At 47.0% G+C, this 62,156-nt stretch overlaps 1 protein-coding gene across 3 annotated transcripts; it reads right to left on the bottom strand.

Moving 5' to 3' along the window:
• Positions 1–9,016: 9,016 nt before the first annotated feature.
• Positions 9,017–51,117, bottom strand: TUFT1 (tuftelin 1). 3 transcript variants are annotated; one of them, XM_033135864.1, is made up of 12 exons: positions 50,926–51,117; positions 25,296–25,370; positions 23,205–23,309; positions 21,235–21,321; positions 19,231–19,302; positions 17,568–17,684; positions 15,940–16,068; positions 14,703–14,797; positions 13,920–14,025; positions 12,338–12,421; positions 10,832–10,935; positions 9,017–9,464 (listed from the first exon to the last, which is right to left on the bottom strand). In XM_033135864.1, exons 1-12 carry the CDS (start codon positions 51,040–51,042, stop codon positions 9,401–9,403), a joined length of 1,155 nt encoding a protein of 384 aa, XP_032991755.1. In that variant the 5' UTR covers positions 51,043–51,117; the 3' UTR covers positions 9,017–9,400. The 3 variants fall into 3 exon arrangements, with proteins under 3 accessions (XP_032991755.1, XP_032991756.1, XP_032991757.1); XM_033135865.1 differs by having other exon boundaries at positions 10,844–10,935; XM_033135866.1 differs by lacking the exon at positions 50,926–51,117 and adding an exon at positions 41,410–41,514.
• Between the last annotated feature and the right edge of the window lie 11,039 nt (positions 51,118–62,156).

Here is a 62,156-nt window from a genome sequence, read left to right as displayed (position 1 = left end):
CTTCAGGGTTTCCTAAACTCGGGTCTCCAGCTGTTTCTAGGACTACAGTTCCCATCAACCCTGACCACTGGTCCTGCCAGCTAGGGATGGTGGGAGTTGTAGTCCAAAAACAGATGGAGGCCCGAACTTGGGAAACTCTGGTCTAGTCAGTATACAGTAGTAGCCTGTGTGGTTCCCTCGGCCGAGCCAAGGGAAAAGGCGGGGATCATGGGAGATGTAGTCCCAGGAAGGAAGGCTGGATGTATGGTAGCGGCGCCTTTTCCAGGGGTTGATGGACTACGACTCCCAACATGCTCATCGGCCCAGCTGATCATTGCTCAACAGGCCGGCTGCTGGGGGAAGATGGGAGATGCAGTCCAGCAGCCTCTGAAAAGCCCACCCACCCACCTCGTTCCTCTCTGGGACTCTAGAAGCTGCCCAAGGTGGCCAACAGATAGATATACCAGCTAAAGAATAGATTAAAATATTGTTTTTAAAAAAAGTTTATCTCCCGTTCCGCAACAGTTGGAAGCAGGCAAACCAGAGTGGCTAGGGCAACCCAGTTAGACGGACAGTGTGCAAGAGGTAAATTATTGTTGTTGTTGTTGTTGTTAATATTATTATTAATTGCACATTTCTTCTCCAAGGCGCTCAAGGTGGCATACGTTGTTCTCCCCCTCCATCATTTAATTCTCACAACAACCCTGTGTGGTAGGTTGCTCTAGACTCGAGGCAGTAATTCGCCAAAAAAAAAAAATGTTTGTCTAGACTCGAGGCAGTAATTCGCCCAAAAAAATAAATGTTTGACGTTTTACTATGCTTTTTATGTGCTGTGAGCCATCAAGAGTGGATTATATTATTATTATTATTATTATTATTATTATTATTATTATTATTATTATTAGAGTGGCAATTTGAACTGCTATACAAAAATCAGGTCCTTCTTAATTTACAATGAACTAAAATGCTTTGAGATTCCGTGCTTCACAGCACAAAGCAGTATTCAGGTGGGGATGCTCTTTAAGAAGAGAAAGACGGCCAGAACCTCCACTGACATCAGTGAGGAACTGCTGCTCTTAAGTGCATTTTAAGAACTGTAATTTTAAAACCTTTGCCTGAGCTTTCTTTTCTTTTCCTCCCTTCCCATTCCTTTTTTCCTTGTGTTTTTGTGAGTTTCTAAATTGTAAGCCTAAGGGCAGGAACTACCTCAATGCTCATTTCCGCCAGCCACTCTGAGGCTGTGTACATAAGTCCCATTTAGGTAAAGGTAAAGACAGGCATGCCTCGAGTGCTCTGGTCCATGGGGTCACGAAGAGTCGGACATGACTGAATGACTGAACAACAACAACAACAAAGGGACCCCCGACCATTAGGTCAAGTCGTGGACGACTCTGGAGTTGCGGCGCTCATCTCACTCTATAGGCCGAGGGAGCCGGCATACAGCTTCCGGGTCATGTGGCCAGCATGACTGAGCCGCTTCTGATGAACCAGAGCAGCGCACAGAAACACCGTTTACCTTCCCGCCGGAGCAGTACCTATTTATCTACTTGCACTTTTGGGCGTGCTTTTGAACTGCTAGGTTGGCAGGAGCAGGGACTGAGCAATGGGAGCTTACTCCATCACAGGGATTCGAACCACCAACCTTCTGATCAGCAAGCCCTAGGCTCTGTGGTTTAACCCACAGCGCCACCTGTGTCTCTAACTCCCATTTAAGGTAAAGGCAAAGGGACCCCTGACCAGTAGGTCCAGTTGCGGATGACTCTGGGGTTCTGGCGCTCAACTCACTTTACTGGCCGAGGGAGCCGGCGTACAGCTTCCGGGTCATGCGGCTAGCATGACTAAGCCGCTTCTGGCGAAACAGAGCAGCGCACGGAAAAAACGTTTACCTTCCCGCTGAAGCGGTACCTGTTTACCACATGAAATGCACTCGCAAGATTAGCCACAATTCTATGAAATCCTGCATTTTCCCCACAAAAACAGCTTCGAACCAAACGGGGGGAAAGAACAGCCTAGCTGTATAGTTAAAGCTATTGTTTTCCCAGTAGTAATGTATGGAAGTGGGAGCTGGACCATAAAGAAGGCTGATCGCCGAAGGATTGATGCTTTTGAATTATGATGCTGGAGGAGACTCTTGAGAGTCCCATGGACTGCAAGAAGATCAAACTTATCCATCCTTAAAGAAATCAGCCCCGAGTGCTCACTAGAAGGACAGATCCTGAAGTTGAGGCTCCAGTACTTTGGCCACCTCATGAGAAGAGAAGACTCCCTGGAAAAGACCCTAATGTTGGGAAAGATGGAGGGCACAAGGAGAAGGGGACGACAGAGGACGAGATGGTTGGACAGTGTTCTCGAAGCGACTAGCCTGAGTTTGGCCAAACTGCGGGAGGCAGTGGAGGATAGGCGTGCCTGGCGTGCTCTGGTCCATGAGGTCACGAAGAGTGGGACACGACTGAACAACAACAAAGCTGTGTTTTAAGCTGGTGAGGTATACACAGACTTTGAGCCTTTTTTGGCTAAAGGATGGGATATGAAAGCCGTAAAGAAATTCTAATAATTCCATTAAAAAGGTGGAGAGACTTGCAACATTGGAAGCAACAGTCATTACCATCTAAAGAGTGGCATAGTGCCTTCCTACCCACAAGAGCATTAAGTCCATCTTCTCTAAAATCATTCTATGTGCATCCTTCCTCCGGCGCTGGGGCTACCAACCCTCATAGGATTTGCAATTTTGGGCAAGTCACATCCAAAATGAGGGAGGAGGGGGAAATGCAATTCCCTCTCCATGTGCTAACATTAGGTACTGCATGTTAATTGATGATCTCAATTATTAATAACTCATTAATTAGAGCTACGGAGTCCTAAATCCTCGTCGCGGAGCTTCGTGGGAACTACAGTCCAGGGCAGCAGTAAGTCTGCGCTATGTTCTAAAACGGTCCCCTGGGCGTCGCCATGCCAAGACTGCGCAAGCGCCTTTGCTGCAATGCCTCATGGGAGTTGGAGTGCAGGGATAGAGGCAGGCAGACTAGGACACGCCCCTTTGGAGCGGCGGCAGCTCCGAGGAAAAAAACGTTAGCCGACGGAGAGTTACGTTCTCCGTTCCTCGCGCGGCGTCAGGGGAGGCGTGCCCCGCCTCTTTCGCGCAAGGGCTTTCGGGGGCTGTAGTTCCGCTGAGTGGGGAGTGGGTAACAGGTTGCTATGGGCAACCACAGCGCTGGTGCCTGGCTTGGTTATTTCCCCTTCAAATTCCCCAGCATGCAACGTTTCCTAAACCCACCCCTGAAAATAAAATTAAAATAAAACCGAGTTTCGCTGACAACATTCGCTATTATGATAGCCATGTTATTTAGAGTCATAGAATCAATCATATAAGTTGGAAGGGGGTACCCCAGGGGTCATCTAGTCCAACCCCCTACAAGGCGGGAATCCCAACTAGATCATACATGGCAGGTGGCCACCCAATTTGTTGTTCTGATGTTTACAAATCAACCTTTCCATATTCAATGCTACTTTCCTGCTCACGTAACGGACTGTGCACACACAGAAATATAAAACTGTACCCTGCTTTTCTGTTTTATAAACAATTTTGGGCATTACGGCTGTTATTTTGCATTGGTCATACGCAGAGCAGACCCATTGAAATTTGTGGGCCACCATAAATTCTAAACAGTCACCACCACGCCAAAGAATTGCGGGAGTTATAGTTTGTTAAGGGTGCTGAGAGTTCTTAGGAGCTACAGTTCCCAGAGTTCCATCTGTACCTGTCTGCATTTTCCTCGGAGACTCGGGGAAGCCTATTCCAAAAGGCGAGAGGCACCCTTCTCCTCCCCGAGGCACCCGCCAACCAGAGGAGGAGAAGTGGGCGATATTAATTAACAGCTTGCGCATTTGATTGTCAACACATATGGGCTAATGGGAAGCAAATTGAGTCAATGTTTGCAAATGCTCACAGCTGCGTCGGCTTAAGGGGAAACAGAGCAGGGTTGTGCTGTGTTGTTGTTTTGCATTCAACCCAACCTCTGTAAAAGCAAATGTTTGCCTGGAAGGCCCGCCTGCAAGAGTTGCGCACCTGGGCAGGTAAAAGAGTTTGCATTTTTCGCATGCAGGGAGGGACACACATCGCTGGGTGCAGCTAGCTGGACGTCGCTCCACCACACAGGAGAGGGAGCCTTGCGGGATCAAATGAACAGCCTTCATTTGGTCCCATCTTTGCTGAATTGGAACACGGCGGGGATTTGTTTCCAGGTATTCCTGCCTCAGATTCCCAACACAAGCCTTCACAAAGCAGGTTTCCCTCCGGTTTCAGTGCTACGGGGTGCACTAAAGAAACAGAATTGAAAACCTGGGGTGGTTTCTGCATGTGATGGGGATGTTTTTGGCTGCTGGCGTTTCCCCTTCCCCGTGACCATGGGTGCAATCTCAGAGTGGACTGTGGGTTTCGGGTTTTTTGCACCAAACACAGGCTAACCCATCAGCTCTGCTGAGAGATCAGTTCCCTCAGGCCTCCTCACCCATAGCTGTCACCCGGCGGCAGCCATTCCCTCCGACTGCCTCAGTGGGAGAGATGGGAGGCAGAAAACTCGCTCTGTCAACTCTGCCAAAACACCAGCTCTAGCAGGTGCCTCCTACCCCCACACTGTGCCAGTATTTGGTAATTTTACCATAAAAAAGGCTGATTAAGAATTGGGACCCAAGTTTGATTTCCCCACCCCTCCTCCCTCCCTGTGCCTCTTTCCTTGTGTGTCATGGTTAATAATAATAATAATAATAATAATAATAATAATAATAATAATAATAATAATAATAATAATAATATATTTATATCCCACCCATCTGGCTGGGTTTCCCCAGCCACTCTGGGCAGCTTCCAACAGATCACTAAAATGCAATAATCTATTAAACATTTACAGGTAGGTAGCCGTGTTGGTCTGCCATAGTCAAAACAAAATAAAAAATTAAAAAATCCTTCCAGTAGCACATTAGAGACCAACTAAGTTTGTTCTTGGTATGAGCTTTCGTGTGCATTCAGTGTATCTGAAGAAGTGTGCATGCACACAAAAGCTCATACCAAGAACAAACTTAGTTGGTCTCTAAGGTGCTACTGGAAGGAATTGTTTTATTTTTTATTTTGTTTTATCTGGACATGTTTGCCAAGGTTGAAGGAGTGTAACCCCCGTCTACCCCTCCCCTTTGGTGACATATCAGTGATGTAAAGATGATGTATCCATGATGCTGTGCGAACTGTATTCTGGGATGTGGGGGGGAGTTTTAAAAGTCAATGTCACTCCCATGCTCGGGGTTCTTTCGCTGCTGTTGAACCTGTTGCGCAACAATGAAGGATCTAAGTCTACTGACTGGTTTTGCTCCAAATTGCTTGGCTGAAATTTCCTTTTTACTGACCTCATGGACCCGCGGGGGATTGGTACCCCGACGAGCTGGGCTGTTGAATAGTCTCTCAACCCAGAATTTTCCTTAACAAGAGTAAAACAAAAACAAAAAACTTAATGTATTCCTTTGCTGCTTGTTCGGAATGTTTTATTTACTTGGGGGAATGCAATTCCACCCCACCTGAAAAACCCTAGGACACCAATCCATAGCTCAGTTGGTAGAGCATCAAACTTTTAGTCTTAGGGTTGTGGGTTTGAGTCCCACTTAGGACAAAAAGATTCCTGCATTGCAGGGGGTTGGACTGGATGACCCTCGTGGTCCCCACAATTTTATTATTCTATCCTAACATCTGTTTTGTTGATTGATGGTCCCAAATTGAAACAAGTCCTCTTACAGAAGGAAACTTGTTCAGGTTCAGCTTTCGCATGCTGTGCAAGTAAGTTCCTTGTATTTATATCCTACCTTTCCCCGCCCCCTCCTTTTTAACCTCACAACTACCCTGCGAGGTAGGTGAGGCTAGGAGACAGCGACTGGCCCAAAGTCACCCAGCGGGCTTCCTGGTGATTTGAACCCTGGTCTCCCGCACCCGACTCATGCAGCATGAGAGCACCTTTCTGTGGCCAGCCCACTCCTCACGGTCTCCCTCATCGCTGCCTCTTAATCGGCTTGGCCTCCTGGCTTGCTTGAAGGCCAATGGTTCGATCTCCAGGCAGGGCTGGGAATGTCCTCACTCAGGTCAGACAGCTCGGCTGGTCAGTATAAGGCAGTGGCGGAGAACCTATGGCACATGTGCCAGAGGGGGCACTCATGAGAGCCCTCTCTGTGGGCATGCATGCCGTCGCCCCAGCAGTTTGTAGGGGCAGCACTGAGTAGAGCCACGCATGTGCGAGTGGCCGGTTTCCTGCCCGTGGGCTGCAGCAGAAACGTGACTGTTCCACTCCGCTGTCTTAAAGCACCAGTAAGCCGGGTGGCGTTTTGCTCCCTCCCTCCCGCACGAGGGGCTCGAGAAGTGGGCCAGCCATTGAATCGTAGGATTGTGGGGAGTCGGAAGGGAACCCGAGGGTCCTCCAAGTCCTGCGATGCAGGGACCTCAACGACAGCATCCGGGGCAGACGGCCATTCAGCTTCTGCCCTGGAATCTCCCAAAGAAGAGTTTCTTGAAGGGAAATTGTCAAAACGGCCATGTTGTCTGGGAGTCATTCCCTTTCTCATGATTTCCCAAACAAGGAACTTTTAGCTTTCAGTAAAAAGATGTTTGCATCATTGAAAGCTCTGTTGTTGTGTTTTTCTTTTAAGGCAAAAGATGTTAATGCATGACTTGTTTTTTTTTTCTAAACTAAAACCTCAGTATTCAGGTTGAATTGCTGTGTTGGCACTTTGAGATAAATAAGTGGGTTTTGGGTTGCAGTTTGGGCACTCGGTCTCTAAAATGTTCTCCACCACTGGTATAAGGCACCTCCCTGGGTTTCCAAGGCTTGCCCTTCAACACAGAGACATGTACAGGTGAAACTTGAAAAATTAGAATTATCGTGGAAAAGTCCATTTATGTAAGCAATTGTTTTCATTAGCTACTGGAGTTTAATATATGACATAGACTCATGACATGCAAAGTGAGATATGTCAAGCCTTTGTTTGTTGTAATTGTGATGATTATGGCGCACAGCTGATGAAAACCCCAAAGTTGAAATTGTTAATTTGGGGTTCTCATCAGCTGTACGCCATAATCATCACAATTATAACAAATAAAGGCTTGACATATCTCGCTTTGCATGTCATGAGTCTATCTCATATATTAGTTTCACCTTTTAAGTTGAATTACTGAAAGAAACGAACCTTTCCATGATATTCTAATTTTTCGAGTTTCACCTGTATAGGTTTTGCTGACAGGTTGTGTTCATCCTTATCTATGTGGAAGCGACCGCCTGCAGGGACGAAGACAAAAGGGGACCCACAGCATAAATGCAGACCCCTCCAAGCCTCTATGTGGCCCCCGGCACCCTTTGCAGGCCACACACCCTCACCTCCCGTGCTTTGCATGCCCCTTGAGTGTTTCTGCATGGCTGAAATGCATCCTTGAACTCTGAGGATGCTTCTTGCTTACCTGGCTGGCAGACAAAGAGAGGGCTGTGTGTTTAGAAACTAGCCTTCTGTAGAAAAAGGTAAAATTTGCATGTGTTGATCCACTCACTTTTGCCTACCCCGGTAAGTGGACCTCAAGGGGTTGCCCAGAAGGGAATGCGGCCCTCAGGAAGGACTCCGCCTTCCCCAACCTGTTGTTTTTCTGGAGAACAGTCATCGTCCATGCTTGGGGTTGAAGGAAGAAGAAGAAGAAGAGTTTGGATTTGATATCCCGCTTTATCACTACCCGAAGGAGTCTCAAAGTGGCTCACATCCTCCTTTCCCTTCCTGCCCCACAACAAACACTCTGTGAGGTGAGTGGGGCTGAGAGACTTCAGAGAAGTGTGACTAGCCCAAGGTCACCCAGCAGCTGCATGTGGAGGAGCGGAGACGCGAACCCGGTTCACCAGATTATGAGACTACCGCTCTTAACCACTACACCACACTGGAAGTTGTAGCTGAGCCAGGCAGGGCTGAGAGCAGGCGTGGGGGACCTTTGGCCCATCAGATGTCACTGAACTACAACTCCCACCAGCCCCACAAGCATGGGCGATAAGCCAGGGATGATGGGTGTCATACCATCTGGGCAGTCAAAAATTTCTGGCAGGCAGGCAGGCAGACCCCAGCTTTTCCAAAATGAATCCAGATGCAGTAGCCTTTGTTCTGACCCAGCCAAAAGGTGACTCCTAACGTTCTCAAAAGCAGGTGTGTGCACACCAAGGAGCTCTCCTCAAGGGATGGGGGTCAAGCCCCTTTGAGCTGCAAAGTTTAACAACCGAAAGTAGGCTGCAAATATCTTTTTTTAGAACTAGACTCAAAGCAAACCCCCCCTTGCTTCAATGCATGGGTAGGCAAACTAAAGCCCGGGGGCCGGATCCGGCCCAATCCCCTTCTAAATCCGGCCCACGGACGGCCCAGGAATCAGTGTGTTTTTACATGAATAGAATGTGCCCTTTTATTTAAAATGCATCTCTGGGTTATTTGTGGGGCATAGGAATTCGTTCATCCCTCCACCCCCCAAAAAACATAGTCCGGCCCCCCACAAGGTCTGAGGGGCAGTGGACCGGCCCCCTGCTGGAAAAGTCTGCTGACCCCTGCTTAATGCATACGCAACACCTCTTCTTCTTTTTTAAACACTCAACTCAGTATTTATTTCTACATTCACACAATGCTAGATTACATTATACAAGTCGGTCCTCTACATTCGGCCACGGTGCGGCGCGGCCAACCGGCAGGGTTAAATGCAGACGTGGGGTAATCTCTGTTCTCTAGGGGGCTAGGCTGAGTTTGACGGGAGAAGTTCACTCTCTGCCTGAGAGATGGGTGGCCAGTCACCAAGACATATTCTTTCGGAGGCGGGAAGAAGCAACAAACCAGGACGCATCTTTCCTCCTCAACTTTGTCAAACACAATGTGCCTTTAAACTGTTATTAATAATCTGAAAATAACCCTTGATGGGTGTACTGGCTTGAACGGGGATAAAAACTGAACTTCCTAGCACTGGACGGAGCTAATAGCCATATATATACATGACATATATATATATAATTACTAAAAAGGCACTGTCTCTCCAAAAAGGGGCCAGCCTTACAGATCCAATTGCAAGGAATGCAAAGGTTCCTTCTTGCGGCTTTTGGGTGGGGCAAAAGCGTCCTCTTGACTTTCAAACGTCCTCGCGTCCCGTCCCGATCAAACCCTTTTCAGAAAATCCTTCTTCTTTTCCTTTTTTGCAGGCAGCTTCAAGCAGGCCGTGCTGCTGGGCGGATGGAGCTACCCAGATAGTCGCGCCGGACGCTACAAGGGAGTTGGTTGCCTCTGGGGAGCGAGCAGCAAGGGCGAAGCAGCTGGCGATGGACTAAGGGCCCGGCGAGTTTGCAGAGGATTCCTTTTTCGGGGAGCGGAGGAGAGGAGTTTGAGTTCATGTTTCCAGCACTCGGATGAGAGGCAAAGGTTTGGGGCCCAGAGACTTGGTGAGCCGTTTGCTGCAGGGGAGAGAGCGAAGACAGAGGGGAGGGAGAGATATATTAGAGAATAAGCCTGCATATAGGGGACACGGGTGGCGCTGTGGTCTAAACCACAGTGCCTAGGGCTTGCCGATCAGAAGGTCGGCGGTTTGAATCCCCGCGACAGGGTGAGCTCCCGTTGCTCGGTCCCTGCTCCTGCCAACCTAGCAGTTCGAAAGCACATCAAAGTGCAAGTAGATAAATAGGTACCACTCTGGCGGGAAGGTAAACGGCGTTTCTGTGCACTGCTCTGGTTCGCCAGAAGTGGGTTAGTCATGCTGGCCACATGACCCAGAAGCTGTCTGCGGACAAACACTAAAGCGAGATGAGCACCGCAACCGCAGAGTCGTCCGGGACTGGACCTTTACCTTTAAGCCTACAGGGGTCCCTTTACCTTTAAGCCTACATTAGGAAACGTGGAAGTAAAGGATGGCCTCTCACCCGCATGGGCCTACTTGGGGGTTGTTGCCTGCGTACCTTCACTTGGGGAATGTCAAGATCCCAGTCCCCATGGTTCCGAATCAAGGGTTCAAAGAGGAAAACAGGAAGCTGCCGCACCAATCTAGCTCACCATCGTCAACACCGACTGGCAGCGCCTCCCAAGGGTTTCAGGCAAGAGTCTGTTCCCCGACCCTCACTGGAGATGCCAGGGACATTCTGCTTGCCCACCCAGTGAGCCATGCCCCTCCCAAGGTGTGGTTCCTGGCCTGTTCTGCAGTGAGTGGGGTGGGTAGGACTCGTCCCTTTTTGCAGTGAAATGAATGGGCCAATGAGCACTTCCTAGGTATTTCCGCCTATTGCTTGGAAGGCGTGTTAAGCTATTCGCATTTTAGGAACGTGGAAGTCGCTCTGGAGAGGGGGAAGAGAGGTGGGGTGCAGAGAGTGTAGGGGGCGAGGGGCGAGACTCCATCAGGCAAGGCCTCTTTCCACCTGCCTTGCCCCACCCTCCAGTCTCTGCTTCTCATTTTGTATTGCATTATGTTGTGCACTGTGGGCTTGCTGTTGTTTTATTGATTGAAGTTGGGAAATTACTTACTGTAACTGTTAAGAGTGGATTTCTGTCCAATCGTGAAATGCTGATATTTAACATTATTCTATATCATTTTAACGAGTGTTGAATATTATTTTATTTGCATATTGCATACTGTATTATGCATATTGTGTTATTTATATGATGTTAGCCACTCTGAGCCCGGCCGGACAGCGGGATACAAATAAAATTATTATTTCTTCTTCTTCCTCCTCCTCCTCCTCCTCCTCCACCACCACCACCCCAGGCCGGCTGCCACTGCCCCTAAAGGGCAGGTGGCAACCCCTCCACCCTGCCCCCTCTCCCAGCCGCTCACCTGCTGACGTACTCGGATTTGGAGCGGGGCCTTGCATTGTGGACCCCGGAGCTCTGGGCCTGCTTTTCAATGAGGTGCTCCATGCGGTCGTGCATCTCGAGGTTCTGAAGGGAGAAAACACGAGGGTGAACTGAGAAAGAAGCGACGGAGTCCGCTTGGTTACTCATGAGCAACAACTGAGAACCTAACAGGAAGCAAAGCCAGGACTTCCGAGAAAAAACAACGCATTCGGCAGAAACTGGCAAAATTTGCATTAAATTTCTCTTTGGTTGCGCTGTTTCCTCTGCTTTGATGCTCATTTTGGCAGGGGGGGGAGGGGAGGGACAGCTGCAAGTCAAATTCGTGCCTATGTGTCCTATCAACACACCCAGAGTCAGGTTGCAAGAGCCTGCTCTGGATCGGGCCGGCATTCCCGCAGCGCCACAAACGCCCCACCAGGGGGCAGCCGAGGCAAGGGCCGTTCTGGGGGAAGGAATGCGCTTGGTCTGCTTTCGCCACCCAGATTGCGAACCTGCAAAATCGAAATGCAACCCCCACCCCACCCCACCATCGGATAACGCATTTTCTCCAGATTTCACAATGGGAAAGCACATGCAAAAATAGGGTTTTTTTTAAAGGCTGCGTACGCCACGCCTTTGTTTTTACAGGCGAATGCACTGAGAAGCATTAGCCGTGCATTTTACGTTTTTAAAAGAGCATCTCGTATGTAAGAAGCACATCCAAAATGTGGGCTTCAGGGGTGGTGCCCTACCAAGTCCTACTCGGCGTAGACCTCCGCCGAAATGAACGGAGCTAAGCTAGGCATGTTGATTTCAGCGAGTCTGAGCAGGAAAAACGTTGGATAAAATCATAATAATCTGGAGCCATACACACAATCTGGAGTGTTTGCCTCCAACACTCACTTGCCATTCTTTCATAGCACTTTTTACATGTGATGATCTAAATACTATTATGCATATAGTGCATTAACTGAATTACCCCATGAAAAATTATATGTACATTATCCTATTAATAAGACCTAATACATATATGTTTAAATATGCATAAATATATTTACCCCATGAATATCCTTGTATATACTAGTATCTATAAATTTTACATAATACATAACTGCTTTCTGTACATTATATTATATACCATACGACTATTATTTAGGCATTATATCCTATTTATTTGAATTAAGAACGTTTTCTATATATCGTGCATTACTGTACAAGCTCGTGGATATGCACTAATCACTACCCTCCATAATCTTACATTCAGACATTACCTGAAGTATTTCTCTTCAACACGGAAGTGTATTTTATACCCGGTTATTTATTGATCTGGGGACAGACTGCACTGGACTGGCTCTAAAAGGGGGGGGGCTGTTGACCATATGGATTTGCAGCCAATGTTAGCCCCGCTCAATGCCTAGAAATGCAACTCATGAGAAAACCTCAGCCCTTTCATGGCAACATCTTGCAGGCAATGGGATTACGAACTTTAATGAAAATGGCTGCCTACCTCAGCCTCCAGGTAGGCCACCCGTTCTTTGAGCTCTTGGATTATTGTGTCTTTGGACTGAATCACAGTCTTGGAGTTTTGAAGCTGTGGAGAAGGAGGATTGTTAGAAGCCCTGGAGTCTCCAGAAAAGGAGAAGCTAGCTGCAAAATGGCCCAGGTAAATTGCACCAGGGGTTGAAAACTAGCACCCCCCACCCCCAGAGAAAGTGGGTTCTGTAATCTTGGGGGAGGTGGGAGACAGACAGAGAGATCAACTCCCATGATGTGGGGCCACAGCTGTCAAAGCAGGGGTGAGGAATTTGCAGAAAGATGTTGCTGCGTTTCAACTTCCAGCAGCCCACAGCGTCAAGGGTCAGGAATGCAGTTGCAATCCACTACCGCCTACGACACAGGAATGTCTGAACTCTCTCTCTCTCTGTAGTTAAGGCATGCTGCCTGGTTAATCGGGCTCCTAGAGCAGCTTATAAATCATTTTAAAAAACCAGCAGCCCCTCCCCATCGGCTTACAATCTAAAAAGTCGCAACACACAAGGAAAACCGATTGGGAGGGAAGAGGAAAACAAGGAAACTCGACTTCAATCCCGCAAGTTGCAAAGTTGTTCTAACGACCAGCTGGGAGGCTCCAAACGCTGCTGGTCTCTCAGCTGCGTTGAGTTTGTTTAGAAAGGTTTTTCTAAAACAATTTAAGTTTGAATCCCTAATCCTCTGGAGATTTGCGGAACTTTCTGAGAGATAGAGAAAGACAATCTTCGCTGCACTAGCCCCAGACACCACCACGAAAAGCGCTTAGTTACAGGAGTCCTTTTGAGGTGTGAGTCACTCAAAAGCTGGGAGGTCAGTTTTAAATCAAACAGAAGCCAAATTAATTGCTACAGGACTTAAGACTTAACTCTTTCCCAAGTCAGGGAGATACACACATGGCTGGTTTTAAAGGCGGAGAGACTCTCTCTCCTTTATTTTTTAATCTTACCATCTGGTTTCTGTTATGTTTGGCTGCTAGCTCACTTTCACCGTCTAGACTTACAAATGTACGAAGACAAGCCTATCCAGACATGCAGAGCACTGACGTGTGTTTTAATATGGCTTCTTATAGCTCTTCATTATTTTTTTTGAAGGTTTTAAACAATTGTTCGACAGGTTGTTGAAAAACTGGTAATTTCCTTGTTTCGTTTCCTCCGTAATCTGCTTTGCGGTCTGATTAGCTTTTTGACATTCAAGCGACATGTAAACTCTCCGGAGTAAAATAGATTAAGAGCAGATACGCAAAAAAATGCTTTTTTGGGGTTACTCCCAGTGGCAGCTTGGTGCCTATTGGGACTGGTGGGGAAGGCAGAGAAAGAATCCAAATGGGAGGCGGAGCCAGAGCCAACGGGAGGCGGAGCCAGAACCAACAGGGGGTGGAGCCAACTTTCTCTACTTTTGTCCTCTTCTTCCTCCTACCTGCCAAGTTCTACGAGGGGCAATGTTGAGACCAAGGGTGAGGAGGAAGCGAACAGGCAGGGCCACCCCTTGTAGGGACAAGACCCCCCCCCCAATGCTCCCTCCATCCGAGCCGCAGTGCACAGCTCATCCCCAGCACCCACCTGCTCAATCATCTGCCGGACCTTCCTCTGCTGGCTCTTGAGCATGTCGTCCAAGTGATGGATCTTCTCCCGCAAAGTGGCAACTTCCTTCTCCAGTTTGGCCGATCTGAGAGCAGGAGGACGAAGAAGAAGAAGAGGAGGAGGAGAAAGGGGCGGCAGGTTATGCAAAAGCCAGTTTTGTAAGATCCCGCTTTTTGTTCCAGCTTGAAAAGCGGCTGCACGGGCAGCTCCCCATTTACATGCTCTCAGGGAACATGCATGCATCGCTGCGAACTCAAGACGCGGCACAAAAAAGGGGCGAAAACGGCCCCGAAAGAGCACGAAAACGGCAAAAATGACTGAAAAATAGCACCTAACAATCCCAGGAGCTTCTACGCCGACCTCTGAGGCCTGTGGAGCGTTGGGAGTTTGAGCAAGCAGGTTTGAAAGGAGTGATCACAGTGGAGTTTGGTTTGTTTGTTTTTAAAGGGTTTTCCAGAAGTTTGGAGGGTGTTTTCCGGTTTTTCCAATGGTGTTCCAATATACGCAATTTCACTTAAGCGTGTTGTGCCTCGGAATGCAACCCGTGTGTAAATGGGGAGTTGCCAATTATCCCCCCACCCCACCCCACGCCCTGTTCTGTGCTATCCATCACAAAACCCTATTGGACGCAAGCCCAGCAACCCTTTTTCCCAGGGCGGCCACTCAGACACAAGTCCCCAGCCCCACAGATCCACGCCTGGGGCTCAGCTGCCGCCGTATCTCAACAGCCCCCCCCCCCCCGGTGAGCCGAGTGCCTCTCACCTTTCCTGCTCGGCAACTTTGTCCTTCTCGACGCTCCGCAGCTGCTCCAGCTCCGACTCGTCGTCTCTCATCTTCTGCAGCAGACTTTTGTGCTCCTGCAACGGGAAGAGAAGGGCAAGCAGGGTCAAGGTGGCTGCCGCGAGGCTCTCGGATCCGACAGCAGGCCTTGCGGAAAAAACGAAAAGCTACGCCTAGGGAGGGGAAGAACAGAGAACGCCCGTGGGGCTGGGCAGTATTCCTGACCCACAGTACGCACATAATTTGCTCTCGCTGGTGGCAGTGACACCTGCCAGCTTGAATGTCTTTAAAAGAGGACGGAGCAGATTCACAGAGGACGGAAAGGTGACAGGTTCTTCTTCCCATCCTGAGCAGGTGTGGCAGAGGAGCCGGTACTTACTTTAAGCCAGTGTTTCCCAGCCTTGGGTCTGCGGCTGTTTTTGGATTCCTGCTCCCATCATCCCTGACCACTGGTCTTGCTAGCTAGGGATGATGGGAGTTGTAGTCCTAAAACAGCTGGCCAAGTGGCTGGGGAAACTCAGCCAGATGGGCAGGGTACAAATAATATATTATATATAATTATTATTATTAATTATTATTATTATTATAACAGCTAGAGGCCCAAGGTCGGGAAATGCTGCTTTAAGCTGTAAACCAGCACGTTTTTGGTTGAATGGTATCATTACATCTCTCTCTCTCTCTTTTTATAAAGGCATTCTGGTCTACGGCTGCTCCTTTCCAGGGTCTAAAGCAGGCACGTCCAACAGGTAGATCATGATCTACCAGTAGATCACTGGACGTCTGTGGTAGATCACTGGTTGATCACTGGCTCCCCCAAAGAAGCTCAACAACTTTGGCACTCCTAAAAAAAAGCTCATTTTTTTGTCCTGCAATCCAAAAATGGGGTTTTCCTCCTCCCCAAAAAAGCTCAACAACTTTGACTTGAACTCCTAAAAAGGGGGGTAGATCACTGCCAGTTTTTAATTCTGTAAGTAGATCAGAGTCTCTTGGGAATTGGCCACCCCTGGTCTAAAGCATTGTTTGGTCTCTGAGAAGTTTGCTAGACTGGTTCAATGCCATCTTCTATCGGAAGGGCCACTTCAAATAAAAAACAACCAGAGAAAACAGGGTTCCGAATTAAATTAAACGAAAGATACGAGTTAGATGCACCACCAAGCCAAGCGAATTTGCGCTCTCTCTTATTTTGGCCCAGCGGTACAACGGCTTTGGCTGCGCCAACCTTCTCCATCCCTGTCAGTAGTCTCTGCAGTTCCTCCAGCTTCAAATCCTTCTCTTCCAAGTCCAGCTCCGCCCTCCTGAGCGCTGCCCCCGAATGTTCGGCTTCCCTCCGATAATGGGAAATGGACGTCTGCAAGAAGAGGGGAGAGGAGGGACGCTTTTGCATGCATGTCGACCGTTTCACACACGCACACGGCTAGGAAAATTTCACCGTTCACCCCAACAGGATGACAGCCATCAATGTGGAGGCCGTGACGAGGGACCCCTCTCCCTGGCCCACAGCTCAAGTATCTCATCAAGCCAGCGGCGCAGCCTCAGAGGGGGTGGTCCTTGGAACGCCCTCCCATCAGGGGTCAGAGAGATAAACAACTACCTGTCATTTAGAAAATACCTGAAGGCAGTCCTGTTTAGGGAAGTTTTTGATTTGTGACTTTGTATTGTATTTTGGTATTTGTTGGAGGCCGCCCAGAGTGGCTGGGGAGACCCGGTCAGGTGGGCGGGGTATAAATAATAATAAATTATTATTATTATTATTATTATTATTATTATTATTATTATTGCAACCACAGTGGAGGATGCAGAGCCCCGGGCCTCCTAGGTGTTGCTGAAGAGAGGATTTTGGGCCAGAGCAAGGATTCTCAAAGTGGACAGTACCACCCCTGGAGGAGGGGGGGGAGATTACCTAGCAGGGTTCGAGGAGAGATGGTGTGTGTCTCTGTGTGGGATGCGGGGGAAACCGTGAAGCCGCCAGCCAATGGCTCCGCACAGCTCCGTCCTCATTTCAGACACCGTGATATATCAGTACAGTCGTACCTATGAAGTTGAACGGAGTCCGTTCCGGACGGCCGTTCGACTTCCAAAACGTTTGAAAACCAAATCGCGGCTTCTGGTTGGCTGCAGGAAGCCCCGTCACGAGGTTCGGGTTCCAAAAGAACGTCCGAAAACCAGAACACTCACTTCCGGGTTTCAATCGCCCAGGAGCCAAAATGTCCCGAGTTCCAGGGTGTCTGGGGTCCAAGGCACGACTGTATATCACAATGTTTAGCTGGTGATATATCGCAATGCTGAAAACCAGGTATCGACCAGCCCTACACAGAGGTGTAAATGACTGTCACACTTTGGAAAGCTGCTATCCCCGTATTAAGTTCGTCAGTTTTGTTGAGTTACTCAAGCTAAACTGTCTGAACTGGATTTTGAATAAATGCGCAATTGATTGCGACGGCTTTGAATGCTATTGCGGGTCGCTCGAGAATTGTAGGAAATTTTGGAAGTTACAAAAAATGGTATTAACAAGGGCCGCAGGAGGAGGAGACAGGAGGAAGTCCCAATATGATGTGAGGAAGGAATATTAGTTTTAACAAGTTGGCATTTTTGTTATATTTGTTATGTTTGTTATTAATGTAGTTTTGTATTTTTGTATGTTTTTAGTAAAAAATCTCTAATAAACATTATTTTTTTAAAAAATGAATGTTATTGCGGGTCGCTCAAACCGCAATTTTGAATAATGATTTTTGTAGGGTAAGGTTGCGGGGTCCTGGGGATGAACTTATGGAACGAAGGGAGCGCTGACCCCCAAAAACGTATGGGAACCAATTGGCCTGATCCAGCAGGTTCCTCTCGTGTTCTGACCTCGTAGGCGGCTCTGTCCGACTGGTGTCGCTTCTCGGCCTCCTGCAGTTTCGTGAACAGCTTCTTGGTGGTCTCGCGCATTATCGAGATGTCCTCTCCCGGGTACGTCGGCTCATCCTGAGGGGAGGTATGGTTTTTGAGCAGAGGGGACCTTTCTTGGCCAGGGGGCCACATCCCCTTCTGGGGCAGCTTCCCGAGGGCCGCACACCAGCAGTGGGCGGGGCCAGAAGCAAAAGTGGGCGGAGCAAAGAAAGGGGTTGTTTTGTCTTTTCATTTACAGGTAGGTAGCCGTGTTGGTCTGCCATAGTCAAAACGAAATAAAATAAAAAACTCCTTCCAGTAGCACCTTAGAGACCAACTAAGTTTGTTCTTGGTATGAGCTTTCGTGTGCATGCACACTTCTTCAGATACACGGTGCTACTGGAAGGAATTTTTTATTTTATTTTGTTTTGTCTTTTCATGATAGGTTTATAGACGTACATTCAGGCTTCGTTCTCAATCCTTCATCCAAGCAAGCAAGAGACATAGGATTGAAGGACACTCTCCGGCCAGGCACAGAGGCCTGGAGGGGCACATTTAGCCCCCCCCCCCGGCCTGAGATCTCCCCACCCCTGAACTGCCAAGGAAACGATGGGACTCCCATTGTCAGGAAACCCCCCTCCCCACGGCAGGTAGCATCCTGGGATCGCTTGCAGTACAGGGAACCACTCCCTTTGTTCACCAGCTCGTCATCCCCCTCCTCAGGAGGAAGCGACCATTCCTCCAGTGGGGAGGGGGTGTTGGAGGCAGGAAGTTGGCGCAGGGGCTCTGAAGGGATAGCGGAGCCTGAACACCATGGGGGAAGCGGGGAACAGGGACAGGTTCCCGCGCCCTGAGTTCGCAGACAGGAAAGACGTGGAAGGGGGAGGCGGGGGTTCAGGATCCCGCGCCTCTTTTGCTGGACAAAGAACCGGAAGGGTTCATTCCCGGACTCTGCGGAGGGATGAGATGGACGTTTGAACTTTTGCTCCACTGTAAATATCTGCACAATACAGAACTTAGTTTTTAGAAGTTCTGCGTTCGGCTGATTTCTCATGAGCAACCACTGAACGTCCTTACATCCATCTCCCCATCTGATGCTGACATCCAGGATGGGGCAGTGGTTAGAGTGCCAGACTAGGCTTCAAATCCCCACTGGGGTGACCCTGGGCCGGCCAGCATCTCTGAGCCTAACCTACCTCACAGGGTTGTTGTGAGGTGGGGGGGGGGGATGAAGAGAAAGGGAGAGGCACATAGGCCACCTTGAGTAACATGCAAATGAGTCACAAGCAAGCTGGCTCACCTTGCCCACGGCATTTATTAACTGCATTAACATCTTTCCTCCTCCCCACCCCCCAAGAAGTTCCAAGGCAAGGTACCGGGCTTTCACTTCCTCAGCTTCTCCTTGTCGGGAGGCCCAAAAATCACCCAGCGGCAGAGTGAGGATTCCCTACCCCAGTGGCCGGAGGCTCTAACCATTGCACCACACTGCCTCCCCTCTCCCCTAACTTCAGCGAGTGAACAGGCCGGCCCTTTTGTGGCCAGCCCAGTTTCTCCCCAACCTCAGTTGTTGCAGACACAGAGGCCACCTGTGGACACCAGCCATCCCTCCCAGCGCCACGGCCACAGACGCTCGTGTACGGACCTGGCATAGTGACATGCTCCGAAATGAGGTAGTTCTGTGAGGACGGACCCCGTTTGGCTTGTCCAGCGTTTTCTGTGTTTAAAGACATACACACACACAAATAAAGTAAAATAAAATTGAAAAAGGGACCAGGCAACAACTCCTCTTTCCTGACAGACCTCCACACGGAGGTGTCTCTCACACCCTTTTAATCATCCAGATACAGAAACCATATTTATTGCCAGGCTTTTGGCAGCTGATGGGTTACGTCATTTTTAGGGCAGTTTTTAAAAGTACATTATTTATCACAATTATTTTAATGCTTTTTTGCTTTTTCTTCCAAATTGCCCTGTGACCATTTTTGGCGAAGGGCAGTATAGCAACCACTTCATTGTTTTATTAATAAACTGTTATAATAATTGACACCAGCGATGTGCAGTTAATATGCGACTGAGTAACAGTGTGTCTGCACTTGAACTATGGTTCCTGAGGTAAAGGAGCAGGATTATCCCCATTTTGGGGAGCCACCTGGAAACAAAATGGCGGACTCAACCTTTTGGAACTGCTGCGATTTGGACCCCTCTTAGCGTTTTGTAACCAAATTTGTCAAGGCGGTCCTTGGGACTGAGGAGCAGGGTTTTCTCTATGCCCAGATACTACTGGGTGCCATTTTGAACCAAGATGGCGGACTCAACATTTCAAAGCTGCGGGGTCCATGGGGGCTGCAGCTGCTGGCTTCCTGAGCGACGGCAGGCACTCCCCACCTCCGCTGGGCTCTCCACCCCAACACACAAACACACATGGCCCCCAGTCACAATCTCTCAGCTTGGCTGACCTCACAGGGTTGTTGTGAGATAAATTCTGGGATTTTTTTGGTGGGGGGGGGGAGGAAGACCTCCGTACATCGTCCTTGAATTCCTCGAAGGAAAGAGGGGATTCAAACATAACCAAACCCTTGCTCTGCTCCCCCTCTGGCTCTCTGAAAGAACCGAGCAAAAACCTCTCAGGCTAATCTGTGGCTGCGGACCCCCCAAAACTCTTGGGGAAGGCAGGGGACCTTGCCGAAGGAACCGCCAACACCTTCCGAGCGGGGAGAGGCCCCGGCTGCGCTGCGAGGTGTGGCATGCAGGCAGCTGGGCCAAGACAGGCAGACAAAACACAGAAGGCAACTCCTGACAGATCCTTTTTCCAGCTAGCAAAGCAATTAGGGCCTCGAATCCGGCAACTCTTCTAAGGCGGGCGTGAGTCAGAGAGCTTCTTGGTGCAAAAGAGGGGTGGGGGGAAGGAGAGAGAAAACACCCTTTGGTGCCAGTTAGGCGGAGCAGATTTCTATAGCCAAGCTCCAACGCAAGGCGTTCCTCTGCACAAAAGTTTTTGCGTTTTGCAACTTTGTCTTAAGGGCCTTCCTTACTTCCCGGAGTGCAGTGATACCCCGGGTTACGTAAGCGATCCGTTCCGGGTCGCGGTACGTAACGCGGGCGTGCGTATCACGAACGCACACACAAAAAACCCAAACCCCGGAAGTGCGATTTGAGCACTTCTGCGCATGCGCGAAGTGTGCAAAACGCTTCTGCGCATCCAAGGGTCACGTGCGCTCCGGAAACACTTCCGGGTTGCAGGCGTTCGCAACTGGAACGTCCGCAACACGGGGGGGGGGTACGTAACCCGCGGTTCCACTGTATTTGCAGAATGTATCACCAAGAATGTGCAAATTTTTTTTTTCTGGGATGGAATCTGTGCATTGGTGGGGAGGGGAGAAAAATATACGGGGCAGCAACAGGTTTCTACCAAACTGCTGAAGAATCAAGCCTCCCTTTCCGGCTGTAACTGAAAAGCTGCTTGCCTCTTCAGCCGCTCCAGTAAACTTCAAAAATGATTATGTTCTTTCTGCCTACACACACACACACACACACACACACACACCCTTCAGTGCCCCGTTGAGTCTGTGCCACCAGCTTCCTCCGCTTTGCAAATTTACCTCCCCGCTACTTGCCAGCACACATTATTTAAAAGGACACTAATTACCGCTTGGAGATGACAGCCGTCACTTTTCAGTTGATGGAGGCTCTTTTCATCCTGGGCCCTGTCCTCAGCTCGGGCTCTGAGGTAGACCTGAGTCACAGAGGAGAAACCACAACGCCCATGAAGGGGGAAGGAATGCTGCCCCGATAGGAAGGAGGCAATCTTGGCGCAAGATGGGACAGGCGCACGCTTGAGGAACGGCTGCAGATCAGGGCTGGGAAGAAAGCTGGAGCCCTCTAGACCAGGGGTCAGCAAACTTTTTTCAGCAGGGGGCCTGTCCACTGTCCCTCAGACCTTTGGGGGGGGGCAGACTATATTTTGGAAAGAAAATATGAACGAATTCCTATGCCCCACAAATAACCCAGAGATGCACTTTAAATAAAAGGACACATTCTACTCGTGTAAAAACACCAGGCAGGCCCCACAAATAACCCAGAGATGCATTTTAAATAAAAGGACACATTCTACTCATGTGAAAACACCAGGCAGGCCCCACAAATAACCCAGAGATGCATTTTAAATAAAAGGACACATTCTTCTCATGTGAAAACACCAGGCAGGCCCCACAAATAACCCAGAGATGCACTTTAAATAAAAGCACACATTCTGCTCATTTAAAAACACACTGATTCCCGGTCTGCGGGCCGGATTGAGAAGGCAATTGGGCCGCATCCGGCCCCCGGGCCTTAGTTTGGGGAGCTCTGCTTTAGATGCTGCTGGACTCCAAGTCCCATCAAGCATGGCCAGCCACCAGGGCTGATGGGAGCTGGAGTCCAGCAACACCAGGAAGGACGTAGCCTCCTCTGTAAGCGTCACCTACCCAGCCTTGTTGCTGAGCTGCAATCCTTCCCCTAACAGAAAAGATTCTGGTCCTCATGTTTCTAAAAAGAAGTCAGAGCCACAGCACCTGGCTCCCCCTTGCAAAGCATCCTGGGAACTGCTGGTTTGCTAAGGGTGCTGGAAACAGCAGATGCGCAAGGGGGCAAACTACAGTTCCCAGGATCCCTTGAGGGGAAGCAAAGGAAGAATGGATGCAAAAACTTTGGGAACAGGCAGAGAAACTTACCGGAAGAATAAGAAATCAAGATAACAAACTTTTTATACAAGGATGGAAATGGTTTATTGAATATTGACTGATAAATTGTAAACAGGTAAGAACATTGGCAGGATTATTGCAATATAACCTGCAGTTTTATACGAGCATATATTTAAAGTAGATGAATAAATGAGCAAACTAAGTTAATTTGGATATGCAAGAGATATTAAAAATAAATTTAAGGATCCGCAGAAAGAGGGGGAAGGAAGTCAAGTTATGAAATGTTAAAATGATTGTAAAATTATTGAAATAAACCTGAAAAGGATAAATAAAATAAAATAAAATAAAATAAAATATAAGGAGTCCTTGAGGGGAAGTCAGGTGCTTTAAATGTACGGCATGACCTTAAACAGGAACACGGGAAGCTGCCCTTCTACAGAGCCAGACCATTGGGGTCCACCTACCTCAGTGCTGCCTACACTGGCTGGCAGCGGCTTTCCGGGGTTTCAAGAAGAAGTGTCTCCCAACCCCATCTGGAGATACGAGGGTGGGGGTGGGGAATCGAACCTGGGACCCTCTGCATGCAAAGCAGGGACTCTCCCACCGTGACACACACACTCCCCCTAAAAATGAAGCAAGACTCCAGTCCTCATGGTCCCGAGCAAAAGGGCTGCTTTAAGCAGAGGCACGAGAAGTTGCCTTACACTGAAGCATCAGGGCACATAGCTCCTACACTGACCGGCAGCTTCAGGCAAGGGCGTCTCTCCCAACCCTACCTGGAGATGCTGGGTTTTTGCACCTGGGACCTGGACTACAAGACCCTCCCTGAAAAGCTGGTTCCTTCCTTCCTATTTCTCGCTTGCGAACAACACCCTGTCTGCTAAAAAAAAGCTGCCGGTCTCCACTTGGCGAAAGTAGAGAGCCGGCAGCAGCTCACCTTGATGATTTCCTCGTCGCCCTCGTTGGATTTGACGTACTCCGACGCCAACGCGTGGCTGTTTGTGGGCCGGTTGGCCACCATGGCAAAGGCCCTTCCCACCGGCTGAGGGAGACAAAATTGGGGGGGGGGGGAGAGAAAGGCACCATGTGAGCAGATTCCCTTTTCTACTTTCCCTTTGGATCTCTCCGGGGAGGCACGCCTTGAAACGGCCAAGTCAGCGGTGGGGAAAGCTCGAAGGGAGGTGGCGAGGGACCCGAGGGCCACACTCCTTCCCGGGAAGCCTCGTGGGGGCCGCACTAAAGCAGGCCGATGCAAAAGCATGAAGGGAAAGGGCTCTCAAGCCTGCAAATCAATGAAATCTATGGCGCAACCCGTCTTTAAAAAACAATTCTGGGCAGTTTCCCTTAAAATTATCTTTCAATGGCACTGGACCTTGCAAGAATAAATTCTCCACTGGTGTGCTGGAAAGGCTGTGGAGAACGAGGTTCCTATTTTCATGACTGGCAGGAGTGCGCTTTTGGGAAAAAGGTGTTTTATCTGACCTCCAAGATCGCTAAACAGACCGTTTCCCCAAATTTGGCACCTGGTTTTATTAGATCTTACTCTCAGATGCAAAGAAATAATTTCCTTCTTGCTCATACCGGCATTTGGTCTCCTTCCCTTCCCTCCCCCCCATTTTATTAATGAAAAACAAAAACATTTAAATGCCCTGATCATCCCAAGAATCCTTACAGACAGGGGTATAAGGACTGAAAATGTTTAAGGAGTCAACATGGCAGCAATGTGTAATTAAAGCTTATTATTAGGAAAATTTTATAACGCTGTAGCAACGGACAAAGTTATATTGCAACTTTAAATTTCATTTGAAGTTTATTGTCATGACTTGCTTTAATATTAATTTTAATAACAATAACAATTAATAAATAAAAAAACAACCTGCAAATCAGGCAGCTCTCCAGCCCTGCAAAAACCAGAGATTTCTATATATAGACACAAACACACCTCCCTCTCCTCATTTAGGCCATCAAGAAGCAAAGTTTAGAGTTCAAGGGCTTATTCCAGCCAAGCCAAAAGACTTGCAGGTTGGAGGGGGGGGCGCTGCATGGCTGGTGAGGGGCGTGGCCTAAGGAGAGTCCAGAGCACTGTGGCAGGGAGTCCCAAAGGACCGTATCTGGTCCCGAAGGCTGAAATTTCCTCCTTCCCGCCCCTGGTTTAAGCCCAACGTCATTTTCAGGGGGGTCACAGTGCTGAGGGAGGGGCTGACCCCACACTCCCAAATCGCTCCCCACAACGAGGATCTGGACATTTTATTTTACGCCACATTTAACAAACACGGCTTCTTCCCAAAGGAACCAGGGCAGTGCCGGATTTACGTATAAGCTAAACAAGCTATAGCTTAGGGCCCCGCTCTCTTGCCCCCGCCCCAAATATACTTCTTCTTAATTGTCTTTCACTATTAATATACCGTATTTTTTCCATGTATAACACGCCCCTGTGTATAAGACGCTCTCTATTTTGGGGAAATCAAAATTAAGAAAATGGGGGGAGATTGCCCCTGTGCATAAGACTAACCCCCATTTTTTAAACATTAAATTTTAATTAAAAAAAAAACCCTAGTCTTATACATGGGAAAAGTACAGTACTTCTTAATTGTATTTCAGTTCAACAAAATACATATTTTGTTATGGCTTTAGATACCAATTAGGCCCATCAATTACCATATAGCATATATTCAACGCCAAAAAAAAAAAACAGCGACAATTTGTTGTTGACAAAGGACAGCTGGACATAGAAAGGGCCCCGTTACCTTCAGTAGCTCAGGGCCTCATCAGACCTAAATCCGGCCCTGATCCTGGGAACTGTAGCATTTTAAGGGTGCTGAGAGTTGTGAGGAGACCGTCCCCCCATTCCTGTCACAGAGCTACAGTTCCCAAAATTCCCTAGTAAGGAAGATTCAGTCAAGCTGCTGAGAATGGCAGCTCCGTGAGGGGGGTCTCCTGACACCTCTCAGCGCCCGCAACAAACTACAGGTCCCAGGACTCTTTGGGGGCAGCCGTGACTGCTAAAATATTCACAAAAGCCACTCACCTTTTGCTTTCCTTGATCGCGCCTGTCCCCAGGAAGGTCATTCTGGAGGGTCAGCCTTAGTATTTTCACACTGTCCTGAAAAACAAGAAGGCCACGCTCAATTTGTTGGCTTAGCAACATATACCACTATTTCATTTACAAAATTGCATCCCAAAGCGATCTCTTATATAACAAGGTTGTCATTCAAGGCACCGCTGCTGATTTCGTTCGTGGATCGCTTCCCCCGAGGCAGCCCAAAGCAGTTTGCGGCAGGATCAGAACATCACCAACAGTTATACAGAACTGCATATGCAGTCTATAAAATATATATATATACACTAAAATACAAAACACAGTCTCAACGTAACGGCAGTTGCTTGAAATCAACTTGGAACCATCTAAGAGAGAAGCAAGCCGGGACGGAGGTTTCAGAAGGCTGTTGGAAGAGGAACTTGTTAAGCAGGTGCCAAAAAGACAACAGAGAAGGAGCCTGTCTGACACGTGCAGTGGGAGGGAGTTCCAAAGGGTAGGGGCCACCACACGGGAGGCCTGGTTCTGTCATGGTGTGAAGCAGATCTCCTGATCTCAAGGCTTCACGGGATGGGTTGATTTTACAGAGCGATCTGAAGCAAGGGAAATGAAGAGTTTCTCCCAATGGGGCACTATTATGAACAAATCATGCTTATTGCTTTTTTTTAATAAATGATTTTTATTATTTTATACTATACTACTACAAAAAATAAAACATACATTCACATACGTTTTCCAATTTTGGCTAACACAGCGTGACTTCCCTCAGACTTTCCACATGGCTTTCAGAATTATATCTTAATATTATACTTCTTTAATCTACCATTGCTTACATTATCATAAATCTCATGCATACTCTAACTACCATACTTACAATAATATTTCTACACATTAACTACAAAGCTTCTTGAAGTCCTGCTAGCGTATTCAACTGCAAATTGTCTTTCAAATAGTTCGCAAACTTAAGCCAGTCTTTGATGAACTTCTGGTCCCGCTGTTCCCGGATTCTTCCCGTCATTTTGTCCAGTTCTGCATATTCCATCAATTTCACTGTCCAATCTTCTTTCGTCGGTATTTCTTCTTGTTTCCACCTTTGTGCTAGCAAAATCCTAGCTGCAGTCACTGCGTATTGGAAAGTTTAATGTCAAATAATGCTTATTGCATTCGTCTGCAAATGGACACCGATAGCAAGACATTGCTTGCAGAACTGCTTTGGGTGACTAGCAATTCTTAGAGAACAGCTGCTCTGCATGCAGAAGGCCCCGTTTAAACTACCCCCGCGTTCAGAACCATGAGGACTGGAGTCTTGGCTTTGTTTTTGGAGAAGGTGGCTCAGGGGCAGAGCGGCTGTTTTGCATGCAGAAGGTCCCATCTTCCATCCTTGGCGTCTCCAGGAATGGCTGGGGAACGTCCCCCGGCCTGAAACCCTGGCAAGCAGCTGCCAGCCAGTGGAGTCAGCACTGAGCTAGAGGGACCATGGGTCTGGATCTGCAGGCGGCAGCTCCCCGTGAGCCCCCAGACCCTCCCAGGCCTCAGGCTGGCTCTGCCCAACTTCCACCCTGCAGGAATCAATGCAAGCGCCGTTTCTGCCAGAGAGACAGGCACTCATTTTTAATTCATGCGAGAGACAGTTGGCGCGGAGAATTCGTTTCCGCCTCCCCGCGCTGCATAAAGAGCTTAACACGCAGACTTTTCTTTTCTCCTTCTGCCCCTAGCCAAACTTGTTCAGCAACTTGTTCTCAGTCTTGTAAACAAGCGTGAAAATAGAGTTATTTTAGCCACACACAGAGAAACAGAGAGAGCGCCAGACAACACGGCAGAAGAGACGCTCTTAGGTTACGGTGTCTTCTCTCTCTGCGAAGCCGTCTGCAGCAGAGATTGGAGCCATTCGGCAGCTGTGCGCACGTCCAAGAAACTCAGGGCGAACACTTTCACGGCAAACGGCAGCCCACGGCAAGGGACAATGGCAGCAGAGTTGGAAACTCAGGTCTCTATTAAGCCAAATAGCTCCTTGAACCAGGCGCACAGTCACCAAAACAGAATGCCGAATGGCCATTTGGGGGCTAGACGGCTTCCAAGCCACGTTTTTCAACGTGACTTGTTGGTTCCTGAAATTCATTCCGATTGTGCAGATAAAACGTAATGGGAAGGATTCTGCAGGGCGTGTTGCTAATGTGCGGAAACCATCAAGATCCAAGGATCCCCCGGCATGCACCTGCAGGTGGCGGGCGGGCGGGCATGTGCCTGGTGAATTTCGAACGCTGGATGGGAGCTGTAGTCCAAAATCACCTGAAAGGCATCATAGAAATGTGGAGTTGGAAGGGACCCCCAAGGGTCATCCAGTCCAGCCCCAGACAATGCAGGAATCTCAACTAAATCCTACACTACAGGTGGCCTAGGCTTGGTTTACCGGAGAACCACCCTACTTTCAGACACCCACTCAACATCCTGAACACATTTTTTTACGAAATGGAGTGACATGGAAGTGATTGTGACACAACATCTGACACAGGGCCTCTCTCGACAAATTTGCACACCATCTGAGAGTGCGCTGTTGCATTCCTTTCCTGCTTGTGGGCTCCTCGCGAGCAGATTGCTTGAGTGTTGTGGGTGATGGGCCAGATGCGGCCGTGGCCCATTTGAGCCAAGATCCTTCTGCCGTTGAGCTAACACAGCGCTACCAGCACGCCCACAAGTACAGCAAAGCGTGCACATTTGGGCAAGGCGAGAGAGACCGACCATTCCAGGGTAAGAAAATCACCTGCCAACCTCAGCACGTCACACCTCTGTGGAACTGCACACACCTGTTTAGGATACCCGTGACCCCACCTGGACGCCCCGGGGGGCCACAATTAGGAGCGACCCGCACTCCCCCTTCTTTAATCACCAGCAATTTGTACGTGTGCCACCGCCCCTTGGACGCCCGATTCCAGTTGAGAGGGAGGGCGTTGCAGAAGCTGCTTCGAGAGCACACCGTCTTTCAACATGACACAAAAAGGCGTGCCTTAATTACCCGGCGGGCAAAAGGCTCTGTCGAAGCCTATTAAAGTCACTGTCGTCATCTTGTTTGCAGTTTCAAAAAACGAAACGAAAAAAACCACCATTCCAGCACCACGTTGGCAGGCGACCAGGAGTTCGGGCCGACCTGGGACGATTCGTGGCACCAGGGCAAGGCGTCCTCCGCCCGCCCCCCCGTTACACGGTGTTTTAGGGCAGTGCCTCTGACATTTCGGGGCTTCTTCCCTTGTTCTGGGTCCGTCCCAACTCTCGATTACGACACCCAGGGCTTATGAAGCAAGAATCGGGAACAAACCAGGACGGCAACATTTTTTAGGCAAACTCGGAGCAGGATCTCCACAATGTGTCATTCCTCACCCAGGACAACCCAGCTGCTGCTCCCGAGGTACGGAATCCGCCCTGAACAAACGGACTCACATTTGCAAGAAGATATTTGACTTTTTTGTGGGGGGGGGAATTCAGCTGGAGATTGCACCCCATCTACCTGTCTCCTGTCTGGAAAGGAACTCAACCCAGAGAATACGATCAGTATTTCGCTTTCAGTTCGCTGACAATACGTTCTCTCTACGCTGAGAAGAACGTGGCTGGCATAACGTGAGGGCTTTATCATTTACGTAATTTAATTACGCAAGTTATGAGGTTTGGCCACAGCAGAGAGTGAGCCACACGGCGTAGCTTTTGGCAGAAGGCAAACTGCAGGGGAACAGAAACGGCGCCACGTGCAACCAATACAGGGCAGATCAGAAAATGCCTTCTTGCTTCCCGAATCAAAGCCTGCACAGCTGCAGAACTGAAAAATACAAACAGGCTCGTTCTGTGATCCAGGAGCACGCAAAACCCACACATAATATGATGTTGTTGTTGTTCAGTCATTCAGTTGTGTCTGACTCTTTGTGACCCCATGTACCAGAGCACGCCAGGCACGCCTATCCTTCACTGCCTCTCACAGTTTGGCCAAACTCATGCCAGTCGCTTCGAGAACACTGTCCAACCATCTCATCCTCTGTCGTCCCCTTCTCCTTGTGCCCTCCATCTTTCCCAACATCAGGGTCTTTCCCAGGGACTCTTCTCTTCTCATGAGGTGGCCAAAGTACTGCAGCCTCAACTTCAGGATCTGTCCTTCCAGTGAGCACTCAGGGCCGATTTCTTTAAGGATGGATAGGTTTGATCTTCTTGCAGTCCATGGGACTCTCAAGAGTCTCTAAGAGCACCATAATTCAAAAGCATCAATTCTTCGGCGATCAGCCTTCTTGATGGTTCAGCTCTCACTTCCGTACATTACTACTGGGAAAACCATAGCTTTAACTATACGGACCTTTGTCGGCAAGGTGATGTCTTTGCTTTTTAAGATGCTGTCTAGGTTTGTCATTGCTTTTCTCCCAAGAAGCAGGCGTCTTCTAATTTCGTGACTAATATGATAGTGAGCTCCAAATTCTGATCTCAGAGAATTTCAGCTTTTAAAAACACACACACAAAAAAACCAAGGTTCTAGTCCTCATTACGCACAGATAAACTTGCGAGGAATGCAGGTGGCGCCTGCGGGAATCTCAAAAACAAAGAGAGTGGCAGGAATACTCGCCCTTGTCTGAAACAATGCCTTCATCCCCCCCTTTTTTTCTCCATCTCCTTTGGGCTGATGCCTAGGTCAGAAGTTCTCAAACTTTGCTTTCCTGCCATGGGCCACAATAAAATTGCAGAGGGGTCCTGGGGAGGGGGGGGAGAGAACGGCTTGATGATATTTTTTTTCTGCCTGTGGTAGCATTTGCAATTCTTTTTAACCTGTGTTTTTATTGCTTCTTTTTATTTCTTACACATTGTGCTCTATCATGTTACAATCTGAATTTCACAGGATTCAAACCGTAATACGGCAACGCTAAGCAGCAGCAGAAGCAATAAAAATACATTTAGAAACCAATTTGAATATCTGATGCTATATGAATATTTGATACAATGGGGGGGGGCACGTTCTCCTAACAACTCTCAGCAGCCTTAACAAACGTCCCCGAGCAGAATTTGTTTCCAGTGCTTCAAATTCATGGTGTGAATGTGTCCGTACACAACTCACAAATAAAAGATCCATTTCTGCGCCTACAGTAGGCTTCCCCAACCTGGTGCCTGCAAAATGGATGCTGCTGGCACTCCAACTCCCATCATCCCCATTGCTGGCGCTGCCAGTGGATGATGGGAGTTGTAGTCCAACACTTGGGGGGGGCATTATCTAGAGCAATGGTTTCTTCAACTTTGAGTCCCCAGATGTTGCTGAATCACAATGCCCATTAGCACATGGTCAAAAGTCGCTGGTGTAAAGAGTGTTGATATCTCCAGGAGATTCAACTAATTGCAGATTTTCTTCCAGCGCTGACTACCTTTTCTCTGTTTGGGTCACTCGCTCCAGTTCCTGAAATATGAGGATTTGTGGCAGAGAACTAAGAGCCCCGCCAAGAATTCTGAAGGCGTGGCAGGTCAACCGAAGCGGTTATTAACCTGGTCTCTATAGCAGCCATCGCCACGCAAACACAAAATACACAGGTGAGATTCTGCAATCGCCCCATATATGGTAAAAAGGGGGGGGGGCAGAACTTCGCAGATCTGCTGGGAGTTTCAGGAGATGAGTCACTCCATTCACCAATATCAAGGTGCAAAAGTCCCTGGGGGAATTCTATATCTCTACACACACACACACGCAAAAAGAAAACCAACCCAGAAAATACAAGTCAAGATGTAGAAGTTAATATTTTGTTAACGGTCAATGAGCTTGCTCTATGTAAACAGCCTAAGCATGTTACAGGTAGGTAGCCGTGTCAGTCTGCCATAGTCAAAACAAAATAAAAAATCCCTTCCAGTAGCATGCACACTTCTTCAGATACACATCTGAAGATGTGTACATGCACACGAAAGCTCATACTAAGAACAAACTTAGTTGGTCTCTAAGGTGCTACTGGAAGGAATTTTTTAATTTTTTTATTTTGTTTAGCCTAAGCATGGAATTTTTTCCTTCGCATCCGAGGTTAATCTTAAGCTTATATATTTGGAAGCACGCCAATAACACTTTCTTTAACAGCCATGGCCTCCCCCCCCACCCCCGAGAGAATCCTGGGAGCTGTAGAGCTACAATTCCCAGCACCCTGAACAACCTACAGTTCCCAGGGAAAAGCGCAAACGCAGGTGTAAGTTCTTAGGTGCAAATTCTTCTAGGTGGCCAGCCGGGATGGGAAAGGTGAACAGGCACAGAAGTAGAAATTCCCTTCACAGCAGCAATATGTGGCTCTGCTCGTTGGGGCTGGTGGGCATTTATTTACTTACGGCATTTGCACCCCGGTTTTCATGGCTTAACATAGATTCCAAACAAGACAGTCCCTACCTTATTATTATTATTATTATTATTATTATTGTTATTATTTTAAAAAGACACACAAGGGAAAAGGGACAGGGAGGGAAGAGGAAAACTCAAGCACCTATTTCTCAACAGGTGTTTCTGTAATGACCAAATGCTGGCACAGTTCAGGAACAGGAGATGCCTGATGGATCTGGGTCTCCAGCAAAGCTGATGAGATGAGCCCTATTGCTTCCCATCTCTCCCACTGACACAGCCTGATGGAACGGCTGTCCTCAATGATAGTTGGGGGGGGGGGAGGATGCCTGAAGGAGCAGTTCTGCCACACCGGAGGCAACGGAAGGAGCTCTGCTTCACAGCTGTCATCCAAAACCTGTGGAGCAGGTTGGGGGTGGTTGCTCTGGCCAGTCGCTCAATTTTCTATTTTATTTCTTGGCTAGGGAAATGCCCGACCTTGGAAGCAATCAACTCTAGCATCCCAGTTCGGAAGTCACGCAAACATTGGCAGTTGCTGGAGATCTGCACCGAGAGTCTGAAAAACACCCCCTTAGCATTTTTGCACAAAGAGGCATAGCAAAATCAATTCTGTAACTGAAAAGAGCACAGCACTAACTAATTACATCAAGCAGGGGCTGTGGGTGGGTGGTCTCTGTCACAGCGGCACGCAGATTTCCCCGGGTTTTCTTTCCCAAGCATCGGTTTCCAATGCCTCTCCGTTCCCCTTTGCCGTCCACCGCTCAGCCAGATTCCTCTTTTAAAACCTCAGAAGGGATCGTTTGCTGTGTCAGGAGAGCTGTGACGCGCTCCCGGATCTGTCATTTCAAGCCGAGATGCGATCAGCTGAACGCGATGGCAGGCTTCTGGCAGAGGCAAGGCAGCCAAACCTGAGAAATAAATGACTAAACGACCAGCACGCCGCAATTTAAGTCCCAGGAGATGTCTTGATTACGCAAATGCAATTCTCCCCGAGTTCCCGGCACAATTACCCACTCGACAAGGGGCACGTTACAGAAAGATGACAGCCCCATTTTCCACGCCGGGTTGTAATTATCTTTACATTTCTTGCTCCATCAAAACCCATTTGCGAGCAACGCTTATGAAAAACATGAGGTCAGAGCGATAAGTATTTTCAAGACACTAATGAGCAAAAAACCAACAACCAAACCCCTATTTGTAGTTTTTTTTTCCTCCCAAGTTTAAGCGGAATGGATGCCTTAAAACGGCCGTGGGGATGGCCACTTACACTGAGCAGATGCTGTCTCCGGGTAACGAACCTGACTCATTTTTTGAAAACCCCTCTGAGGCTTTTTACAATCAAGATTTGTATAAATTTTATGAAATAAATAAATGTATTTACTTCTTCTCTAAGACCGGAACCGATAAAAAGGGAGGGTGGTGTCTTAACTGTGGTGGCTCCCTGGGGGAGAAGGAGCAGTCGGGTGCAGGTAGGAGTGCCAGACTAAGTTCAGAGTTCAAATCTCACCTCAAGTCACAAAGCTCAACGGATCAGGGTGATTAGGCTGAGAGGGAGGGATTGGCCCACATTTACCGTATTTTTACATCTATAAGATGCCCCCATGTATAAGACGCCCCACTTTGGGGGGGGATGTATCCGTGTATAAGACGTCCCCTAATTTTTGACATTATTTTTTAGGGGGAAACCTAGTCTCATACACTGAAAAATACAGTAATCAAGTGGAGATTTTGATGCAGGTGATATTTTCCAACACTCACCGGTTAAAAAGGCACCAATTGACATATTTTAGCCAATGTGGTGCACTGCTGTATACTGGTCATCAAGACCCGGGTTCCAAAATCTACTGCGTGAACCTTAAGTCGGTCACACAGTCCTACCTCACAGGGACGTTGGCAGGAGAAGATGAGACCACGTATGCTGCCTTGGGAAAACTGGAGGAAGGGCAGGTTAAATAAAATTTAAAAAAAAAAACAGCCACCACCTGATAAGACGTGAACAGAAGAAAAATTACGGCGGCCTCCTTTACAAGGCTGTTGTACAGAGCCTTCACATTTTCTCTTCTGACAAGGCAGCAGGGCTTAGAGCCCAGCCAGAAGTCTTTTCCACAACACTCCGACTTGAGGTGGGTTAATTGGAGATACTGGGCACTGAACCTAGGAAGAGAGGCCAGCTACTAGTCCTCAGTGTGCATGCATCATCACCAGTATCCACCCAGGCAGGATTTTAGCCACAGAATCCCTCTGGGTTTGTTGTTGTTGTTGCTGTTGTGTCATCAACCTACATCACAATCTTCCGACTCCCAAACGCAAGCACGTTATGTATTTGATAATAACGATAAAAAGGTAAAGGGACCCCTGACAGTTAAGTCCAGCCGTGAACGACTCTGGGGTTGCAGTGCTCATCTCGCTTTACTGGCCGAGGGAGTCGACCTTTGTCCGCAGACAGTTTTTCCAGTTCATGTGGCCAGCATGACTAAGCCGCTTCTGGCATCCAAGCCGCCTGCGTCCCTACCTGATAATAACTAACTCCCAATTGCAAGCATGTTCTGTATTTGATAATAACTAACATTTATATAGGAGCGATGCGGGTGGCGCTGTGGTCTAAAACCACAGAGCCTAGGGCTTGTCTATCAGAAGGTCGGCGGTTCGAATCCCCGCAATGACGGGGTGAGCTCCTGTTGCTCGGTCCCTGCTCCTGCCAACCTAGCAGTTTGAAAGCACGTGAAAGTGCAAGTAGATAAATAGGTACCGTTCCGGCAGGAAAGTAAACGGCGTTTCCGTGTGCTGCTCTGGTTCGCCAGAAGCGGCTTAGTCATGCTGGCCACATGAGCCGGAAGCTGTACGCCGGCTCCCTCCGCCAATAAAGCGAGATGAGTGCCGCAATTCCAGAGTCGTCCGCGACTGGACCTAACAGTCAGGGGTCCCTTTACCTTTACCTAACATTTATATAGGAGTTCAAACAGTTGATGTGCGCAAAGTATATTAAGAGAGATTTCCCCAAATGTTTGACCGTTGCTCACTGTGAGATGGGACCCTGGAGCTTTCCACCAAGAGGTTACTTCCATGGGAGGGTGAGTGGTCCTTTCCCCCCTGCAGCATTGAACCCTCAATATATTGCTACTGTGAAAAGTTGATTCATCGCCCAGCCTGCAAGGCTCTTGTGATCCAGGATGGAATTGCAGAAAGGCCACAGGCACCTAGTGGACAGTGCCTGTGACGTCACCACTAAGGCCCCCTCGGTTGCTAGAACGTGGATACGTTCACACAGTAGCCACAAAACTGGCTCATCCCAAAACAAGAGATGCTGGGATCTTATAACAGGTTTGGGATGGGCTTAGCACACAAATGATGAAAATAAGAATTGTCAAAACAGCCGCTTTCCTCAAGAACTCAAGCTGCGGAAGGGTGGAAGAAGAGGTTTATAAATCCACCCTGCAGAGAGGAGGAATGCTATTGTTATGACCCTGCCTAGGAATTTTAAAATACCTCATTGGAGTCCTGAGATACCACAGCTGCATTCAGTGGAAGTTTATCTCTAATTTCCACCTTAATCACTTATTGTAGCAGAGGGGGCATTTGCAAGACTGCTGGGAAAACTTGAAGTGACAAAATTCGGGGCACAACAGTTGCCTGCGGGATGTGGAGTTAAACTGTTTTCTAACGCAAGGCAATTGCAATGTAAACAGAACGCTGGAAATCAAGATGTAAGTGGTACAATTTATAACCAGGAAAAGTAGCACACACAAAAACCCCACGTTTGAACGCAACCCATGCCTTGTAAACTAAAAATTGTTTTAAAAAAAGATACTGTTTTCCAAATGAAATCTGAGTCACAAAGACGCCATTTCAGAAGTCTGGGATAAGCCAGGAGTTCACACTCGTAACCCTGCCTAATAAGAACAGAGGGTCACAGTAGGTAAAAAACAGGTAATTTTCCTTCTCAATGATCACACAATACGTCCATGGCTAAACACCGTTTTTTGAGGAGTGGGCAGGGAACAACCATCATTGGGGTGAGGAGAGGAGAGTTGCATCCTAGCTAAGCATTCCAGTTGCATATTTACATTATTTTATTTATTAAACTTGTTAGTCTTTTCTTAAAAAAAAAAACAAAGCCAACTCAAAAGGCAACAAGCGATCATGAAAACCAGCATAAAACAAAACAAAAAGACAATTGTGTTTTTAAAAGGCAGGATTAAACATCCCACCCAATCAAGGAGCTTACAGATAACTGAAAGATGAAGGCCTTGCAGAAAAGAAGGTTTCCTAAAGCTTTCATAGATATTTACCGTATTTTCCGGCGTATAAGACGACCCCCCCAACTTTTCCAGTATCAATAGAATTTATTCAACCGTCAGTCAGTACACAATCAACACCCATACAAAAATTTAAACGTCTAAACATCTCAAAGAGCTTAACACTAAAACATACAATGAAAAGTGGATTATACATTTAGACCCATGTCAATACTGTCGATTTTAACCTTACAGCGTTTAAGGGCCAAAAAAAGAAATTTGGCCAACAAGAAAGTTGTGGTACCAGTAAAGTTGTTCAACAAAAACCAAACCTGTCTTTCTCTGTCTACTAGGCTAAGATGGCCTAGGAGTGGAGCTGTAAGTTTTTGTCTAAGATCTGCCAGTTAAAATATAGATCCAGTTACAGGGTAGCCGTGTTGGTCTGCCATAGTCAAAACAAAATAAAATAAAAAATTCTTTCCAGTAGCACCTTAGAGACCAACTAAGTTTGTTCTTGGTATGAGCTTTCGTGTGCATGCACACTTCTTCAGATTAAGGCATGCACACGAAAGCTCATACCAAGAACAAACTTAGTTGGTCTCTAAGGTGCTACTGGAAAGAATTTTTTATTTTATTTTGTTTTAAAATATAGAGTTTGAGATATACTCAACCGCAGATTCTCCACCCGGCGTATAAGACGACCCCCAACTTTCGAGAAGATTTTCCTGGATTAAAAAGTAGTCTTATACGCCAGAATATACAGTGGTTGGTCTCTAAGGTGCTACTGGAAGGAATTTTTAATTTTGTTTTGACTATGGCAGACCAACATGGCTACCTACCTGTGACTGGTTTCCTAAAGGAAGCAATGATGGGCATCAGGTGAGGCTCCCCTGTTTCTAACCAGAAGAGATGGGTGCCCCTTTTGAGGTTTTATTACTCTCTCAGCAGCATATATATGCTAAAATCCATTCAGATGCCTTCCTCCTTCAGCTTAAAATTAAGGTTTGTACACCTGCCAACTGACCACTTAAATGCTGTCAATTCGCCAGCAGTCAAATATTCTAGGAGGCTTGACAAAGTGGACTGCTGTCTACTTAGCAAAAACAGCCTTCGTTCCAGGTTTGCTTTTAAAAAAATGCTTGCTTTATTTGGCTTAATAGCCTTTCTTTAAAAAAAATTATTTTTTAAAAATGCTTTGCTTTATTTGGCTTAATAGCCTTTCTTTAAAAATTGACTTGAAGCAGATTCTGTGTCCCAGGATCAAATGAAAAACGCGTGCCATGATCTGTTTATTTATCCGAAGCCTTAGGGAGTGTTGTGCAAAGTTGGAACGTTGAATAAAAAGGAGCTGAACTCCTTTGCTTCTGAACCAGAGTTAGCGACTTTGTTTTTGTGTTCTGCCTACATGCTAAGCCTGCTGATTATTTAAAACTCTAAACGATTTAAATCACATTTCTGTTCCAACAAAAATAAACTGCCAAATGCTTCACTGTTACTTGACTGGTCAAATGGATAAATCTTTCTTTCTTTTTTTGCTGGGTCAAATGCCCAAATTTTTATCCGGTGGGTGATTCAAGCGACAGCTACCCATTAAATAAAGGGGGGGGGAAACTCTCCTTATCTGAAGACATGTGCATGCACACGAAAGCTCATACCAAGAACAAACTTAGTTGGTCTCTAAGGTGCTACTGGAAGGAATTTTTTATTTTTTATTTTGTTTTAACTCTCCTTCAGAGTGGTGTTGTTGTTGTTCTACTTTTTTAAAATGCCAAGACACGGAAAAGGAATGAGCAGTAAATTAAGCCAAGGACAAGGTTGGAAGGGAGAAACTCGTTTTCTTGGCCTTTTAAGGTGATGAGATTTGCAAGATGGTCAAAGTTCATGCTTTGATTCAGCAATTTCAAGAATTTGGGTGGGCAAGAGAATCTGCAAAACCAGATAAGAAAACAGCAGAGACAGAGAACAAGATAAGGAAGAAGACAGAGAGGCAAGGTGAACTATAATATCCCTACCTACCTCTCTAAGGAGAGTAAACACAGGTAAATTTAGCTCTCGGGTCAGACCAACCTGGGCAGTTTGCAATTCAATGCTCTATTTGCAATTAAGTGGCACGCAAATTCTGTTAAACAAATAAATTAACGAACACAACAGACACCAACTCTGTTTTGCAAAAGTGCACGACATTAACATCCGCCTGAACTTGCATTAATTTTTTTTTTAAAAAAAATTCCACCATCCTTCCTTTCAACTCCTACCCCCGCCACACCCCTTCCCAAAAAAAGGCCTATTTCAGGAACAGCTTGTCAATTTGCCCTCCTCATCTCCCAAATGAGACATCAGATAAGCAACCATTTTCCTCCTGGAGGCAGCAAGGAGTGGCATCATCATGTCATTATTGGTGCCATCCCAGAGAGCTTGGACGTGTCAAAACAGCCAACCTGCAATTCCTTCAGATAACAGTTTTAAATCATGTCGGTCTGTACAGTTTTAAATCATGTTCAGCTTTCCGCTGCTTCTCGGGCACCCAAGAAAAAAGACTCATTCCTGCATCTCACAGCACAAAACACTCCTATCGAAGACGCCAAGAAGTAGTACGATGTCGGAAAATGCGTAGGGACCCCCCTCTTAGCAAGCCAAGCCTCAGTCGCTGGCTCCCACCCCCCTACAACTAAATCCACCCTGGGATTTATAGACTCACAGGGATCCTGCTTAAAGAATTTTATTTTTGCCGGGGGGGGGGGAGTGGGAGATGGGAAATCCCCAAACTCACCAAAGAGAGATGATCACTGGGCAGCCTTCCGAGAGTGATAGGTAATGGTGGGAGAGTCCCTAAAACAGGGTGGATCCGATGTAAATCAAATTGATTTAAATCACGATTTAAATCACTAGTTAGTAAGACTTGATTTAAATCTTTTTCTTTTCAGAAAGACACACTATTGCTGGTATAATCTTAATATTTACAACCAGATGAAGGTTTCATTTTTGGAATAATACATTTTCAGAGTAGTTTTTACAGTTATATAAAAAAATTACTATTAGCAATACACAGACAGATAATTATGACATTATTGTGAGGTTCAATAAGTTAGCTGTTTGTATTTGGACAACTTTTCTGCTGTACTTTATTGGAAGGAGAAAAATAATCATTTCCTTAATAACAATTGAAACAATTTGTTTAACTAAAGCAATAACATTATAGCATACGTATCCATGTTTGTTAACTGATGTGGTTAAACATTTTTTAAAAAATATATATATATTAGACTGAGTTTTAGCACACATGAAAAACTTAAAACAAATCCTTATTTCCTGATGAATAGCCTTTGGACTATAATGTAACCAAAACAGAAAACAACCTTTAGAAAGATTTTCCCTCCAAAAACATTTTATTTAAAAAAATCTGATTTAAACCCCAAAAAATCCTATTTAAATAAAAAAATAAAAAATAAAAAATCACTTATTTTTATCCACCTGGCCCTAAAGTATGTCCTAGAAAGGAGAGAGGCCTTTAGTAACTGCAACCTCACAAACCTATGGAGTAGATGTCATACAACAAAAATCACTATGTCAAAAGGGACAACACAACTGCGGTGAACATTGGTAGTCCTCACTAACTCATCAGGTGGCCTGAGGGAAGTCATTTTCTCCTGGCCTCCATTTCCCCCACTGCCACCTGCAAAATGGGCACACTAAAGTTTTCCTTCCTTGCTTCCAAGGGTTACTGTTAAGGCCGGATGATATATACAGCACATGGAAGAGCTGAGAAAAAGGTTTTGTGGAATCCTTCTTCAACTGAAGCAAGGCAATTATGTCCTCCTAAATCTAGCCAGTGCCTTTGACATTCTGCGCAGATCACCCTGCAAAATAAATACTTCTCAAAACTGTTGAGCCTCTCAAATATTAAGTGTTACAACTCAGAAGTCACCGCAAGAATATTAGTAATGAATTAAACAGGACACCCAAGGAAGAAGCAAACAGAGCAATCAGATCAGCAGGCTCATGCATACATATAGGCAGTGATCCTAGCTACACCTAGGTAAAGGTAAAGGGACGTCTGACCATTAGGTCCAGTCGTGGATGACTCTGGAGTTGCAGCACTCATCTCGCTTTACTGGCCGAGGGAGCCGGCGTCCAGCTTCCAGGTCATGTGGCCAGCATGACTAAGCCACTTCTGGCGAACCAGAGCAGCGCACGGAAACGCCGTTTACCTTCCCGCCGGAGCGGTGCCTATTTATCTACTTGCACTTTGACGTGCTTTTGAACTACTAGGTTGACAGGAGCAGGGACCGAGCTACAGGACCTCATCCCTTCACCGGGGATTCGAACCGCCGACCTTCTGATCAGGAAGCCCTAGGCTCTGTGGTTTAACCCACAGCGCCACCCATGTCCCAACCTACTCAAAAGTAAACCCCCCAGAATTCCATGGGGAGTTACTTCTGAGCAATCAAACTTAGGTTTGAAGCAATAGATTTATTCTTTGAATCTTGAGTCTACTAGACTAATACAGGTTCAGACTGTCAACTTTCCCTTTTTTGCGGGAAATTGCCTTATTCCAGAGCCATTTCCCATTGCAAAAAAAAAGGGAAAGTTGACAGCTCTGCTAATCCCAGATAAAAAAATGTTTCCCTAGTTGTCTTTTCCATACCAATTATGAGTTCTTTGGCCCAAAATTGTGGATACCATGCCTTCCCCCCCCCCCCGGGCCAAAAAACTGTAACCTCTGCTTTAGGGGTGTCTTGCAAAATAAGAGACAGACAGAGACTAACAAATATACAGTACTGTATATGTCTGGAAGTTCTTGACATAAGGGCCAACTGCACATGCTCAGAGGCAACCTTTACGAAGTGCAACGACAGCTAGTATTTACATTACGAGTAGCCACCACACAGCACAATCTACTTATTTAACTGAGTGTCAACTGTACTTTCAAGTAACAGTGCGATCCTACACAGGTCTACTCAGAAGTAAGCTCCGCTAAGGTTCAAGGAGTTGTACACCCAGGGACAAGATTACAGTCCAAGTGTTTATAGGATTCAACCTTGATCTGTCAAACACAAATCTACACTTCTGGCTGCTTTTAGTACTGCATTACAATCTGATTTTGACTTAGAACGGACTTGTTTATCTTTTAGATAGCCGTTTTCTTTTTACACCTCGGGCGCCGCGTTATTCTTAAATACAGTACTGCATTTAAAAACACACACACACAATCGCAATGCTTCATTTTTCTTTTAAGTATCAACAGGGCACATCGCTTTCAAAGAGTGTTAAGAAACACGAGTTTCTTAAGAGTTGTGTTTAAAAAAAAGCAAAGTTACCAAGGAACGATGTTTTACAAACGGTAAGGGATTTTTAAAAAATGATATTAAACAATAAAATACTTGCTACGGGACCTGTTTCTTACTCTTTACGATTGCCACAGTATTGCAAAGGTTTTGAATAATAGAGAGAAGTAAGTTTTATTTCAAAGTTTAATTATTATATATAAAGCCTCGAGCAGGGGAGGCTGAAAAGCTGCAAAGGAGCCCACGTAGTCGCTTACCGGGTTCTCTCCCTCCGGTTGCAGATCCACCAGCGTGCAAAGGCTCCTCGCCCCGTTCATTGCAGCCTGCCTTTTCTACCCACTCCGCTCCCGGCGACGCTTCCTTACGACTAAAGGAGCATCCGGCCACGCCCGCTCTTTATATACCGGCCACGCCCAGTTCCCCTCCCCTGCCGCCTCGGCCACACCCCTTCGCCTCCTACCCATCCTGCCCTCACTCGCCCGCCAGCGCCGGACACGCCCATCCCTTCGCTCTGCAGCGTCATCTCCCCTCGCGCTGGCCCCGCCTCCACGCGCTCGCAAAGGCCCGCCCACCTTTGCCGTCATCCTTTTGTCCGTCGCCGCTCGGCATCGCCTTAGGCTCCGCCCTCTTCCCCGCCCAACGCGTTTTTCTCGCACATGCGCACTTGGTTTCTAACCTTCATATTAATACATTTGCAATGTACAGTACAGTTATTCATTTATTAAATAATTGGTTAGTCACATGCATAAATAGTGGCGGCGACGTGGGAAAGTCTGAGGGCAGGAAATTGCCTCTAGAGTCAGGATGCCTGCCGTCCTCAGTGATCCAACCTTCAGTAAATAATAATTCATTTTAATATTTTCAATAATTATTAATTATTGGCTATTAACCAATTAATAATTACGTATAAACTCATTATTAATAAAGTTTTGGCTGCTTGTTGCGATTATTAATAAACATAATTAAGAAATTACAATTTTATTTTAAAATTACAATTGTAATTGTTATTGATTAACCTTATTAAATATTAGTAATAGTCATGCATTAGTTACTGATTATATTGTATTGTAAGCTACCTTCCAGGCTCAGGTAGTTTACGGGTAAACTGCTTTGCTCAGGGATCGCTTTAGTTTTCATCGCTTCCAGATACAGTACACAGGAGACACACAATTGTTTTGCAAACAGCATCAGTCAGAGATACACAAAACAACACACTGTGGCAAGGCTTTTATTGTTCGGGTTGTCTGTGTGTGTGTGTGTGTGTGTGTGGAAACTAGGTTCCTATTCCAAGGGGAAAATAGCTCAGCTGTTAGAACATGAAGCTCAATCTCAGGGTCTTGGGTTTGAGCCCCTCATTGGGCAAACGATTCCTGCATTGCAGGGGGTTGGACTAGATGAGCCTCGGGGTCCCTTCCAACTCTACAATTCTATGAATCTCTGAATAAATACACACATATACATATACGCAGCAGTGTTGTATAGCGGTTAGAGTGCTGGACTAAGATTGGGGCATGTCCAGAGTTCAAATCCACACAGCCACATGAAGCCCACGCTGGGTGATGTTGGTTCAGTCACAACCTCTCAGCCAAACTTACCTCACAGGGTTGTTTTGAGAATACAAGGGAGAGGGGGAGAAGCACATGGACTCCCTTGAGCTCCTTGGAGGAAACGTGATGGGGCAGAAATGTGATCATGAACATAACTAAATATATAAAGTAGAAACACCAAGCACCACATCTCAAGAGCATGTGCAGAGGGCATTTTGCCCATGCTATTAAGCAATCGCCTTCGGGCACAGCTCCACCAACCTGACACGGAAGGTGGCCGCCTGGAGCCATCGTTGGCCCATAAACCCAGGACTGCAGCTTGGCAAGGGCAGCCTGTGAAAGTTTGCTCCCAGGCCCTGAAGCCTGAGCTCAACAATATGTTTTGTTTTTCTGACAAGGGCCACGTGCCCTCAGGATGTAATCTGGCAGATGCCACAAGCCAAGTGAGTGGCATTCTCTCTCTCTTGAGTGGCACATCTCATTTCAAATGCACCCGCTGCGAGGCATGCTCTTTTCAGCTGTGCAAACCTCCACCCCCTGCCCACCCATCAATGCCCGTAGGTCCCAACAGCGCCTGGCAGAGAGTGTGAATCTGCTGATTCTCTCCACTGGGAATCAGTCCTGCTTTTAAGAATGTAAGAAGAGACCTTTGGCTGGATCAGGCCAGTCTCCTGTTCTCACAGTGGCCAAGTGCCCCTAAGAACCCAGAAATCTAGATAGACTGCCTCTGGAGCTGGAGGTTCCATAAGAACATCTGAGGAGCCCTGCTGGATTAAGCCAAAGTCCCATCTAGTGTCCATAAGGAACAGCTACACATTGCTGCATTGGCGGGGGTTGGACTAGATGGTCCTCAGAGGTCCCTTCCAACTCTCTGATTCTAGGATTTCGGATCCCACAGAACATAGCTACCAAGCCTAGTAGCGCTTGATAGCCGTCCCCCTCCTCCCTGTATTCATCCAATGCTCTTTTAAAACCCTCCAAGTCCGTGGTCATCGATCTGAATCTGCTGAGCAGGGTCATCCGGAGATTTGGAGTGCGCTGTCATCAATTCGCTGATAACACACAGCTCTTATTTCGCCTTTACATCAGAAAGCGCAGCAGTGAATATGCTGGTTTGGTGTCTTATTTCAGTAATGGGCTGGACAAGAGCCTCGAGCCCTAACCTCCAGAGCTGGAGAAAACAAGCTTGGCTCCCTCTTTCCATGTGATAGCCTTTGAGATATTGGAAGACGGCGATCACATCTCCTCTCAGTCTCCTCTTTTCCAGGCTAGAATTACCCAACTCCTTCAACCTTTCCTGATAAGGCTTGGTTTCCAGACCCTTGATCTTCTTGGTTGCCCTCCTCTGCACACCTTCCAGTTTGTCAACGTCCTTAAATTGCAGTGCCCAGAATTGGACACAGTATTCCAGGTGGGGTGTTTGACCAAGGCAGAATGATGCAGTACTATTACTTTCCTTGATCTGGACTCTAGACTTCTGTTGATGCAGACTAGAATAGTGTTAGCCTTCTTTGCTGCTGCATCACACTGTTGACTCACGTTGAGCTTGTGGGTCCACCAAGACCCCGAGATCCTTTTCACATGTACTGCTGGCAATCCAGGTGTCCCCCCCCCCATCCTATATTTGTGCATCTGGTTCTTACATTTGCCCTTATTGAAATTCATTTTTCCAGTTACAGGTGGGTAGCCGTGTTGGTCTGCCATAGTCAAAACAAAATCGAAAATTCTTTCTAGTAGCACCTTAGAGACCAACTGAGTTTGTTCCTGGTATGAGCTTTCGTGTGCATGGGTATCTGAAGAAGTGGGTATGCACACGAAAGCTCATACCAGGAACAAACTCAGTTGGTCTCTAAGGTGCTACTAGAAAGAATTTTCGATTTTGTTTTGAAATTCATTTTGTTAGCTTGTGCCCAGTTCTCCATTCTGTTAAGGTCATTTTGAATTCTGATTCTGTCTTCTGTGAGATTAGCTACCCCTCCCAATTTAGCATCATCTGCAAACTGGATGAGCCCCACCCCCCTCAATTCCTTCATCCAAGTCATTTGTAAAGATGTTGAACAACAACCCAGGACAGAACCCTGCGGCACCCCACTTGTCACTTTCCCCCAGGGTGTCAAGGAACCATGAATGAGTACCGGTACTCTTTGGGCTCGGTCAGTCAGCTAGCTACAAATCCACCTGTCACTTCGTTCAACCCACATTTTACCAGCTTCCTCGCGAGAATATCACGGGGGTCTTTGTCAAAAACCACACCGAAATCAAGATACGCTACACTCCCTGTGTTCATATTTAAATCAGTCCTATAACCAACACCATGAGAAATGGAAACTTAACTACTATATTTAAAACAAAATAAAAACTAAAAAAAATCCTTCCAGTAGCACCTTAGACCAACTAAGTTTGTTCTTGGTATGAGCTTTCGTGTGCATGCACACTTCTTCAGATACCACACGAAAGCTCATACCAGGAACAAACTTAGTTGGTCTCTATGGTGCTACTGGAAGGATTTTTTTATTTTTTATTTTGTTTTGACTACGGCAGACCAACACGGCTACCTACCTGTAACTATTATATTTAAGGGTTAAGTCCTAGCAGTGCCCCTTGAACAGCAAATCTTAAACATAAACGCACTGGGTAGGGCCGGGAGGAGAGGCAAGAGAAAACCCAGGACAGGAATAAAGTTCTTTGATGTGAACACATCCGTGTCTTTTTATTCTCTGTTCCGGTTGTTGATGTAAGGAAAGGCCAGCGCTTGTGTGAGAGACACACCCCTGAGAGTTAAGGAAAAATTACAGGGCTCACCCTGCCAGAATCGTAAGGTTTAAAACAAAAACAAGAATTGGGTAAGGGCTTTTGTTTGCTTTTACTCCGGCTGAAACCTTAGGAAAAGCTCCTTGCAGTTTCATCAGTAATTTGTTTTCCCCTCCTACAGAATAATGAGGACTAGAAACATCCCCCTTAAAAAAAAAGATAAACCCTGCATTTGCTCCTTAAATAAACATCAGGGTTTGAGCAATAAAGCTAGGCCTGCTGCTTCTGTCTATTGCAAATGGTGTGTGACTGCGTCCACAGGAAGCTGCATCGTACCCAGTCAGACACGGGTCCAATTTGCTCAGTATCTGCTACTACACTGACCGGCAGCGTCTTTCTGGGACTTCAGGCAGGGAGTCTCTCCTAGCCCTACTGGAAGATGCCAGGAATTGATCCTGGGACCTTCTACATGCAAAGCAGGTGCTCTAATGCAGAGCTACAGCCTCTCTCTTAAGGTAAGATGCTAGTCCTCATGGTTCCTGAATACAGGGCTGCTCTAGAAAGCCTTATCTAGGTCAGGCCAATGGTCTGCCTAGCTTCATACTATATTGCCTACACTGGTTTCCTCTCCGGTGTTTCAGTCAGGGGTCTTTCTATACAGCACATTTAAAGCACACACACACAAACCCTAGAAAAAGAATTGTAGTTTGTTAAGGGTGCTGAAAAAGAATTGTAGTTTGTTACGTGGATATGGAAAGACTGATTGGTTCAAAATTGGGAAAGGAGTACGACAAGGCTGTATATTGTCTCCCTGCTTATTTAACTTATATGCAGAATTCATCATGCGAAAGGCTGGGCTGGATGAATCCCAAACCGGAATTAAGATTGCCGGAAAAAATATCAACAACCTCAGATATGCTGATGATACTACCTTGATGGCAGAAAGTGAGGAAGAATTAAAGAACCTTTTAATGAGGGTGAAAGAAGAGAGTGCAAAATATGGTCTGAAGCTCAACATCAAAAAAACTAAGATCATGGCCACTGGTCCCATCACCTCCTGGCAAATAGAAGGGGAAGAAATGGAGGCAGTGAGAGATTTCACTTTCTTGGGTTCCATGATCACTGCAGATGGTGACAGCAGTCATGAAATTAGAAGACGCCTGCTTCTTGGGAGAAAAGCAATGACAAACCTAGACAGCATCTTAAAAAGCAAAGACATCACCTTGCCGACAAAGGTCCGTATAGTTAAAGCTATGGTTTTCCCAGTAGTAATGTACGGAAGTGAGAGCTGGACCATCAAGAAGGCTGATCGCCGAAGAATTGATGCTTTTGAATTATGGTGCTGGAGGAGACTCTTGAGAGTCCCATGGACTGCAAGAAGATCAAACTTATCTATCCTTAAAGAAATCAGCCCTGAGTGCTCACTGGAAGGACAGATCCTGAAGTTGAGGCTCCAGTACTTTGGCCACCTCATGAGAAGAGAAGACTCCCTGGAAAAGACCCTGATGTTGGGAAAGATGGAGGGCACAAGGAGAAGGGGACGACAGAGGATGAGATGGTTGGACAGTGTTCTCGAAGCTACTAACATGAGTTTGGCCAAACTGCGAGAGGCAGTGAAGGATAGGCGTGCCTGGCGTGCTCTGGTCTATGGGGTCACGAAGAGTCGGACACGACTGAACGACTGAACAACAACAACAACAACAACAACAACAACATGCAGCTTATTCCCTATTCTAAATTTCTTCCTCAATCCAAGAAATATTACAGAAACCAAAGATCTGGCTTGTTACCAGTGTGAAATTCACCCCTCTATACCTCTCTGAACCCCTTTGGGCGCACACAAGCTGTCCTAACACCATCACCCCTCATTTTATCCCAAGCCCCTTGACTCCTCAACTCCGCTTCAAGAGATCTCCTTGCCTCTGTGCCATATTTGATATTCCTCCCTTCATAAAGCTATTTCTGGCCACAGAAATACTAATTTCCCACCTGTGGACTCTCTGCAGTGCCATCAGTTTTTCAGCATTCCGCAGTTGCCCTTAGGAGGCAGCTGAACATTCTGTGTCATCAGAGAAGGTCAACCAATGGGGAAAGTGTTTGCAGACAATGACATTTTTTAAAAAAAGCAGCTACAGACACCTGATATATAAGAAAGAGCAACTCTATTCTTGAAATTTGTATCCTGGAACTCATCAGGAAGTCCTGTCCCCGTCCGTCCCCCAAGGCATTGGTAATGTCACTGCCAATGGCATTTTGGAACAATACAAAGAACAAAACAAATTTAAATATGTCCTGCACAGGTCAGGAATTTTAATTATGTGAGGCTGAGAAGGAACTTGAGCGGTGTGCGCACAAAACACATCCTTCCCACCCCGAGAATCCGGGGAAGTGCAGTTCGCCCCATCACTGATCTGGAAGTTCGCAGCGCCCGTAACAAACTACAGTTCCCAACATTATTGGAGGGGTGCTTTAAATATATGGTGCGTGCACAGTCACAGAATAAAAAAAGGAAACAAGAACTTTGTTTAGCCAAAAGAAACAGAGGCTGCCATCATTTGTGGGGCAGAGGCACCGTGTGACGGGCAGAAATTCAGCAGGTGCAGCTTATCTCCTTCACTGCAGCTCTGTGCTAATGGGGAAAGCTTCACCTGTGAGTTTTCTGCTGGACAGGCAGTTACTGAACATTATCCTTAAAGAGCATTAAAGATAGCAAGCTCCCCTCTCAATATGTATCACATCTGATCAGACAGAGAGATAGAGAAATATCGTTATATTCATATTATTGTAAGTTGCCTTGAACTTTTAAAAAATGGAAATGGGGAGAGAATTGTTGTTTTTTAAAGGAGGACATTTAAGAAGGAGAAAACCTGCATTTGCTGGATTCGTTCCCTCCAGTATCTTTTTTATAGTTTTGCTTTTCATCTTTTAATTTTCATCTGTTATCTGCTGCTATGATTGTTCTCTCTCTTTTATATGCATTATATTCATTTTCATTAAAAATGAAACAGAAAAGCTATACCAAAAAATAAATAAATTCCTTCCAGCGTTTCTGCCTGCAAGTCTTCACACCAAATAGTCCGTAGCCTGCAAATATTTGTTAGATACATATTTCCTATCTAAATTTGACTGCCTTCTCCGGGTGATTTGAATATACTTCTCCATCAACATGCAAATGTATTTTCTTTTCTTTTCTTAAAAACAACAACCACAATTGGTTTCTTTCAAATGAATCAGACCCCGAGTTCAAGTTACGCCCCTTCTGCTGTGCCAGCTTCTTTAGCTCTGCCTGAGATACCAGAATTCAAGATGAGCCCATCAGTATGCCTGTTCCTTGAGAGGGCGTCTCTGCTAATCACATCGTCCTGTCAGCAGACACGTCCTTAAATATCTTGAAAACATATTGAGGTTTTGTCCAAATGCGAATTTGTTTAATTGATTAAATGAGTCAAATTACAGAGGATTAATGGCACATAGAGACTTCTTCTTTTAATCAACCTTCTGAAAACATGTCAAGCACACGTCAGTGAATATTCAACACCAAAGCAGATGTATCACTCAGACAGACGCACACCCAGAACGAGGGTTTATTGGGGCGCAAGGGCACCCCATCCAATAGCCTGGGTGCCCCAGATAACCGTGCAATCGCTACCACCACATCTTAAGTCCTGAAATAACTCATCTCCATTATTTACTACATTGATATCCCAAGATTCTTCTCACAACAACCCTGTGAGGTAGGCTAGGCCATCGAAGCTCCATGGCCGACTGGGGATTTGAACCCTGGTCTCTCCCTAGTCCGGCACTCTAACCACTACACAGCCGCTGCCTCTGAAGGGCCGCAGGTCCCGTCCCCCCGCCTTACCAAGTCAAATTGCTTCAAGAACAGGCATCCGTTTTCTGCCGATCGCAGCGTGGCTCGCTGTCTCGAGTCGTCAGGAGCTTTTAAAGCAGTCTGACGATGCGCAGGCCCTGGTCCAACACTCTGACCAGCACGGACTCGATTCGAGACTCATCGGCGCATTAAACTGAGCGCAAGATGCTTCCAGCCGTGGGCCAGCGCTTGTGGGAAAGAGTGAACACATTTGTCGTTGAACCTTAGAGGTGAGCAGCTACATGGTTGTACAGCTCGCCTGTCTATGGAGACGGGCGCATGGGTTGTGTACTTGTCCAATGCAGCGTGTAAACACTCGTTGCTGGAGAAGGAGTGCCACTTAGTGGGCAGAGCTTCTACCTTGGATGCAGAAGGTTCTGGGTTCAATTCCTGGCATCTCCTGGTCGGGATGGGAAACAGCTTCCCATCTTCTTCCTCTCTTCCTCTTTAAATCAGCCCCATATTTCAAATGCTGAGGACTGGAATCTTAATTTCTTTTTAAGGAAAAGTCTGTGGCTAAATGGGCAGGGCAGCTGCCCTGCATGCAGGAGATTTTTGGTCCAATCCCCGGCATCTCCAGGTACGGCTGGGCAGGATCCCTGCCTGAAACCCCTGGAGAGACCCTGCCAGTCAGTGTAGACAATACTGAGCTAAATGAACCTCTGCTCTAACTTGGTAGGAGCCAGTAGCTCCCAATGTGCCTACCAGAGCCTCCTCTGAGAGAAAGATGTAAAAAGAAGAGACATATTTCTTTCTCTCACCAAAGCACTCACCACACCAACAGCCAGATAGACCCCCTTTCTGAGGCAGGAACACCTCCAGGGACTCCCTGCAGGTAGACCACTCCTGGCTGGGGAGGCTCTTTCTGGCCTCATCCTCACAGACTTGGGAGAAACATTTATCCCACTTCAGGGATGACATCTGGATGGGAGCGGATTTTGCCCAAGGGGTCAGCCGTGAGCTTCCTTTGCCCCAAATCACTTGACAGATCTCCATCTAGTACAATTTTGCTTCCCCAAGTTGCCTGCACTGCTCCCCTAAAAGAACCCTGTATACTGTAATTTACCCCACAGAGCTACAATTCCCAGCATGCCCAACAACCTACATTTAACACCCCCCTCCAATAACCTGAAAACTATAGTTTACTTCTCACAGAGCGACAATTCCCAGCACCCGTGACAAACAACTTTTTATAACCCACACCCAAGAATCCTGAAAACCGCAGTTCACCCCTCACAGTGCTACGTTTCCCAGCACCCTGACAAACTACATTTAAAGCAGCCACCTGCCACAATAACCTGAGAACTGCCATTTACCTCTTTAAAAAGCTACAATTCCCAGCACCCTGACAAACTACATTTAAAACACACCTGCCTACCCCTCAATAATCCTGGAAACTTTCTTTCACCCCTCACAGAGCTACAATTCCTAGCAACCTCAACAAACTACAATCCCCATATTTTTTTGTGGGGATCGAATGCGCTTCCAAAACGTCGCCAATCCATTTCATCCATCCTTCTGCCGCTCCTGGGCCAAATTTGGCACAAGGTCCGCCAGTTGCCGACCCAGGTCACCAAACAGTCCCTTCCCCTCCAGAGACTCACCTGGGGACAGAAGACCCTCCTCTCCTCCTCTGGGCCCCGGAGATGAGGGTGCAGCCAGCTTCTCCCTATCCCTCCAGCCGGCATGGAGAGCCTCCTGGGACGGTTCCAGGAGGCCATAGCGCCTCTTCGGCTCGGAGCATCTGTCGACAACAACTTCTCCTGCTCCTTCTCCTCCTCCTCCTCAGCTGCCTGAGCTGAGGAGCCGGTCTGACCTCCAGCTCTGCTGAGAGAGGCGTTCCATCTTTCCCTTGGGCTGCTCCTCCTCCTCCTCCTCTTAATTGCCACATTCCCTCAAAATTACATCATGGAGGCCCAAGGACGGAAGGAAGTCCTCAAACACATCAGGGAAGCTGCATGCACAACTACGGAATTAAAGCACGTTCTCCCGTGGGAATGTGTTGTTGTTTTTTTAAAGGGTGCTGGGAACTGTAGATCTGCCCATGGGTAAACTACGGTTCCCAGGATTGAGAACACAAGGAAAGCCTGCCAGATTGGGCCCACCCAGTCCCTGTTCTCACCCTGGCCAACCAGAGGCCTGTGGGGAACCAGAAAGTAGGATTCGAACTCTTTCTCCTTCTGTGGTTTCCAGCGACTGGTATTCAGACGCACTGCTGCCTCTGGCTGTGGAGGTTTTGATAACCTCTGTTAATTAATACATCCAAACCTCTGTTAATTAATACATCCAATCCTCTTTCAAAGCCATCTAAATTGCTGGCTGGAAATCAGAAGTAGAATTGCCTCCGAATCTCCATTTTGCTGCTGATAGTCCTCTCTGCAGCCCGTGTGAATTTGTCTTAAGCCCTTTTAGGCCCTCCAGTTTGGCTTCTTGTGGCCAGGAGTTCCACAAGAAAACAATGCTTTCCAATGCTTTTTTCGGGGGGGGGGGGAAACCGCAGGAGTACGCATACCTCTAAACATTTTGTGAATCGAAGTTTGGCTTCATTGAGGAGCAGTATTTCAATATGAGTAGGAAAATGAGAGTACCCCTAAACACTTTTTTAGGGGGGGAAAGCACTGGTGCTATGTGAGGAGCAGGGTGAAGAAAGACGCGAGACGTCTTAACGCATCAGGGACACATACAAACTCTATATTCTAAGGACATCTCACAAACCAAGAATCCTGGGAACAGTGGTTTGTTAAGGGTGCTGGGAACTGTAGATCTGTGGAAGGTAAACTACAGTTTTCACGATCCTATTGGGGTGTGCGTGTGCCAGATGCTTTAAATGTATGATTTCCCTGAGAAGGAGAGCAAGAAAATCTCCTTTGGGGATGGCCCCTCGCAGCCAGCCTCCACCCGTAAGGCTCAGGGACAAAGCACATTCAAACAGTAGCTCAACAGCCAACAATTAAACAGGTGAAGCTCTTTCAAAGTCCGGAAGAAACAGGAGGAGCTGTTCAGGAGTGAAACGGTCTCCCTCGGGAGGTTGTGGACTCTCCTTCCTTGGAGGTTGGACGGCCGTCTGTCATGGATGCTTTCGCTGAGATTTCTGCATTGCAGGGGGTTGGACTGGATGGCCTTTGGGAGTCCCTGCTGACCCTATGATTCTATCCTTATGATCAGCCACTGGGTGCCCACCGGATGCCCACAGCTCCCTGGGATCTTCTACCTGGAGAGGTAGGCAACGATCTCTGACTGGCAGCTCCTCCTAAGGAAACTCAGGCTTGAGCGAAGGGTGCCTGCAAAAAGTTGCAGAGTGGAATTGGATGTGAACTTTATCCTGACCAGCTGGGCAAACAGAAGCAGCTCCCAGCCCAGCCCACATTCTGCCACTTACCCCAGCAGCTGAAAAAACTCAGTAGACCAGAAAGCCTTTCTTGACCCGGCTCTAACTGTAGCCAAGCTCTGAGCCTCGGTGTTCCACAGGTGTAAAATGGGCCTGCGTGCTGCCGCTTCTGCGCCACGTTGCTTTTTCCTCCTCCTCCTTCCCAATCGCTTTTCCTTTTGTGCCAGGCCTGTCTTATCCCTTCATGCTTCCAAGCTGACCTGGAAGGCTTTTCCAGCAGTGAACAGCGGGTTAAAAATGCTTTGAATGGACAAATAGAAATATTCATTCTGGCCTGGTGTGAATCTCTCTCTCTCTGTTTTTCACTTAGAAATATGAGTGGTTGTGAATGAGGACCTAAAGCTACATTCAAAACAAAAAATTAAATTAAATTTAAAAAATCCTTCCAGTAACACCTTAGAGACCAACTAAGTAGTTCTTGGTATGAGCTTTCGTGTGCATGCACACTTCTTCAGGTACACACTGGAGCTGCTACTGGAAGGATTTTTTAATTTTTAATTTTGTTTTGACTATAGCAGACCAACACGGCTACCTACCAGTAACTAAAGCTACATGGAACTGTTGCACAAATTAGGGAAGATCAGAGCAAACCTCGCTGGCTCCTTCGCCCGACCGAGCTCGTCCTTTCTCTATTCCCAACATGGTCATGTTTTCCGCCTCACCACACAGGTATGATGTCACACCTGAACAGGAGGGAGGCGAGCTCTGCAAACCCAGGCGTCCAATTACAGACCGATTCCTTTGCAGCCCCAGAGAGGTTCTGTCACCGCAGATGTCTGAGCGGATCATTTTTGCCCCGTGAGTCACCCGGGACACAGGCAACATCTGGCCAAAGGTGGTGTTTACAGGATCACAACAAGGAGGCAGGAAGAGATCATCTGCTTCCTCCTCTCTCTTTCCTAACCCTGCTTCTCTCTTCTTGCTCTGCCTGCCAAACTCTTCTTTCTCGGAGACACCTTTCTTTCTCTCTCCTTTCTGCCCTGGAAGGTTACAGGGCACTCCTGCCCAGGGTCCAAACCAGCCCTTTGAAATAGGCCTGAGGCTGTTTCGTTTTTGTATTTCTTTTTTTATTATTATTGTTATTTTTATTTATTGTTATTGTGTCTGTATTTCTTGTTGTATTATGTATTTCTTCTTATATTTCTTGTCTGTATTTCTTGTTATATTCCATTTCTGTTTGGTAACATTATATAATAGGCATTTTAACTGAAAAGCCAATAGAAATAATATGAAGGCAGAAAAACCTTTACAAAGAGAGAAATGTTTGCTTCAATTGTCTATTTTCCCCATGGCACTTATAGTTTAAAATAAACCATAGGTACTTTGCGGGGGGGGGGGGGCTGAGGCTATCAGGATGCCACCTCTTGGTTTAGCATCTCAGGTTAGGCTCGAGGAGTCCCAGATTCAAATCCTCACTCCGCCGTTAAGCCCATTCAGTGTGTGAGAAGTGTCATCCGTAGTAAACAAACCTCATGACAAAGAGTGCCTCTGAGGATGTGCAGATATTCCCTATGGCTGCCATCCTTAAAAGGCAGCAGAGAGGCTCTGGGCCTTTAAGTTACAGGCAGAATTTTTTTTTAAAAAGTTTTGTATCAGAGTGTTACAGTCAGAAATCCCACAGGTGAAGCTTTGCATTTTTTGGGCGGATCAGAGCAGGATGCCCTCAGGGGGGTGTTTTCAGGGCTCTGTTCCACTGACTCATGGTATGTACCTTGCTTGTCTCCATTTGCCTTGTGTTAAAAAGAAGGGGGGTGGAAATTAGTCATACTTTTTTTGGGATTCCTTCCCAAAGGGCTCTTGACTAAGCTCTCTGAGCTTCTTGAAGGTGCCTATGGCTGTTCATCTGAGTTGCATTTGTGCCTCTGGACAACAGGCGATGCTTTCATGTGGCATGGAGTTCCTTACGTCCTGGAAAATTCACGGCTACCCTGTCAGAGGGTGTGACATTTCCTTTCCCGCCTTCCTGTCTGTCTCTTGATCAACCGTTGTTTGTTCCTAAGGTGGGTTTTTGCAAAGCCCCACCTTCCGCATTTGGGAGAAGGAAGGTGATCGACTGGAGCTGCGAGAAATCTGATATCAGCCTTGTTCCTGCGATGTCTAGCTGCATCTTCCCTTACTGGGTTGCCAACTGACCAGGGAAAACAACACCCAGCACGCTCTTCTGCTTTGCAGCAGCAGCCGCAATCCTCCTCCGAGAACCGGGAAATGAAGGAGGTGAATATTCTCACCTGCTAGGGTCAGCACAACCCCCTGAGATCCCTGCATTGCAGGGGGTTGGACTAGATGACCCTCAGGTGTCTCTTCCAACTCTACCATTCTATGATCCCATTACTCATGGATCTGAAGAAAGGCCTGACTTAGTTAGCAATGGAGGAAGTCGCTTTCCCCAAGTCAGACTCCAGCGTCCAGCCAGCTCTGGGTTGTCCACACTGACAGGCAGCAGTTCTCCAGGGTTTCAGACAGGAGACATTCCCAACCTTACCTGCAGACGCCATCGAGGATCAAATCTGGGACCTTCTGCCTGCCAAGCCACTGAGCAATTCCCCTAAAAACAATGCAAGTCCCTAGTCCTCAAGATTCTGAACAAAGGACTGGTTTCTGTCGGAAACCTGGCACCTTCTGCATGCCAGGCAGGTGTCCTGCCACCAAACCTTCCTTGTAAAACCAGCAAAACAACAACCTGGCTGAGATCTGTTTCCCTGGGCTAAGAAGAGCCTGAACAGAACAGATGAGGCGACACCCGTCCTGCACAGCTCCTAGCATGCTGTCTGTTCAGGGTTCGGCGTTTATAAAAACCGCAGCAGAGAGCGCCAAAGGCTTCTGAACCGAGGTGCCCCTAGGGGAAGCCTCTCCTGAGAGCAGCATGTCAGGATAATCGGGTATGTTTGTGGGAATCAGACGCAGCCAGGCCTCGAACCGGCTCCACCAGGTCCTCGAAGCACCCGGATCCAAGCCCTGGCCTGGGTGCCATTGACGTCAAACCCAGTCCCCCCCCCCCCGGTTTCTCAGCTCTCGGGCGTCTCCCAGCAGCCAGGTATGTGGTGGTGACGTCGTGGGCCCAGGTGCCTGGGTAAACATTTCCTCGGAAAAGGCCGCTGTGGGAAAAGCACCTGAAAAGGGAGCAGCTCGTAAAGTAAACAGGCAGAGAGGCCCCTGTGCTTTGAAACGCAGGCAGAAATGCAACAGGCGAGGCTTTCACCGTGTTGTAAGAATATTAAGGATATATATACACACTTGTTATAACTGTACCAAACAGACACGCATACACATGTGTGGGGCACCACAAGAGAAACAGCCATTTTTCACTCCCAAATTGAGAAACTGCTTCTCTGCAAGGAAAGGAAGGGTTGGAGCTGTAAGAATTGCAGAAAGGGTAATTGGTGTTAGCTTGCCTTCAATAGAGATAATTTATGCTACCCGAGTTAGGAAGAGAGCAGAGAGAATTGTAGCAGATCCTTTACATCCCGGTCATCATCTGCTTGATTTACTTCCATCTGGACGTCGCTACAGGAGTTCATATACAAAATCGGCCAGGCACAAGAATAGTTTTTTCCCTTGTGCCATTAAATTGTTAAATTCATAGTTGTATAGCTGAAGGGGGGGGGGTAAATTATGGGTGGGGTTTCTTTGCTTCTTTGTATTGTGAGAGGAACAGTGTCTGTATGTTTACATTGCAATGTAGCCGAAACAAATTCCAAGTATGTTGGAAAATGTACTTGGCCAATAATAAATTATTCCTATTCCTATTATTCCTATTCCTATTCCTATTATCTCAGGAATTAAAGTGAAAATCCTTGGCATCCTGATACCTGAGTGCCAGACAAAAGGGTGTGATTAACTTGGCTGGGAAGCAGGGAAATGTCAGTATCTCCTTTGTTTCACTTGATGGGTTTTGTGGAGGGCAAAAGGAGGCAGGGGGCAGGGTCCGGGATGCTCAGATTACTGCCACCAGACCTCCCCCTTCATGATGTGTCCATGATGTTTCTGGGGGTGGCCTTGAAGGCAGCGGGGGAATTTTAAATTGTCTATACTGTATAAGGTCAGGAAGACCTTTCTTCTGGGTTCCTCCTCCATCCAGTACGTGGTGAGTGAGGACCCCTGTTGCAACGGTATTTGTTAATAAAGATCAGGCTTACTGTCTCTGTCTTTTCTGCGCAGGCAGGGGTTTCAAAATAACGTCCTGCCGAGGTTCAGGATTCGAACCCTTTATCTAGATAACCCTTATAAAATTCTTACAACTGCCAGACCACACACATGGAGACGGATCGCCTTTGGATTGAAAATGCTGAGAACCACTAGTACTATTATCTCCTCAGGTAGTTGTGGCTGAGGGGCTCATCTTCCAGCGTCATAACTTTTATATGCCTGTTGTCTTTGTCCATGGAGTTTTCTTGGCAGGGATACTGGAGTGGCTTGCCGGTTCCTTCTCCAGGTGGATCACCTAGACAGCACCAGGTGGAAACCTAGACAGCATCTTAAAAAGCAAAGACATCACCCTGCCGACAAAGGTCCGTATAGTTAAAGCTATGGTTTTCCCAGTAGTAATGTATGAAAGTGAGAGCTGGACCATCAAGAAGGCTGATCGCCGAAGAATTGATGCTTTTGAATTATGGTGCTGGAGGAGACTCTTGAGAGTCCCATGGACTGCAAAAAGATCAAACTTATCCTTCCTTAAAGAAATCAGCCCTGAGTGCTCACTAGAAGGACAGATCCTAAAGTTGAGGCTCCAGTACTTTGGCCACCTCATGGGAAGAGAAGATTCCCTGGAAAAGACCCTGATGTTGGGAAAGATGGAGGGCACAAGGAGAAGGGGACGACAGAGGATGAGATGGTTGGACAGTGTTCTCGAAGCGACTGGCATGAGTTTGGCCAAACTGCGGGAGGCAGTGGAGGATAGGCGTGCCTGGCGTGCTCTGGTCCATGGGGTCACGAAGAGTCGGACACGACTGAACGACTGAACAGCAACAACAGTTGTGGCTGGACGTCGAATCACAGCTAGATAGGGCCCCATTTGCACCATGTATTTCATAGACATAGTTGGAAGGGACCCCAGGGGTCATCTAGTCCAACCCCCCGCAACATTCTATGATACCACTTTAAAGAATCATGGATTCCTTCAAAGAATCCTGGGAAATGTAGTTTATTGTGGGTGCTGAGAGTTGTTAGGAGGAGAGCCCCCCCAATTCATCTCACAGAGCTACAACCCCCCAGAGCCCTTTAACTATCAATCCCTTTCCCCAGGGAACTCTGGGAAATTGTAGCGCTGGGAGGGGAATAGGGGGAGCGTCTGACAGCTCCCAGCACCCTTAACAAACTACAGCTCCCAGAATGCTTTGGGAGGAAGCCATGTCTGTTTAAAGTGGTACAGCACTTCAAAATGCATGTCAAGACTCTCGCCTTTGTAGCTTCCAGGTTTTATTATTTGTGATGCCGAGTTTGTCTGTTTACAAAAATAAAACAAAAAATGCCCGGTGCTATGGATTTGATTATTTAAAAAAGGAGGACGGCTTAAGAATGGACAGATCTGTCAATTTCGGCTGCCATCTGAAGTTTGAGAGTTTTCTGCAAACAGCTTGCAATGTTCAAAGTCCTCACGATGATTTGCCAGCATCTTAGTGCATATTTTAAAGCGTTGGAAAATGGCTGAGGGTCTTGGCAGACCCCTTAATGATTTCCCTGCTTATTGTAGCCATTGTTAATGGGCTGTGCTAAGCGGCGCTGGATGGTTCTTAATTGCCTTTTAATTGCTTCTTTCATTTTCTAGAAATTGTCCTGTACAGAATGCAAATCGCTGATAGAATTCAATTTGCTGCACCATGAAACACAATCTAGGAAACAAAAGAAGCGACCGTGAAGTGGTTAAATAACTAAAGATCAATTTGACTATCGAATGCAATGGGTGTTGTCTCAAATACAGAATAAATGTTCGTAAACGTACAAGGCAAACACATGCATAATTATAGTGTCTGAGAGCAATCCTGAAGCCATTTTGACTCTCCCAAATTGACTTCAAAATTTTCTCTACAAGGAGGAAGGAAATGGGAAAAGCTTTCCAATTGTATTTTGGGGCTTATACCTCCCCTTTCAGATACAGTCTGGCAAGTATCTGTTGTTGTTGTTGTTTAGTCATTTAGTCGTGTCCGACTCTTCATGACCCCATGGACCAGAGCACGCCAGGCCCTCCTGTCTTCCACTGCCTCCCGCAGTTTGGTCACACTCATGTTGATAGCTTCGAGAACACTGTCCAACCATCTCGTCCATGGTTTTCCCAGTAGTAATGTATGGAAGTGAGAGCTGGACCATAAAGAAGACTGATGGCTGAAGAATGGATGCTTTTGAATTATGGTGCTGGAGGAGACTCTTGAGAGTCCCATGGACTGCAAGAAGATCAAACCTATCCATTCTTAAAGAAATCAGCCCTGAGTGCTCACTGGAAGGACAGATCCTGAAGTTGAGGCTCCAGTACTTTGGCCACCTCATGAGAAGAGAAGACTCCCTGGAAAAGACCCTGATGTTGGGAAAGATGGAGGGCACAAGGAGAAGGGGGCGACAGAGGATGAGATGGTTGGACAGTGTTCTCGAAGTGACTGGCATGAGTTTGGCCAAAATGCGGGAGGCAGTGGAGGATAGGCGTGCCTGGCGTGCTCTGGTCCATGGGGTCACGAAGAGTCGGACACGACTGAACGACTGAACAACAACAACAAGATCCTCACAACATTTAAAGTAAGACAATGATGTGGGGATTAAATGAGGAGGGAGAGAACTATGTGTATACCATTCTCTCCTTGGAGGAAAAAGGAAAGTGGGATATAACTTAATGAAAGGAAGAAATAAGAACAAAGTAACAGCTGCCTTTTTATAAACACTTTTGGTGGGTTAGAGGAGGGCGTTGCAAAATCTGGAGAGGTGCAGATTGTGGAGAACGGCTGTTCCGGTTTGCACAGTGTTCTTAGAAGCGCAGGATAGGGAGCTCCTTCATTAAAATAGGATCCGAGCCAAATTTATCCGCCATCTCCAGTTTGGCGGTGGGAAAAAAGTTATTGTGTTAGTTTTCAGCTCATGGCGGTGTTTGTCTTGGAAACCGCAGCTGCCTCTCACGTTGATCTAAATCTGCTTTCAATAAAATGAATTAGCTTGTAAATATATATATATATGGGGGGAGGCAATGGTTGTGGTCAGAATGAGATTATATACATTTCAGGGCCTTTTGGCATAATTCTCTCTTTTGCTGGGGGATTTGGTGCATTTCAAAGAAGGAACAGAGAATGCCTCTTCCAAGATAAATCTGCTGCCATCTTTTTAGTCAACAGAAGAGGCATTCTTTTGTTTTCCTCCTCCTCTTATTTTTGTCTATAAGAGGATGCCTTTTCTAAGATGGTATTAATCGATCAATTAATAAAGCCCTGTTTAAATCAGGCGACAGCCCTATTAAGAGCGAAGCAGTGCCTTCGGTTTTGATTCAAGTCGAGAAACAAAATGCGAGGGAGGCCAGGGCAATTCTGTCTAGCAGCTGCAGACATCCACTCGGCAGGTAGAGACGTCTGTGCCAGGGGAAGGGTGCACCAGTTGGATTTCTGCCTGACAGTTGCAGGTGTTTTTGCCCACAATTACAAAGGTAGGGGGGAATGGGGAAGGGGAAAGCCCTAATTTAGGGCTGTGGACCAGAGCTGAGAAGGCTAGAATAAAGCAGAGCTATAGAAATGGCATAAAGTCGTGTCTAGGAAGGTTTTATTCCTGCAGATTTTACCGGGATTACACAGCCAGATTGGGGAAGCAGGCCACAACACGACTTCCAAACAAAGCTGAAAGAAAACGTGATATATACTGCATGGGTGCGCATGTGATTTTACATAATTATACCAAAACTAGAGCAGTAGCCCCATCGTGGCACGAAAGGCAATCTCTTCCCTTTGAGAGAAGTGAGCTGCCCATCTGACAACGGTCTATTTATCAGCATCCTGTTCTCACGGTGGCCAAATTCCCCTTTGAACCAAGGAATCCAGATAGACTGCTCCTGGACCTGCAGGTTCCATAAAGACGCCAGGAAAGCCCTGCCAGATCAGGCCAAAGGGGACTCAGCGTTCTGTTCTCACAGTGTGGGAAGAATCCCGCAAGCCAGACCTGAGCACAACAGCAACGGTCTCTGCTTGCGATTCCAGCAACCGGCATTCAGAAACATACCTCATCCAGCTCGTACCCACTGATAGCCCTGCCCTTCATCAATTTGTCTAATCCTCTGTCAAAGCCAAGGGCATGCAAACGAGGCAGAGTGGCGTTGTGGTCACAGGAGGAGAGACCTGGGTTCGAATCACCACTCGGCTGCGGAGCTCATTGGGTGACCTTGGGCCAGCCACTGCCTCTCAGCCAAGGCTGATTAAATGAGAACAATGCATGCCACTTTGAGCTCCTTGGAGGAAAAAGTGGGGTATGGATGCAATAAATTAATCATCATCATCATCATCATCATCATCATCATCATCATCATCATCATCTATCATCCCTCTCTATCGCCAGCCACCGTTTTGCTTTTACCAAAGCGCGTTTTAATGCATTCCCTTCAAATTGCCTTCTTCACAGATTTTCTAGGGGTCAAATTTCGGTTTTATGCTCCTGTGATAACAGAAAAATAGAATCACTTTACCATATAGTGTTTAATTGCCCTCTATATATGATGCTGGCCGGAAAAATCAAGTGCTACCATTAATACAAAAATTGTCTGGGCACCCGACTGACTTCCTTCTTGCTTTTTTTATTGCAAGATACTGACCAGTCTGTAACCTTACAAATGGCAAAAAATGTAACTTCCGTTCTGACATTCAAGAGACGTAAGGGATTGTTGGTGGGAATTTGAAATCGAAATTGCTTGGAAGTAACATGCACATTATTTTGTATATTTATTAAGTCTGTTATTGCCACTAATTTTATTGTCGCCAATTTCCTTTTAAATTCAATTGTGTGAGTGTAATTGCTGTTCCTGCGGGTTTTTTTTTGTCTTGTCTTGCTATGAGCTTAAAGCTGAAATAAACTGATGGATTGAACCCACAGTACCCAATCCAATTTGAAACCATTTGTAGCTCAGCAGTAGAGCATCTGCTTTGCATGCAGAATGTCCCAGGTTCGAGATCTCCAGATCGGGCTGGGAGAGACTCCCTCTTTAAAAGTCTGGAGAGCTGCTGCCAGTCAGTGTGTAGACAATACTTGGCTACATGGATGAATGAATGATCTGACTGCGTACAAGGCAGCTTCCTAAGTTCCCAAAGGCTGGAGCCACACACCGCAGGGTGGAGTTCCGCTCCTTTAAAGGACTGGGAAGAATAATAATCACCAGGAGGGTGTGGAAAACTTATCAGCTTATCAGACCGGCTTCCCCCAGCCCTTGCTCAATACGTAGGCCAGGAGAGGAGGATTCCATTTCAGGGCGTGCCGGAAACCCATTCCTGTGCACTC

This window comes from Lacerta agilis, chromosome 17 (genome assembly GCF_009819535.1).
Source record: "Lacerta agilis isolate rLacAgi1 chromosome 17, rLacAgi1.pri, whole genome shotgun sequence".
Taxonomy (NCBI): Eukaryota; Metazoa; Chordata; class Lepidosauria; order Squamata; family Lacertidae; genus Lacerta; species Lacerta agilis.
The sequence above is the reverse complement of the archived record's forward strand: the minus strand, read 5'-3'. Positions and strand labels throughout refer to the sequence as shown.

Coding starts and splice junctions, on each gene's coding strand:
- TUFT1 (XM_033135864.1), bottom strand. CDS start 51,042: ATGGCCTCCTGGAACCGTCCCAGGAGGCTCTCCATGCCGGCTGGAGGG. Junction 14,798..15,939: donor TACTGACAGGGATGGAGAAG/GTTGGCGCAGCC, acceptor TTCCCGTTGCAG/GAGCACAAAAGTCTGCTGCA. Junction 14,026..14,702: donor AAAGTTGCCGAGCAGGAAAG/GTGAGAGGCACT, acceptor TCCTGCTCTCAG/ATCGGCCAAACTGGAGAAGG.